At 34.9% G+C, this 72,089-nt stretch overlaps 2 protein-coding genes and 1 pseudogene across 2 annotated transcripts; 2 read left to right on the top strand and 1 right to left on the bottom strand.

The window, feature by feature from the left end:
- Positions 1-5,983: 5,983 nt before the first annotated feature.
- Positions 5,984-9,017, top strand: LOC141665108 (pentatricopeptide repeat-containing protein At1g56690, mitochondrial-like). Its single transcript, XM_074471092.1, has one exon. It carries the CDS (start codon positions 6,041-6,043, stop codon positions 8,141-8,143), a length of 2,103 nt encoding a protein of 700 aa, XP_074327193.1. The 5' UTR covers positions 5,984-6,040; the 3' UTR covers positions 8,144-9,017.
- A 4,069-nt stretch (positions 9,018-13,086) lies between these two features.
- On the top strand, positions 13,087-15,840 carry LOC141665115 (dynamin-related protein 4C-like; annotated as a pseudogene).
- Positions 15,841-16,230: 390 nt separating this feature from the next.
- On the bottom strand, positions 16,231-20,210 carry LOC141665104 (GDSL esterase/lipase At1g09390). Its single transcript, XM_074471086.1, has 5 exons — positions 19,911-20,210; positions 18,532-18,717; positions 17,790-17,950; positions 17,009-17,279; positions 16,231-16,763 (listed from the first exon to the last, which is right to left on the bottom strand). Exons 1-5 carry the CDS (start codon positions 20,143-20,145, stop codon positions 16,534-16,536), a joined length of 1,083 nt encoding a protein of 360 aa, XP_074327187.1. The 5' UTR covers positions 20,146-20,210; the 3' UTR covers positions 16,231-16,533.
- Positions 20,211-72,089: the final 51,879 nt, after the last annotated feature.

Raw genomic sequence — 72,089 nt, 5'->3', positions numbered from 1 at the left:
TCTTTGCCTGATCAGCAAGATATCGGGTTTATGCCAAAATTCTTTTCTTTCCAAATTCATTGAATATTGCAACTCTGTTCATACTTTACATGACAGAGGTTTTCAAGAAATGTATGGGAGATATATATGTATATATATATATCGGGACTTAATGAAGTATCTCGTAACTTCATTTAATTCAATGATATTTCAAAGATTGAATCTATTCAAATCTTATCTTGTAGTCTCATCTATGTGATGAACTTTTGAAACTAATTATAACTTGAACGGTGGTAGTTCAAGTAGTATTCGGAAAATATATAAGTATATTGGAGTATCTTGTAACTTCATCTTTTAAACTTATATCTAGTAAATGATTATCTTATGCATGTCAAAGATTTTCAGATTAACGTTGAGACAAGGGTAGATATATGAGATCACCTTGCAACGATATTTTTATACAGTTATAAACTGGAACTATGTGTGTATTATGCATGACAGACTATCTCAAAGATTTTGAAAAGAATATATGTATATACTTAATATTTTGTGACTTGGTCGCGTTAAGATATCAACTTGGTTCATTTCTTCTTGACCAAGACTTTCTTGAGTACTATGAGAATGCTCATATATTGTAAATTATTATACATATTATTTCGGTGGGCTTGTTGCTCACCCTTGCTTTCTTCTTTCATCACACAACATCAGATAGACAAGATGAACAGGACCAAGCTCCCAATTCGCGAGCGGATAGGAAACGTTCCGCAGTTTCCTATAGGCGTTGATGTCGCTGTAGCTGAGGTAGGAACTACCAATAGGCTAGGATTTCAACTTTTGATTTACCAGACTTATGTATATTTATGAATTGTAATAGTGGCAAAGAAAATATAAATTTATTCAGAAACCCTTTTGAGGTGTAATGGCTTATAATTTTAGAATAAAATGACTTGTGTTATTTTTGGATGTTCATCTCTGAGACTATAACTTGTGGTGTGTGTGTTTATTGTGGGGTCACAGTACGCAGTAGTTGGTTGTTTATTAAGACTGGGTGTTATTAAGGGAAATGGAACTCGTGACAACCCGGATCCCCAACCCCGGATTTGGGGGTGTTACAGGATAGGGAGGCGCGTCTGTGTGCCTGTGTGTTGTTTTCTTCTCTTTTTTTTTGCTATTATTTGCTTATCTCTTTCTGTAATTATCAAGACTCAACACGTAGCAATTAGGTCGGACACGTGTCCTTGAAATCTCCGAAAGCCTGAGTTTTAGCTCGAAATATGCCATCTATCGAACAAAATTATAGTTGAAAATGAGCCGAAAATTACCAAACGAGTTTTAAAATTCTCAGAATAATAAAATTTTCATAACCTAAAAATTTTCATAATGTAATAAGCATTTTTGATACGCACAACATACCCGCACTAACAATTTAACGAACAAATGTGCGAGTGAATTTATTCTGATTTTTTTTAAAATATTTTTAAAATTCTCAAAATAATCCTAACTTAATAAAATATGAGTTTCATAATTTTTGAAAGAATTTAATATCTAATTTAACATTAATTACACTACTTAAATCACACAGCAATAATAAATCAATTAAATAAATTTTTCATAATTTTTAAAAATCTCTAAAAATACATATTGAAATTATAAACACTCAAAATAATATTTGAATTACATTCTAATTTTATAAAAATAAAACCGCAGGTAACTCACTAATAATTATTCAATTTAATCCACAAAACACGATAGTGATAAATAAAATCACTTACTATTAAATAATACACACATGCAATCCATAATGACTACAACACATAGCTGACAACAGTAACACATCTTTATTTTATTTGTTTAATAATTCGATAACTACATTTACATATCGGATCCGAAAATAGATTACTTAGCCGCTAAGTAACTATATAACGATACAATTTCATATCAGATTTGGATAATTATCAAAAATGGGCTTCTTATAAAATACTTTATACGAAAATAATATAAAATATCCCGTCTCTCGAGAATACTGGTTTTGTTGACTTATCAAAATGATTATCGTATCGAAAATTTTGCGACGGGACGCGTACGGTTCAAACCGTAATCCGGATTGAAAAAGTTAAAACACGAAAAATGTCCGGAATTACCAGATTAGGTTATGAAGCAGTTTTGGAAGAGTTTCGGGTTGTAAAAACGCAAAAACAATTAAAGTTGGACGATTCCCGGCTTTATAAAATAGTTTTGTAATTATTACATAAAATAATTATTAATCCATAAATCATTATAAAATCGTATAACATACCAAAAATTACCAGAAAAATATCACAATTATCTATACTTTATTCTGGACATATAAAAATTAAAATACTCAAAGAATATCATATATAAACATCCAAAACACCAACTCCAATGACCAGATAATTCACTAAAATTCACATTAAATCACATAAACAATTCCAAATAATAATAATATTTGAAAATATGGGATATTACAACTATCTAGAGAGACTTTTTCTTTTTCAGGTTCAGTATATTATGAAGGATCTTTAGGAGCATAATGTGCTGGAATGACCATTTCTCCATCTGTAGATTTCTCAACTCTTACCATGGGGGTGAAAGGCCCATTCTTAAGGATCTGAATGTATCATGGATTGGCCATCCTGATGAACAACATCATTTTCTTTTTCCATAGTGTGTAGTTAGATCTGTCAAAGGTAAGAATTTTGATATTGCTAAGCTTTTGTGTATTCATTCTTCCAAGATCTTAAATCTGTTTGCTTTCATATTTTGCTTTGATACTATTTTTTAGGTAATGAATACAACATAGGGGGGGTGAATGTGTTTTAGATTATTTTTAAGCTTTTTGAACTATTATAGAAGTGGTGAACAAAGTAGTCTAACTTGTAGAGATAATATATTTTAACAGGAATAATAAAACATGCATACGAACACACTATCTTTCAAAAGTCACTTAATTTTATATTAAAATCTAGTATGTCTTACTACAAATTTCTAGGTTCTTTGTTGATAAAGAACTCAGTTTCTTTCTTGATAGAGTTACAAGAATTTTGGATCTATTTTGTTACTACTAAAACAAATCATCCAGTGTTTAAATTATAAAACAGTAAACACATATTTTACACAACATGCAATAGCATGTACTAAACCCTACTTTAAGTTAATTAAAACTTTCTATTTCTGGCTTAGTGTATCTTTGCAAATCGTGCATGTCTGTGACTTTACTTTGTCAGTTAATCTTGGTCTTTGATCTTGTACTCTTTAAGCTACTTTTTGTAGACTTTTGAAATTAGTGATTGATTTTTTTGTTGATTGATAATCTGGGATATTTAACTGGTCTGCATTCTGTACTTGAGTTTTACATCGAGATCTCCAGTTTGTTATACAGAGAAATCGACATCTCGATAAGTATAATGACTTATCGAGATATCTTATTACTCTATAGTTGTTTTGTTTTATCGAAGTCTCTGAGTTCTCTATAAGAAAATTTGGCTTGTCGAGATCTCTGATTTTCTGCATTTAGAAAAGACTTGTCGATATCTCTGAAATCTCTATTTACATATTGACTTATCGATATCTCTGAGATCTCTAATGAGAATTTGACTTGTCGATATCTCAGAGATCTTTATATAAATTTTGACTTGTTGATATCTCTGAGATCTCTAATGATAGTTTGACTTGTCGATATCTTCAATCTTCATATCTTCATTTGACTTGTCGATATCTCCGAGACTTCTCTATAAGCTTTTCTTGACGTCTCGATAAGCCATTCTGGAGTTCTCGAATGACTTCTCTATATGACTTGATCTGTGACTTGTAGATTTCTTGACTTAGAATATTTTTCTTAAAACAGATTCATTCAACTCCAAACTTCTTCACACTTTCTCCGAGGCATGATCTCCATGATCTTCTTCTAGAGTTTATTCTTAGCCTTGAGACTGTTTAAAGAAAATTACCTCAGTCTAATTTATTTACACTTTTACAAACTCAAGTAATATAATACAAAATACAAATTTAGAGTATCATGCAACTTATTTAGGGTTGTTAATTTGATTTTGTCTTGTTATAGCACAAACATGTCTTATATAACAAGTTTAAAAGTGTATTTATATCTATTTAATATATTCTATAAGTATATATTTTTGTCATACATTTTTTTTGGGATTTCAAGTTCAAGAATATTTTAGATGTCAACTAAACAGATGCAAAACTTGAAACATTTCAAAGTTTTCAAAAATTCAAGTTAGGACATTTCTTTAACATTTTGCAAAGATTTTTGAAATTTTTGAAAATAAAAACATACTCTACATACTCATTGTTAATTGAATTATAAACACTACAATGTTCCTGAACTGAGAAAACAGAGAAATGATATTTAACAGTTTATACAGAATGTTACTCGGGAAATAGAAATAAAGGACGAAAATTGATTATCGCAATTGTAATCGAAATCCTGCCACACCTAGATAAGAAGTAAAGTACTTGGTAAAAAACTATTTTTGGTTAAAATAACCCATGTTCTTCTAAGTATATTATTTCATTACATGGTAAAGATTTAACAATTATATCTTTATGTTGGATGATACTGGTAGGATTCTAGTGATATCATGACCAATAATTCGTGGTGTTATTTGAAAAAGAGATGTCTAACCCTTAAAAAAGGTAATAACACATTTTTTTTCTTTTTTTTTATCGTAGGTAATCCGCAGCCGCTATCCTTCGGGTGCGCACTGGGTAAACCCTACGAACAGACTCTGCCTCAGGAGGCATAATCATAAATTCTGCTCCCGTGGGATTCGAACCTGTGACCAAGAGATTAGTTTTCCTCTTTTTAAACAACTGAGCCAACCCCTGTGGGAGCCAACCCTTGCGGGCCACATTTTCATCACAACTACTCACACATTTTCTTAAAAATAATAAAAATTATTAATTATATCATTTACATCTGGGGAAAACACATTTTCATGCACAACTACTTATTGAATAAAAAAATGTCCTAAACAACGCATCAATAAAATAAAATTTATTGGACAATAAACATGTGTAGAGGGTTTATTTATCGAAACGACAAGGAGCAGTAATTCACTAGCTCAATGTAATAAGATATAGCTCGAACTATTTAAGTTCACAAATATATTTAAAGTACATACTCATATAATATCATGCCATTATATCTTTCATATTTCAAATAGGCATCAAGTACAACGTAGCACTTGAACGGGATGCCGCAGCTTAATTTTGAATCATCACTAACATTAAAAAAATTAAGAAAAAAAGAAAAGCAAAAGACACAATAAATGATTTTTTGTCACTTAGTTTTATTTAACAAAAGTTGCACATATTCAGGCAACAATTAATATATATATATATATATATATATATATATATTAAATCAATATTTATTATACGAAACATATTTTGTTATTTCTGTAATTAGGAAAACACTTTATGTATTAACTTAATTGTCATTCTAATATAATAAAAATCAACATCCGACGAAACGGACATCCATGCTAGTATATTATAACAATGCTTAAATATACTAATTAATATAAACTATAAATAAACTACTACATTCAACTTTATTTACAGTAATATTTTAAAATATATATTGGAAGCTTTGACTCTGTACAAATAAAACGTGTAACATTAACACAATACTATTGGAATTTAAAGTTTATTATAGTGAAAATATAATTAATTTCAAAGAAGTGAAAGTTATTTTAAGAAATAAACTTTTCTATCAAAAACAGTGTTACAGATTTCGGAAATCGGAATTATTCGGTTGAGGTACTGATTTACGATTTATCGGACGATTTTTAAAAAATCGGATGACTTATCGGCGATTTATCGGGAATCGGTCAAATCAAATCAATATTTTTGACCGATTTTTGAGCTATTTATCGGCGATTTTTGGAAAATCGGCCGAATTCTATAACAGATATCAAAAGAAATAAACATTTCCTGGAAAACAAAAAACTTAACGGAGGCCAAATAAAAGTAAATAATCCAATTTTATTTCACCCTAATTCAATTTCTTAGTCATCTAATGCGGCTTCACTACCGAACATTCTGTTCAACTGTTGCATTTTCAGCTACTTCACAAATCTCTCGCTTTGCACGTCTAGGCCAAATAGAAGATGCACGCAAGGTGTTTGATACAATTCCCCACAAGTGTATTGTTTCATGGAATTCAATAATTGCTGGCTATTTCCAAAATTATCTCCCAAATGAAGCTGAGGCATTGTTTGACAGAATGCCCGAGAGGAACATTATTTCTTGGAACGGTTTGTTATCTGGGTATGTGAAGAATAGAAGGATAAAGGATGCTCGAAAGGTGTTTGATAAAATGCCCGAGAGAAATGTTGTCACTTGGACTACAATGGTAAGAGGTTATGTTGAAGAAGGGATAATTGATGAGGCTGAGTCACTTTTTAGACAGATGCCTGAGAAGAATGTTGTTTCTTGGACTGTGATGTTAGGAGGGTTGATACGCGATAATCGGATAGATGAAGCTAGGAGACTGTTTGAAGTAATGCCAGTGAAAGATGTTGTTGCTAGGACTAATATGATTGCTGGTTATTGTAAGGAAGGTCGTTTAGTTGAAGCGCGTGAGCTTTTTGATGAAATGCCGCGGAGGAATGTGATATCTTGGACTACTATGATTACGGGTTACTGTTGTAATGCGCAGGTGCATATTGCGAGGAAATTATTTGAGGTCATGCCTCAGAAAAATGAGGTGTCGTGGACAGTGATGCTGATGGGTTATACTCGGTGTGGACGGATAGATGAGGCCTTGGAAATTTTCGATGCGATGCCTGTGAAGTCTGTTGCTTCTTGTAATGCAATGATACTTGGGTTTGGCCACAATGGGGAAGTTGATAAAGCAAAGATGGTCTTTGATCAAATGAGGGAGAAGGATGATGGATCATGGAGTGCAATGATTAAAGTTTATGAAAGAAAAGGATATGAACTAGAAGCACTTCATTTATTTTCGTTGATGCAAAGGCTAGGACTTAGAATCAATTACCCTTCTTTAATCAGTATCCTTTCGGTGTGTGCTAGTTTAGCAAGTCTTGATCATGGTAGGCAAGTTCATGCGCAGTTGGTTAAGTGGCAATTTGATTCTGATGTATATGTTGCCTCGGTTTTGATTACAACATATATGAAATGCGGTGATCTTGTGAAAGCAAGATTAATATTTGATAGATTTTCTTCAAAAGACATAGTTATGTGGAATTCTATCATTACAGGTTATTCCCAACATGGTTTAGGAGAAGAAGCTTTGTGCGTGTTTTATGAAATGGTGTCTTTAGGCATTATGGCAGATAATGTTACCTTTGTTGGTGTTCTGTCAGCTTGTAGCTACACGGGGAAAGTTGAAGAAGGGCTTAAGATATTTGAGTCGATGAAATCGAAGTATCTAGTGGAGCCAAGAACTGAACACTATGCTTGCATGGTTGATCTGTTAGGTCGAGCTGGACGTTTAACTGAAGCAATGAAGTTGGTAAATGAAATGCCGGTTGAAGCCGATGCTATTATCTGGGGTTCTTTGCTAGGAGCTTGTAGAACCCATATGAATATGGATTTCGCTGAAATCGCCTCAAAGAAACTTTCTGAACTTGAACCCGAAAATGCTGGACCCAAAATCTTGCTATCAAACCTATATGCATCAAAAGGTAAGTGGGCTGAGGTCGCGTCCCTGAGAAAAGATATGAGATCCAGTAAGGTTAGCAAATCACCTGGATGTAGCTGGATTGAGGTAGAAAAGAACGTGCACATGTTTACAGGTGGAGATAGCACGTCCCACCCTGAGCATATTAAGATTTCGAAGAAGTTGGAGGAATTAGGTCGTTTGTTAAAAGAAGCAGGGTATTGTCCTGATGGTACCTTTGTGCTGCATGATGTTGATGAAGAAGAGAAGGCGCATAGCTTGAGGCATCACAGTGAGAAGTTGGCTGTCGCTTATGGACTTTTGACTGTTCCAATAGGCATGCCTATACGAGTAATGAAGAACCTTCGGGTTTGTGGAGACTGCCATTCCGCTATTAAGTTGATATCCAAAATCGCCAACCGAGAAATAATCGTAAGAGATGCTAATAGATTCCATCATTTTGAAGATGGTTTGTGTTCTTGCAATGATTATTGGTGATAGCAGTGAAGGCTTTCATGGCCGAAGTAGTGTTGGACGTGGATTTTTCAAGAACCATGGTTTTTCACATTTCTAAGGATCCAACTGATTACTAGTTCAGTTTAAGAGGTACACTTTTACACATAAACCTAATAGAGGGATCGGGAGGAGGGCCCGATGAGCCAATTTATTCTATGCGTGCTTCATCGTACATATGCTAATATATATATATATATATATATATATATATATATAACATTTGGATCTACGAACCTGTTAGAGCAACTCCAAGAAGCTCTCTATACATGTTCCTTGGTCAAATTTTGAGGAGATTGAAGGAGAAAGTGTCTCCAACACACTCCTAAGTCATCTTCAAATCTTTAGGAGCTCTATATCTCTCCTCAATGTTGAGGAGTGTTTGTTCCTTCCTCATTCAATTTAATATTCACAAGTATTAATTTCCCTCTCAATCCATCATTTCCCTCCCTTTCTGTATGACAAAGCAGATGCCTTATCTTCTCTTTTATGGGTTTCATATTTTCCAGAAGCTAGAGAACCGTCATTTGGTTTTTGTTGTGTTTGAAGTTTGACAAGTTGTATCTCTTCTTATGGGTCTTTTTCGTTTATAATGAATGTGCAGCTCGTTTGACTTAACAACAGGTGGATCAAAGCGCTCTGCATTATTTTGTCAATTGGTTGATGTTTGCAATGTTAATTGTTTTGTACAGAATTCAGGATCTTTTTATATATGTATGACTATGTATTATAGAAAATAATATAAAAAATAGATGAGGATTGAATTTGAGGAGAGTTGTTGGAGTGAAAAAATAATTTTGTATTTTAAGTAGTTAAGAGCCATTTTAATAATATTATTTTTGAGGAGGATGCAAAATAATTGTTGGAGTTGCTCTTAAGTGATAACTAGACAATACACACCTCTTTGTACACCCACTTTTACCACAAAAAAAAATGTATACCTTATTTCTCTGAACTCCCAAGACACCCCCCTCCCCCCCCAAAAGCCCTTCCATTCCATGTTAGTGTTTATACATATTTAAGAGTGAGATGTGTTCTCTATGCTACAGTGCTACTCCAAAATTCAATCAGTTTTTCTCGAGAGCTTTAAGTTTGAATTTGAGTTAGAAATTCTGAATAATGAAGTTATTATACAATGAGGTCTAATTAATTTTATTTAAACATAATGTTAGAAAGGTCCAAGGTTGAGTATTGGCTAGACTTGGTTTCTGCATTTTGTTTACGTGATTCTTTGTACTTAATTTCCCTATTACTCAGGTTAGTTTATATGATGTTGGAATGAAAAGCCTAAAGTGATAACAGTATAGTAGTAAATCGGGAGCTATTGCTTGTGTACATGTATTTTCGTTTTTTTTTTCAATTTGTATAGGAATGTGTATTGAGAAGTTTACATGGATTATAGCTGTTTTGTCCCTGACCCTGACTGAGCTATGCGACGTAATTATTATTTTTTTTATTTTTAATGTTTTGCAACTGTTCAAGTGTACAAAAAATACATGGATTCAGAGTTACACATTGTGCATGTTGTGTCCAGATGAGAGTTTATAATGAGAGTACTGTCAAGTGCTTTAAACTATATTTTGTCTTTTAAAACTACATTGTCCAATGTAAATGTTTTTGTTAATACTTTTGGAACTGCAAGGTCTTATGTAATTTGTTAGGCCACAGCAGTTTGAATACAAAAATTCAAATTTGGATCGCCAAATAATTCAAACTTTGATCCAAATTTTTGACGAACAACGTGATCCAAATTATCTTTTACATATTGTAATACACAAATAATATATTAAGCTCCTTATTCTTAAATTTAATGTTTAAACATGATTATTTATTTATTTTATATCTAATAAATTAGTTAAATCAAAAATAATTTCTTTTAATACACTTAAAAAATATAATTTACATATTTAATTAGCTGAAAACACATTCATTTCATTAACTAACATATAATCTATTATTAACATTCATTAATTAATGACAAACAAGCCCACAAGAATTGACTAGTTGGTTAAAGAAGAGGGGATAACTATTCACTTGGTTACAGATTCGAATCCCACGTGAGATAAATTTATGATTATGGTTCATGAGTCAAGTCTCTGGGATAATTGAGTTCAAAATTTGAATTTTTGAATCTTATTGAAGAAAAAATTGATATAATCTGTTCAAAATTTGGATTTTGAATCACTTTTGAAGATGCTCATAGAGGTAGTTGAACTTTCCGCTCTGTTTTCCTGATGAAGACTTGATTTTATATAATGGTGGTCACTTCTTTCGTAAGTTTATCATGTTATGTTCTTGTGTCTTTGAGTTGATGGTTCTTTATATTCCTAAGTATACCCGTGTACCAGGAAACAAATACTGCAGTCCACATAAAATTATTTTAATTTTATCCAATTAGTATTGCCATATGAAATTAATAAATATAATATAGAATTTCACTTTAATTCATGTACCCTTTTAGTTTAACTTTATCAGTGTCTTTATTTTAATCAGCTGAGGCATTAAGAAATCAGAAAATATCTGTAGAAAGTCCAGAAAAGGAAAACCCCAATTTGATTATTACAATTTATGCATGTACAACAATAAAAATGATACATCAACATCTGAAAACTCAAAACTCAATTTGAACTAATGCCAAATGCAACCAAGGACAACACAATGATTAAAATTTACAAAGAAAGCTTGAGGTTCAAGATATCATTCTCTTCCTCTGCTATATCTTGTTTATTTTGATCTTCATCTGCAGGAGTAGATGAACCTGCAATATTGGTTTCAGTAGCTGGGACGGAACTGATTTTATTGATTAAGAAATCCTGGGGTTGGAACATCGGACACCAGCCCGTTGCTGCTGCTGCTGCTGCTGGCATATTCACCTTCGACTTCTCTTCGTTGTTTGTTACTTGATCTTGGCTGTCCTTCCATCTGTCTACTCCAGCTATTCTTCGCGTGCTTTTTATTAGTGCGAAGAATTTCTCCATTTTTTCATCCTCTGTTTCTTCTTTATTGTTCTCTACCTTTCTCTTCTTTTTTTCCTTGCCCTTATCCATAATGGCTGCTAAAATGTCTGAGAGGGGGTTTTTATGGAATATTGATGCTATAATAATTATAAGCAAGTGCATCTTATAGGGGAACTGCTAAAGGAACTTGAGTTTGTCCATATATATTCAAGTGAGTCAAGAGAATACTCACAGCTATATAAAACCTTCCGAACAAGATATTGTTACTTACTATCATAATTCATGTGCAAGTTGGTGGGGGTTGGAGTTCGATGTACCGGTACTGCCCTGTGAGTTGGGTTGTTTTTAACAACCAAAGGGTGATCTGGTTAAGTTTAGTACCATATAATTCCAAAATGTTCTCGAATCATATGTGCGTATTTTATCTTGAGAGACTCGTATTTATGCTTGATGAGTCTGTATCATTTACAAGATAATAGCCAATAATATTTGTCATTTGAAGTAATTATATTTTTCAGAGAATGCTGAATCAAACATACTTTTGTTTCGTTATTCTGTAATCCTAAAAACCCTAAGACTTGACACAGTGTTGTATGATCACTCATGATCTACTCCCTCATTTTTTATATATTTGTTGTTTGATTTTTCTCCACACATCTCAAAGTGCTTTGATCGAATAATAAAAATAATTATTTTTAAAATTTTATTTTTTTGAATAAAAATATATAACTTATACTAAAATTCATAATTTTTTTTAAAATAATTATTAAATACACGGTCAAATTACTTTAAACTAGGTGCACAAAAGTAAAACGACAAATCTCCATTACGAAAAGGCAGAAATTCAATTATTTGGTGCGTTTGTAATTAATTAGCAGATAATTTATAACGATGTTTTAAGTTTGAATTATCGTAACAAGAAATGAATTTTGGAGTGGAGATGTACAAACCATACTTGTTTTTGAAACTACAAACCATAGTTAAGTGCAGGATTGTGGAGGAGAGAAAAGAGGACATAGTGAGCTGCAATAGAGGTAATAATTTGCACTTAAAACATAATGATGATGTTTAAAGAATAAACTGGTTTGATTAGATAAAGGATAAAGAATAACGTGACTTCATAAGAACAGTGAATTGCGTCAATAGCCTTACGCAATGGTCCGCTTTGGTACGTCAAATGTGGAAATTTTGTGCAATAGTACAAAAAGGCATCCCTACCACTATTTTTGTCCCAATTTTACTTTGTACCAACCGCATGTTTTGATATACTATTTATATATGTCTTGGCATAACATGTTATACGTACGTAAATCATTTATTTGCTTTGATTTTTACATAATTTTAAATTCTATACAAGCCCGGTTTTTATTTCTGTGCCCGAAAGTTGTCCTTTGAAAATTTGGGTGTGATTTTGACATTTAAACACACAAGGAGCAGTGGTTCTTTAATCCTACCCAGCTAATCATGCTGACGTATTCTGTATTCACACTTAATAAGGGCCTAATGATTTTAGAAGAGGGTATGATGGTTAGAGCCATAGTTGTTGAGAAGGGTGTAAAAGTTAAAGTGCCATATATTGCGCTCTCTTAGTGTAATAATGTAGTGATTTGGTTTTAAGTTACTCCCTCGGTTGAGTTATATATATATATATATCGAGGGACGGTGTCTCGTCACGAATTTTAATATTTTTAAAGTATAATTATCATAAATTATTTTAATTTATTTTTTTATAAAAATAATTAATATTTAAACTTAAATAAAAAAAAAATATAAAAATGGATTATACAAGTATAATTTATATTAAACTTAAAATATGTGCGGAATATTGAAAAGAACTGTAAAAAATGAAATTGGACAAATGAAGTAATTGTTTGTTGATTTCTTTAGATTAGTTCCAAATTATCGTACGCGGTAACCTTAGATGTAAAGTAGAGTTTATGTGAATGAGTGATCCCCATGGGTCACTATGTGAAAGAAATTGGTTGTCCTAAATCATCTATCATGCTAATATCAGCTTATATTATATGTACGTTAACAAATAAAAAGGAGCTAGGCAGGGTCCGCTTGTTTTAGTAGGGAATCTTAGAAATAAAGTTGATAAAGTGGAAATAAGTTAATTAACAAACAAAGTAGTCATGGAATGGATTCCAAAACGAAGAGTAAAGCAGGTTAATAGTAAGTTTAAGCAAGTTGTTGTAAACTCCGATCAAGAACACAGCAATATGTCATTACTTGTTTGTGAAGTTGATGAATCAGTTGTTCCTCTTGCCTGTCATGCACCTATTGTGTCATCATACAATGAAAGAATCAGACCACTTTTGGATGCCATTGACAAGCTCAGAAACTTGAAGGTGATGCAAGAAGGGATTCAACTCCCCACCATTGTTGTTGTTGGTGATCAATCATCTGGCAAGTCTAGTGTTCTTGAATCACTTGCTGGCATTAGCTTGCCGCGTGGTCAGGGGATTTGTACCAGGGTTCCTTTGATTATGAGGCTGCATCACCACTCCAAACCTGAGTCTGAGCTTCATTTGGAGTACAGCAGCAAAGTGGTGTCTACTGATGAGATGAATGTAGCTGATGCTATCATTAAAGCCACTGAAGAGATTGCTGGCAATGGAAAAGGGATATCGCATACACCATTGACACTTGTTGTCAAGAAGAATGGTGTTCCTGATCTTACTATGGTTGATCTGCCTGGTACGTTTAACATATTCCTCATCTCATTTAAATATTTATACAAATATCTTTGGACTGCTTCAACAATGAGTTATACTGATCTGACTATAAAATAAAGTATCTTGAGAAACTAAATTATGTTTTTGGTTGTTTTCGACTCTTTTTTTTTCTCTAATTTAATTTACCTTATACGTGTATATAGACTAGAGTAAAAAAAAATTTTAGCAACATATTTTACTGTTGTCCCAAAGATAATTGAAAAAGTTGTGATTTGGGTCAAGTGAATAGTTAGAATTAAGAGAAGAATTAAGTCATGATAATGTATAGATTTTGTGTGTCTAGTCATTTGCTCCATTTTTTTTTATTTTTTGTATTAACTCTCTCTTGAAACAGGTATCACCAGAGTTCCGGTTCATGGGCAACCTGAGAATATATGAGCAGATATCTGGTATAATTATGGAATATATAAAACCAGAAGAGAGCATTATATTGAATGTCCTGTCTGCAACTGTTGATTTTCCTACCTGCGAGTCTATTCGAATGTCGCAGTCTGTGGACAAAACAGGGGACAGGACGCTGGCTGTGGTTACAAAGTCAGACAAATCTCCGGAGGGACTGCGTGAGAAAGTCATGGCTGATGATGTGAATATCGGGCTTGGATACGTTTGTGTGAGGAACCGGATTGGTGATGAATCTTATGAAGAAGCAAGGTTGGCAGAAAGCATGCTTTTTGCATCCCATCCACTGCTCTCGAAAATCGACAAGTCTATGGTTAGTGTTCCAGTGTTAGCTAGGAAGCTTGTGCAGATTCAAGCTACAATTATATCCAAGTGCTTGCCAGAAATTGTCAGGAAGATCAATGCTAAGCTGAATGGAAATGTTTTGGAGCTTAACAATTTACCCCAGAAGTTGTCTACTGTTGCAGAAGCAATAAATGCTTTCATGAGGATTCTGGGATTGTCTAAAGAGTCACTGAAAAAACTTCTTGTGAGAGGTGAGTTTGACGAATATCCCGACAATAAGAATATGCATAGTACTGCTCGTTTAGCTGAAATGGTTGACAAGTTTTCTCACGAATTGAAAAACAGTTCTCCAATTATTGCTAATGAGAAGTTTTTGTTAGATGAGATATTTGTGCTCAAGGAAACTAAAAGTGTTGCTCTGCCTAATTTCCTTCCCAGATCTGCATTCCTCCACCTTTTGCAACTTAAGGTTCAAGCAATTTCCGAGATACCAGTTAGCTTTGTCACTAAGGTATGGGACTACATTGAGACTGTAGTGGTTGAAATTTTGATGCATCATTGTGAAAACTATCCTCCACTGCAATCTTCTACTAAAAGAGCAGCCTTGAATCTAATCTCCAAAATGAAAGAGCAGTCAACGTATCGAGTTTTGGAAATTATTGAGATGGAGAAGCTTGCTGACTATACGTGTGATCCAGAGTATATGGCACTGTGGACTAAGCTCATGAAATCACATGATAATTTCAAGGAGGCTATCGATGGTGACGTTTGGAGGATAGCATATATTGAAAGTTTTGGGAAAATTGATGTTCGTCATTTGGACGATTATCCAGGTGTTAGAGATGTAGCATTTGATCTGAAGATGAGGCTAACTGCTTACTGGAACATTGTTCTTAAAAGAATGGTCGACTCTATCGCTCTTTACTTGCTTATGGCTTTAAAAAAGTTGGTTAACCAGGGTATGGAAGAGGAGGTAGTGAACGAGGTTTTGGGTCCTCAAGGCGGTGGCATTGAGCGTCTGATGGATGAATCGCCTTCGTTTACCATCAAGAGAGCAAGATTGAACCAAAGCATTGGTTTACTCAAGGAATCAAGGGATGTACTGGCTAAGATCATAGATCGAATTGCTATCGCAGATGACTAGAGTCTGCTTGCTCAATGCTCCCACCTGAATTTTGTGGCCACTTCTTTTCTAATTGCAGTTATTGTTACCTTTGTCTTTTAAAACTTTATTGTCCTGTATCATCCTTTTCGGTTCTTAATCTCGGTCACTCTGTTTTTATAAATCTTGTTTTGTTTGTCATTTGGTACTACCCCTCCTAATCTTGCCACTTTGCTTTCGTGATAATGCCCTCACTTTTTTTTTTTTTTTTATTAATGTTTTTCATGCTATGTTATGTTATGTTTTCATGTGTCTTAGATATTACGTTTCTATTCATATTTCAAAGCAGGCCTGCAAGTATGTATGATGCCAAGAAACATGTTAATGCAGTGTAACACACCATGCAGCTCAAACCTCAATCCCTGGCATAGGTCGTATAATCCCTCAAACAGGTTCGTGGTGGAGTTGTATCCACGAAAATGCATGTTCAATCCCATGAAAATGGCATCCCATAGTTGTATAAAACTTCAACGAACTGATTATACAGATGTTTGTTTGCTTTTCTGATGAGAACGCTGGATAATCGCTTCATTATGAGATCTTAAAAAGACTCATCTTTTCCAAACATCAAACAATGCATGAAAACTAATTTAGCGTACACTATGTTTCACGGTTCCACTACTCCTAAAAAAAACTAATTTGGCATCGAGCAGGGGAACCTTGGGTCATTCGCTATCTCAAACTGAGTGGCACGTTTGCAACTCCATTACATGAGCTGATGAGCAGGAGCCTGTCATTCTCTTCGCACGCAAGAGTTGCCTTATAGATATGTCATTAAGCCTTCTGATATTTAATACATATCATAGTTAAGCATAGTATACAATAAACTAAATGTCAATGACAAAAGAAGTCGAAGGTAATGTGTGGTGTTGAAAAAGCATTGGTCTGTATTTTTGAGGCTACAATGTTGTTGGCTGCTTCAGTGTAATGGATTCCGTCCCAACTAACAAGTTTAGATCCTTCATTACAGGCCTGCACGCCAGGTTGACCACATGTCTTCCGAATATTGTAATTGTATGGAGGTCCTCCAAATCCACAGCAGGCCATCAAAGGATTTGAGAAACCTGCATGGTTCATCAATCAATCAAAAACCATGTGAACACAGAAAAATATATCCATATTTAATGGTTTCCACAAAAATTTATTTCCACTGCTATGCGATCCACTTACACGTGCAAAACAGGTGAAATAGAATAGGTAAAGAACTTTAAACTGTGCAAACATTATTTGAACAAGTGCATTTTAAATTCCAACATGTTTTCATAAAATGCAAGAAGTTGCATGATAGAATTATTATTGATGAGCTTACCGTATTTGCTAGAGTTGGCTATGAGATCATACTTAATGCCATAAATATCAACATATACAACAGTAGCATCTTTTAGTTCAGATCTCAATCCTTCGCATAGTTTATGGAGTCCTTCATTAAACAGGTTTGCAGCGTCATTGTATCTTGAAATGCATCCATGTTGATCAAGATCTCGTGAAGTTTTCTCAACCATGGAAAGTTTTTGAGGGAGACATCCCAGTGGACCAGTGTTGTGCACCCAGAAATTCCTTCCACCTTGACCATATAGTGTCTGTAGAATTTGGATAACACGATAAGACAAAACCAACACCTTTTTGTAATTAATCATGGCACGTGGGGTAATTAAGCAGTGATTGACAGCCTTTACTGTATTTTCTTTTTCTCTCTGTTCAGTATCTTAGATAGATCATAGTCATTCAACATATTACTAAAAAAATACTTTTGTTGCAAATGTACAATCTCAACTCTTAGAAAGTATAGTATAGATCATTCAACTAATGATATAAGATCAAATAAGAAGTCTAGAGGGTCTGATTACAAATGTATTATTGAAAAATGAATATTCATAAGCCATTTTCCTGATAAAGATAAGATTAAAATAAAAAAGGCAGAAAAAATATGAGGTAACATTATGAAGCAGGTAAGGGGTGTTCAATGTTTAATATGGGGAAGCAGGAAAATATTAATAGATCCTGAGTGGTAAGAAGAAAACTTAATAAATTCTGTGGTAAGTGAAACTTCCGGATTTCTCAAAAAAATTTGAGAGAAGTGCTTATCTTACCTTCATGGAAATCTCGATTTCTTTGAGTACAGAAGGGATGGTTTTGATAACTTGTGCATATGAATGGTTTTTTTTGAATCCATCAGCCAGATCGTTTTGGCCTATATCAATAACATAGAGCGCACGTTGGAAATCTTCATCATCTATCATACGTTGTGAACCTATACACAAATTTAAAGTCTTGTCAATATTTGGCTGTGTGTACATTTATAACTTTCACACTCTACTTATATCTGAAATCTGAAATACGCCACCCATCACTGGAAAGCAAAAAAGTTTTTAGCAAAACAAATTATGAGCTTCCAATGGCTCCCTAAGGTGCTGTAGTTGTTATCAGGTTCTGTCTTTCCAATGGTTTACTGAACTATTGTAGGTGTGTATAACTAAGAGACACACTGATAGTTCTTGGTTAAAAATGTCTTGTGTATAGTACTCTCACCAATCTAAATAACTAAATTTGACTACAAGTAGCATCTTGATTACATCAAGAATAAATAAGAACTTATTTTGCTCTTGTTTGTATGATTCATATTGAAGGATCAGGGAAAAAAGAAATATTCGAACATTAAGCAAATTTAACTCATAAATCTTGTCCAGTTTGTACTTCCTCACAACAAGCCCTGAACTTTACATGATGACACAATCTAAGCTTGACATGTACAGACAACGAAGTGCAAGGTCGGTTGTGTTGTATCTAGATGTAATATACAATTTACAACTTACGGAAAATTAGAACGTGTACCTGCAGTAACAAGTTCAAGTGACCGGCTTTTGAATCGAAGGAACTGCATAATCTGAACATTGAGGGCGAAGGGTACATATCTCGGGAGAGTTGATGAACCTACTATTGCAAAGTTTGCTCCATTTGAGAACGTGGACCCCATCGATTCCAAGTATGGGGTCAGAAAGCTAGTATTCACATTTTGACCTGCAGTAAAAATATTTCTAGTATCTCAAATTCATACACTGTAATGCATATTTCAACTCAGGGTTCACAGGGGACCAAAGCACAATGTCAGCACACTAAAAATTTCAAGAAAAAAAGAAGCCCGCATGTGATGTCAAGTCTCCACCATACATGTGAAGATAACATTGAATAACAAGACAAGGCCCACACATAATATTATAAAAATTCTATATTATATGTTGAGTGTAAGTTGTAAAAATCTGCAGTTCCTCGATTTTCCTACATTCAGTTTCTGTTCTTTCTTCTTGCTGTTATTGAATCTAAATTGACACTATAGATGGGAGCTAAGCTCTTGAATTTTCATCCTAATAATGCTATGCAAATCCACAGTGGATATCCCCTGTCTCTTCACCACAAGAAATTGACCCTTCTGTGTATCAAAGTAAACAGAGTAAGGGGCATACTGCTCTGCTCTTGGCAATAGAAGGCAGTATTTAAATACCTTGAATCTACCTTATGAAAAAATAATAATAATAACATAATATATAATTGGGCAGTGTATAATGTATGCTTGATGTTTACAGTTTTATTGTATTGGTGGGGTTCAGATTGCAACAATACCACGGAAAAATAGTAATGGAACTCACTTTAAGCTTTTCAGCTCTAGCAAAAACAAACCATCAATAAGTGCTATTACTACTACAAATCAAAAAAGCAATTAAATATCATTGCTCCATTGTTATAAAGCTAGCTAGTGCACCTTTTAGCCATTGCTTCTACAAAGTATTGAAATAAAATACATATAACATGTGCAAAAATCTCTTTACACCTCTACAATACTATTAAACTATAACTTCAGAATTGGAGTGTAATGTTTTTTATAATATGTGGTAATGTTCCGTAAACACCATTATAACCAACAAAATTTCACAATTACGTAGTGACACAATTAATTAGAATATTTCTATAAACACAAATCAAGGTACTATAGATCACCAGTCGCATTGCAAGTAAATAATCACGAGTAGTAATTTCAACCAAAATATCACACATTTACAATTAACCAAAAATGAGCAAATTTTACTAATCTCAATCCGATAACAATTATAAAGTACTAACAGAAACCAACATTTGACACACAATTAATGTGTATTTTATAGCTAACATAGCAAGAACACATTACACATACAAACACACACAAAGGTTGTACTTACAGAGAAAATCTAAAATGAGGCGACCATCAGAGAGTCTGCCAGTAGATCTACCAAAGAAAGTTCTGCCATTAGGCAAATTAACAGTGTAACCAAGAGCAGCAACTAATCCTCCAGTATCAGAGTTTGAATCTCCAAAGTTAAAAATGACTGGTGGGTTTTTACAGAGAGAGAGCCCTGTGTTTGGTAGTAAAAAGAGAGTGAAGAGTGAAACAATTAGAAGCTTGAAAGAAGCCATTTGTTTACAAGAGTTTTGGTTTTAGAGTTCCGAGTGTTTTTAGCATGTGTGTGTTTATGTATGTGGGTTTGTGTGTACAGGTTTTAATTTAGATTCAAATTGACCGCTGTTTTTTTACCTTGGATCCTTGTCGGGTCTTGGCATGTAATCTTATTTAATTATTGCTGAGTTTTTTTTTTTATATGTAAAAGTGAGGTGGAAAGTGGGGGAGGTACAAAGTTTAACTGCATTGGGGGAGGGGACAAAGAGAGAGATTTTAATTTCACTGGTACTTATTTCAAGCAAAAAGTAAAATTAACGAGGTTATGGAACTAGAAATTAGAGATGAACAAAAAGTAAACAAAACTCATAACGTCTCTGTGTTATTTCGTATTTTCACATTACAAAATTTTAAAATCAAATTTGATCTGAATTTACATTCATATATCAATTTCTTGACATTAATATAAAATTAAAATATTTGTGTTTGTTCGTTTAGTGCATGAAAATATATAAAATATTTATAATAAATAAATAAATAAATAAATATTAATGGTTTAAAAATGAACTAGATAATTAAATATTATAGGATAGTAATCATCCAAGTTCCACACGAAAAATACAGAAAATAATTGGAAATGTTTCTGCAAGTAAAATAATATACAAGGTGTTCAACGTCAACACGGAATCAAAGACGGAAATTTTAATATATTTTGTATTTATGTAAGTTATATAAAACTAACAGATAGATAGCCGGTCGGATGTACGGTTTTCTAAGATTTACTTCTTTTATTTTATAATTTTTTTTACATAAATATATATTAGTATTATTTTTGATGTTGTTGTAGTATTATTTTATTTTTGATGATCTGTTTCAATATTATTGCAATAAATATGTATAAGCCGAGAAATAAACGGATCTTTAATTGAATCTTTTTGATAAATAACTATAAATAGTAGAATATCTAATCATATTTTATTTACGGTTAAATGATTGTATAATAATCTCATGTTTAAATAGTAGTAGAATAATGTATTTTTTTATATTTATGATTGGTTGAACCTCTAATCATATTTTATCTACGATTGTATTAATTAGTTCTTTATTAATATAAAATTAATTTTATTGGTCTCCTATTTTTAATTGATCTCCTTTTCAAGTTATAAAAGTTCTTATTCCAATAACATGTAATCTTGATCGTCTATTTTTAAAAAAAATAGATAAACGGTTTACTTTGTTTTGGTGGTACAAGATCAAAAATTTTGAATCAAATTTTGATAATATATATGATATTATATATATAATAAAATATCTGATCATATTTTATCTACGATGGTATCATTATATTATAACTAGCATAATAACCCGTGTGAGGTCCAGCAATGATCCCCAATATATATCTCAATTTTCCTTCCCGATATTTCACAATTCTCTTATGTCTCTCTCTGAAATCTCTTTAATCATCTTCTCTCAAAACACAAAGTACCCACATATTTTTTATGATATTACATTTATTTCATTGTTGGTAATTTGAGTTTTTTATATCAGAAAATAACTGATGTATTACAGAAGCGTAGTTGTATAGGCCGGTTGACATCGTTTCTTATTTTTCACATCAGTGTGTAAGGGATGTCTAATATATCAGTTATTTATCTCGAAATAATGTATTACATTGTCTCTCACATCGGTCTAAAACTGATATTCACCTTGGTCCAAAATCGATGTGTAAAATAGAGACTTTTTACTACACCTTCGTAGACATCGGTTTTGGACATTTTGGACAATTCTGACATCAGTTCTGAGTCGTTATTTATTGACCTTTTTCTTAAAGTGTTTTTAATAAATAAAGTGTACAATCCCTAATAATTTAAATAAATTATACGAAATATGTCAGTGAAATTAGCTTACCTGATGAGTGATGATATATTATGCCATGTTGCAGTTTTCTTTTCCATGGCTTTGACAATTCCGATGATGAAAATTTTTTCTAGGCTAGAAATCGATGTAGGTACTTAAATACACTTCGATTATAACTTAAATTAGGATGTCTATTCTATAATTTTATAAAATAAGTTCGATGTACTCAATTTCATAAACAAATTACTTGAAATATATTCTAGAAAATATATAACACACTAAGTGATTTTTCACACACACATCGCTTCTTTCTTTGAAAGTGATGTATAACATGATGTATGGCATCAAATAATTTTTTACACTGATGTCTATTTAGCTCTTAGACATCAATTTTCTAGAAAATTAATTGGTTTCTATGGTTATCTTAGACATCATGTTAGGCTTTAAAGTATACTGCAGGGGGGTGAATATAGTATAAACAAACAATTTTTATTGAAACTCAAGATTTAGAAACAGTTTTTATATTAATGAATTAAAAACTGATTACAAAACTCTCTCAAAAGATTAACAGATATCCTTGAGAGCTGTTAGGTTACACAGAATGATAAAACAATAATCGACACATATAATGTTAACATAATTTGTGCTTATATATTGCACAGTTACATAATCAATCTAGTTGATATGATATACATGAATAAGGAATCCTAATACACATCCAACTATTGATTGCTACAAATAAGTAAAGTCCTCTACCGACATATCTTTGTGAATATATCCTCCTGTGATATCTCCTGATTTCTACCTTGACAAATATTGATATGAATAACTACAGATGACAAGTACTGATCAGCAAATACTGATAACATCATCTGTTGTCAAACTCTGATATCACAAATACTGATGGCAAACTCTGATAGTCCTAAATACTGATATAATCAATTATATCTAACAATCTCCCCCAACTTGTGCATTATTTAAATATGTACAAGTTCATAATTGATGATGTCAAAAACAATCTAAATGCATAATTGTTTACATATTTACGATCTTATAGTCAATGTAATAGACTTTATCTTCAGTCTTGAATTTTGGCATATTTAGCAACTTCATCAAAGAATTTTCTGAGAAGATTTTCTTCAGCTACATTCAATTACATCTCCATTATCTATTTGATATCCTTCAACTCTTGAGTAGATTCATCATTTTGATAGATAGCTGTCCTGAGGTCATGAATTTTGGATCTGCTCAGTGATAGATCATCGAACTCCAAAAATCCAACCTTCTTGCCGTTTGGATTAAAATTAAGAACTTTTACTCCAATAAAGGTAGTTATCTGAACTCATCCTTTATACATATTAACAGTTGAGCCATCTTCAGTTATGTACTTTGCAACGTATTTTGATTTGTTGATCATTCCTCTCTACTTTCTGTATACCAAATGTTTCAGATATTTTTACCATCTGACATTAGTAGAGTTGTTCACTTTTAGCAATGTGACTATGTATTTCAATTCTTACCATGGTTTATCATGTATTTATTCTTGAGAAATCCTCAATCTTGGCCCTGATTCAAGAAATTAAAACCTCTTCTCATTTGGCTTGTTTGTATCAAACATATCAAGCATAATTTGAACATATATAATCTTGTGAAGATCTTCAAGCTTCATATTCTCTCCAATTTTAGTAAGTTTCCAGGCTCTATGAGAATCAAAGCATTTCCTTCATATGTATCAACATTAGGAAGACCCAGACCACCAATTCTCCCATTTATTCTTGCTTGAGAAGTACCACTATTGATTTTATTGATAATTTTAGAAGAGTCTCTCTTAGGTGATGGTGTCTTGCTGCTCCATAACAACTTCTTCTTACCAACTAGTGAAAGTTGAGAGTTATTAAGATTTGTGAAATCCTTTGAATCAAATTTATCTTCATCAGAGTTTGGATCCTCATTAGGAATTGAATGATCATCTTTTGTCTCTTGAACAGTTCTGTCTTCAACATGAGTAAACATTAGTGATTGAGACTGGTTGAGCTTCAACATTTACATCTTCAACTTGAGCAGAGTCAGTGGTTGAAGTGATTTTCAATTTCTCAACCCAATCATATCCATGAATAACTTTTATTTTCTTGTGAACCTGATTGGCTTCGTCTTCATGAATTCTGTCTTCGTCAGCATCATCATAAGCTTGATCTACTATGTAGACTGGATCTATCAGTAATTGAGATTTTGGAACTGCTGATTTTTCACCAATTTCTCCTTCCCCTTATACCTCCTATCAGTATTTAAAATGGATTGAGACCTAGTGTTAGGTCTTCCAGCATTTGCAGTTGAGCTGATGTCCTTGATGACTATTCATTTCTCATTAGGCCTTTGACCTCTTTATTTTCTAGAACCATCTTCTATTTGTGGAATATCATCGGTTTTACTAATTTAGATTTAAGTAAGGCACACTCTTCTTCCATCTGTCTCACCTGTTCAAGATCAACTCCAGGAGTTTCCCATTCAAATATCCTTCTACTCACCTCAGAATTAAAAGCTAATATTTTAGGATCCTTGTAAAATAGAGTTGTCTTCTTACCCTTAACCTTCAGTGCTTGGATAAATATTCTTGCTTTAGTAATAGTTTCTACAACCCTTTCAGCTTGGTCATCATCAGCACTTGTGACTCTCAGCATTTGTCAATCAGTGGTTGTCACAGTTGTATTAGTCGATTCTTTTGTATGCACATTCTTTGAGACTTGTTGTTTTCTTCCATCTCCACCAGTTCTTCCACTTCCACCTCTTCCTCTTCTTTGGATAGTAGATTTAGAAGTATCACTGAAGCCAATCTCTCCACCTTTATACCTACATAGTGTTTTTCCTTCCTTATTCCCTCCATCAGAAGCATCATCCCTGTCATCAGTATTTAACTTGAACTGCTTGCATTTAAAATTTGATATAATCTCCCCCTTTTTGGCATCATCACCAAGCACGAGAGAAACTATCAGCTCTAGAGAGTTCTAAACCTCATTAAGTTGTCCAGACATCTTAGCTTGAGTGGTCTCCAGCCTAGCTTGATTAGCTTCCAATCTGTCATGTCTGACAACAAGAGGCTTATTTGTTTCAGTACCCCAAACTCAATTTTGGTCTTGGCTTCATGAAAATCATCTTTAACTTTATTCATTTGAGCTTGAGCCTTGACCTGAGTTGTAGTAATTGACCTGACAATGAGAGCAGAGGCCTTGGGATGAGTAAGAATGTCAGGATTTATGATATGTCTTTCAGTTGTCTTGTTAGGTCCGTAATCAACTATAGAGGGGGGAGGGGTGAATACAGTTTAGGCAAATAATTCGATAAAGCTTTAACATAATCAACAGACTTTATATTGATCTGATAAAAACTCTTACATAAATACTCTCTTAAAGGATGAACAATTATCCTTGAGAGCTGCTAGGTTATCTGAAAGATATAACAATTCGTAACAGATATAGTGTAAACCTAATATGTGCTTATATAGTGCACAATTACACAATCAATAATGAATCTTATTCTATTACAATAAGTAAACCTATTACATATCCATGTATGGTTGCTTCTGATATAAAGTCATTCACTGTCTTGAGTTCTACAATCCTTTTCCTCCTCGAATATCTACTGAAGTGACAAATCCTGATGATATAAACCGATGTTCATCAAGTACTAATACAAGTACTGATGACATCACTCTTTAGTAAATATCGATATTAAGTCCTGATAAGAACTCCTGATAGTTTCTGTCTTGATATTATCAATTATATCTAACAATCTCTCCCAACTTGTACATTATGTAATTATATACAAGTTCTAATTGATGATGTCAAAACTATCTAAATGCAGAAATCAAATAAACATATGTAATCTTACAGATAATAAATATCTAACTTTATTCTTCATTCTGAACTCTAACACAGTCTGGAAAATCTTTAAGAAATTTTCTCAGCGGATTTTCTTCCATTACATCCAAATACCATTGCATCCTCTATTTTTGTTCTTTCAACCCATCTGTTGATTCATCATTCTAATAGATGGCAGCCTTGAGATCATGTAGCTTTGAGTTCCCAAGTGATAGATCATCCAGTTTCAGAATTCCAATCTTCTTTCCATCAGGATTAAAAGTTATGACTTCCCTTCCTAAACTCATTTCTATCCTGGATCCTCCAATAGGCATATCAACAACATACTCAGTTTGATTAATATACTTTTAAAGTTAGTTACATTTGTAAGGCATCCCTCTCTGCTTCAACTGTATCAGGTTCATTACGAATGCAAACCATCTGGTAGTTACAGGATTGGTTACCTTAAGAATTGTAGCAATAAGTTCTAATTCCCGTCATGGTTTGTCTCTCAACTGTTCTTGATTCAACCTTAATATTCTCCCAGACTCCTGGAAAATAAATAATTTTCTCTCCAACAAGATCAATAACAATTTATACTGATATGATCTTCTGTAAGTCTTCAAGCATCACATTGTCTCTAATTTATGTCAGATTAACATGCTTCCTTAAAATCAAAGCGTCTCCTACATATGGATCAACATTTAACCTACCCAGACCACTTGTGATTCCAGGTTTTCTAGCATGAGAACTTTCACTGTAAATCTTCTTTAATGTTTCAGAAGAATCTCTTCTAGGTGCAGGTTTCTTGCTTCCCCATAGTAACGTTCTCTTTTCTTCTAAAGTAAGTTCTGGATTATCAGAGTTTATGTTTTCCGAATCATAATTTGATAACTTGGCTTGAATTTGGTTTAAAATGTCAACAACATGAGTTGAATTAGAGGTTGTGATTGGTTGAACAACAGCTTTTGCTTCTTCATTAACTTGAGCAATGTTAGAGGTTAACTTCAATTTTTCAGCCCAGTCAGCTCCATGAATCTTCCTTCTTTGATGAGCTTGACTGACTTCTTCTTCTTCAACTCTTTCTTCAGTATCAAAAGATTGAGCTACTGTATAGACTGGATCTATCAGTATTTGATATTTAGATGCCTTAGATACTGATTTTATCTTAGCAACAACTTTGACTTTAGGCTTTGGAGGCTTGGACTTTTCTCCTATATTCTCCTTCCCCTTATGACTTCTATCAGCATTTAAGATTTCTTGAGACAATAGAGATCTTCTAGCATTTGCTTGACTCAACTCCCTTATAACTACCCTTTTGGCTGGTCTGTTAGAGGGATCATCTTCATAAGGATCTTGAGAAATAATATCAACATCAGTATTTGCTATTTTCACATAATTCTTGAATTCTTCCTCCATTTGCCTTAGCTGTTCTAAATCAACTCTGACATTTTCTTTCTCAAATATTCTTCTACTCACCTCAGAGTTAAATGCTTGAATCTTTGGGTCCTTGTAGAACAAATTTGTCTTTCTTCCTTTTACTTTCAGAGTTTGAAGATACTGACTTGCTTGTGCACCAGCTTCTATCTCCAGAATGCCTTGGCCATCATTAACAATTGTGACTTTCAGAATTTGTTGAGTTGTTGTAGTAACAGTCAGTTCCTTTGATTATACTCTTCTTTCACTTCTCCAACTTTCTCCACCTTGTCTAGATCGAGACCTAGTGATAGCTTTTGATGAGCCACTAGTTCCAACTACCTTTTCACCTTTTTACCTTACATTGTCCTGCTGTCCCCCTTGTTACCTCCATCGGGATTTTTATCATCAACATTTGTCAATGTCAGCTGTTTGCATTTAGATTTAACAATCTTCTCCCCCTTTTTGGCATCATCACCAAGCTGTAGAGAAAAAATCAGCTCCATTGAGTTCTGAACCTCTGTAAGTTGTCCAGACATTTGCTCTTGCTTAGCTTCCCATCTAGCCTAATTGGCTTCAATTTTAGTCTGTCTGTCAACAATTGGTGTACTCTACTTCTGAATTTTTTGATGATTAGTCAGCTTTGAAGCAATCAAGAATTCTTTGATCTAATTGATTTGGGAAGTAGTTGCTTCTTGAGATGTATACAAAGATCTTACTATCAGAGTATATGCTTTGAGGTGATTTAGCATGTCAAGATTTTGAATTCCCTGTTCAACTGTTTCCAGATGTTCAACAACATTGGTTCTAGAAATAGGATATGCAACATAATTCCATTTAGCATTCCAGATATCATCAAAACAATCATCCTTATTTTTAGCATCTAACTCCTTAAGCTTATGTTGCCTCACATGTTTAGGCATATCTTCAGGGAAGAATAGATCATCTACGGGATCTATAATAGCATTGGAAGTATCAGCTTCTTCACCATCATTAGATTCTTCATTTACAACTGGATCTTAAACTATCTACTGAACTTCATCTCCAGCTTCAACATTGAAGATATAATCAGAAATCGGAGCTGTATGTGATCCAGCTGCCTCAGAAACTTCCATACCATCAGCATTTGCACCACATCTTTAAGAATTGTAGATATATGAACTGGAGCTTCAAGATTGACCTCTAGAATCTCAGTACCCGTGGAGTGCTGTGGTGACCTTGTAGTGGATAGATCTTTATGAATGGGCTGTTGTACTACTACATCTTCAGCAACAACATGGAGAATTTCAGGTGATGGAATAGTAGAGTGAATGGACTGCAGGAAAGTATCAGTACTTAGTCCTATAGGGAGATTTTCAGCACTTGGTACATCAGAGTTTATCCGAGGGTCAACATATTGTTATTCAGCAGCTGTTTCTTTTGTACTTTGTGCACATGCAAAATATAACAATACCTAATCTCTATGTTCTTTTAAAATAGTCTCACTACTCTTCACACCACACAGCTCATAACTTTTAATAGTTAGAGTTTCCTCACAAGGATTACTAGATCCTGACTCTCATCTACCTCTCCTTTTTCCAGGAAGGATCATACATCTCTTTAATTTTATTTTTCTTTAAATCTTTTCACAAAACTCACAGAGAAGGCTCAGATAATTTGTCCTACAGAAATAAGAGGTGGCTAAAGAAAGGTGGTATGTGGTCATACAACTAGAGGTAGTCCTTAAATAAGGTCAAGAAATAATCATTCCAACATAATTTATAACATGCATAATAAATGCTGATAAGATAAAATCAGTATGTAATACTGATAAAGTGAAATCGATATTTATATCTTGTGAATCTGAAGATTCAGCTTCTTTGCAGACATTCAGTGGAAGAACTGATAAGATATCTGTAGATGGTGGTGATGGGTGAACTCTGCATTCAACATCTATTACCAGAGTAACTGCAGTAGGAGTGAAGCCTTCATTGCAACTTTGATGCAATGGTTCTTGTGTGGCTAGAGAATTAGGATTTGCTGTATGACTTTGATATCCCAGGTTCTTTTGTACTCTTCCCCATATTTGCAGTATTTGACTTATGAGCAGGCTCTTCTTAAAAAGCAGTTGTCTGACTGAATATTTCAGGATCAAATTTCCTACAGAATCCTTGACTTGAGAAACTTCTGCATGAATTCTGGCAGTTTCTTCATCATGCCATTGTTGAATGGACTTTTCATTCAGAGGCTCTTGTTCTTCAATATCTGCTGCACCACTTTGAGGTGCAGGTTCTTGTGTGATTGGATCAGAAGTTGTAGCTGTTATATCCCTTTAAGATACAGGTTCCTGTGTGCTTGATCTAGGGAAAAGACCTTTCCCTTGTAGCCTCTTAACACCCACTTCAACTTGCTCATGAGAGATATCCCTTGCTCTCTTGCTTTTCTACTTGACAGGAGAGTCAGATAAATTTATACATCAGAATTTGATGAAAATTCCCCCTATGTCTCCTCAACAATTTCCTGTTTTATCTTGAGCAAGTTCTGATTGTAGTAAGCTTTGACCAATCTTATTTTCTTTGGCCTTGGGCTTGTACCAGCATCAGTACTTCTGGTACATTGTACAATATCAGTAGTTGTGCCCTGCTCAATTGGTAGTACAAATGGTCATGGAGAAGAATCAGATGAAAGGTTCGTAAATCTAAAAGATAAGGTAGCATTATCCTCATCTAAACCTGATTCTAATCCAGCAAGTACAAGTTTCCTCTTGACAAATTCTGAAGGTTTAGAAGAATGAGGAACTTTTTTTGCTTCAACTTTTGACTTAGCTACACCAGGAGTTGTAGCCTTCTTAGCCAATTCTTTCTTTCTTTTTACAACAGGTGTCTTTAAGGAGGCACCTGAGGTGGGTTTTCGTTTGTGATTGTGGTGGTGGTTGTGTTTGTGTATGGGTTTGTATTTGAGTTGTGCTTGGGTTCGCTACATGGGGCTTTCCAATAGTTATGGCCTGTAACTGAGAAATCTGTCTATTAGGTAAGCCATAAGTCACAGAGAGCCTTGTAATGAGCAAGTTCCTAGCAACCAACGACAACCTTAAAGGAGCTAAATTTTTCTTCTTTTCATCTTGATAAATTAAATCAGAAAAAGCCCTTTTGTCTATTTAAATACTGACATTATTTGATTAGAAGGGATAGAGATATCAGGGCATTGAAGATTAACTGACAGAATCTAGCATAATATAAATTATATTTATCAGCAGTTAATCTATCACCTAACTACTCTACCAAAATTATAATTTGAACCATGTAATAACCCCAAAATTTTGAACTTTTTGTAACCCTTATGAATAGTGTTTTTGGCTGAATGAGAAAACTTTTCATGCCCCACTATGTAGGGGTTCTGTTATGGATATTCTGAGATTTTATTGGTACTCTATAGGGTATATAAGTGTATGTAAAGATCGTCAGAATCCAATTCCGAACACTTTGATTTTTCCCGGAAATCCACTAGATACGGAAAGAATTGAGTATAAGGTAACAGGATAAAAAGGATTTAAATTAAAGGATTATAAGAGAGGATCATAAAAGGATTATAATGTATTGAGAAAGGTTAAGGAAACCCAAGTAATAAGATCCCGGGTATGATCCCTCAAACGATAAACGAAAGCGAAAGTTAAGCGAACCGTATAACAGATCAGCGGTCATTAGGCAAACAATTAGGAAGTTAATCAAGGAGGTTAGGGATGATGAGGTCATCCAACCAATAAGAAGAGGGCAAGTAAGGGATGATGACATCATAAGCATGACATAAGCATGACATAAGGGGAAGGAGATGTGGTTGATTTAAAACCACACAAAGTCAAGGTTAGAAAGGTAATTACCCAAAAACAAAACAAAAACAAGCAAGCTAGGCAAAACAAATCAAAACACAAGATCGTTTCATTCTCTTCATCTTGCTCTCGGCTTTTCTTCTTTTCCAAAGGAAGAAAAATCAAAATCCTAGTTCCAAGCATTGTTAAATCATAAGGTAATTATCTAAGGTTCCTTGTACATAGATATGGATATCCTATAAGTTTAAGCTTCTAATTCCTTCACAATCTCTTCCAATAAATCAAGGAAGAAGATGGTGAATAGTAACCTTCAAGAAATAACTTTGGTTTTCTTGATTTATTATGAAAGTTCAAGGTAGCTTAAGCATAGATCAAGGCTTCCATGGGCATTCCAAGGATCTTTCATGAATTAAAAGCTTCAAGGAAGGTATAACTCTTCATTATCTTAGCATTTAGTTGTTTGGTATAAATGATTATGATGATGGAATGAGAGATTAAGTGTAGTAGTTGTTTGTCATGTTAAGATCTTAGTGGTTAAGTGCTTTTGTTGATTTTGGAGTTAAAAAGTAGCACTAGTTGTTCTTGATGATTCATGGTATGATTTGAGCTTGGTTTAAATGGTTTAAAGTGGTTGATGAGTGGTATGGTCATATGGTCGTATTGGGATTGATTGGTGATGGTTTGGTGTTGAATTGGAGTGTTTTAAATTTGGGAAATCGCGTAAACATAGTCGTCGTAATGCCCGATTTACTTTAGAATGCTTTTGTTCATAATATTAGGACCCGAGAACTCCCTGATATGTTTTGACCATTGCCATGTTTAGATAGTTCATGTTACGAGCTTCTTTTTGATATGTGGTTCGTTTGATTCCGATGTACGGTTTAGGAGAAACGGCTGTTTTAAGTAACGGCGTTTCGCGACCGAACCATTACCCCTCGCCTTACTTTGAAACCTTGGTTAAGGACTTTAAATGACTATTTGGGGTATGAAACATTTATTCAAAGTGGATTAGGCAGTTGGTAAGGTACTCGCGAAAGAATCGCTTTAAAATTCTTAATGGTTAATTTATTAAAAATGGTGGAGCCGAGGGTACTCGAGCGACTTAAGTAAATCGTTAAGCGCGAAAGCGAACGTTAGGACTCTAAATGGTTAAAGTCTAGTTTCTTAAGCGACCGGGGTTTAATTCCGACTATGTTGTTGTTCATAGGTTATCGGACCCACTCTAAGCTTAAGTCTATCCGGGAGCACTCAGGCAAGTTTTTCTACCCGTTATACTGTTGTTGTGATGTGTATGTGTATATGCATGATCTTGCGATAAATGCATATTTGTTATTAGCAAATTATTGCGATATATTGTAGCATGTGATATGGTATATATGCATGCCTGTTTCATATTCTTGATTTATATATCTGTTGATTCAATTGCTTATAAAGTTGCATAATACCTATGCTAGAGATAAGCAGTAGTTGTGTATACCCTTAGTATAGGGACCTAAAGGTAAAAACATTTTCTAAAACCGGGAGTTGAGGATCCCGAGTAGATTTTATATATATATATATTTATATATATATGGTTATAGTTTTCAAAACTATTAATCGAATAAGGTTTATTCGATAACTTTATATTATTTAATGAATATTATTTTGAATATTCATTCGAGGACTTATGACTCCTTTATATTATTTAATGAATATTACTTGAATATTCATTCGAGGATTTATGACTCACTTTATATTATTTAATGAATATTACTTGAATATTCATTCGAGGACTTATGACTCACTTTATATTATTTAATGAATATTACTTGAATATTCATTCGAGGACTTATGACTAACTTTATATTATTTATTGAATATTATTTGAATATTCATTTGAGGACCTATGACTCCGATTATTTACTGAAATATATTCTTTATTTTATTAAAGAATAAGGTGTCGATAATCAAACTTATTTTTGATTATTCAAATAAATATAGTACTTTCGTATAAGTATATCTTTGGTTATTTAATACTCATTTCAAGTATAAGTTTTACAACTTCTACTTTAAGTTATTTATATAGAGATTATCCTTATGGGAATATTATTTAATAATATTCAGATATTTTCTAATATATCGGGACTGATTTACTTTATTAAATCAGCATTACTCCAAACACTCTTTAAAGTATTTTCGAGTCTTCAAAATGATTTTTAAAGGTTAGAGCGGATCCCAAAACTCGTTTTCAAATTTAAGATCTTCCTTTTTGAAGGGGACTTGAATGCTCGCTCAAAAATCTAAGGGATCCGGCTCTGTGGTGTATTTCATATTCGCAACAAGGTTGCTGTTTTGATAAATGAATTGATTACTTACCCAACGTTCGGGAAGTAAGTCCATCTAATTGAGTCGGCATAAGCGACAGGCCGGGGTACGGTCTATCAAAGTGTAAGTGGCTGGGTGGCAGTCCATCAACGCGTAAGAGGCCGGGTGGCGGTCCAGCACAAGGTCCTTATGTGGCCAGGGTGATGACCGGTGGGAGATTCATCCATCTACTAGTAGAAAAGGTTACTTATTGGTATCTTTGCCTGATCAACAAGATATCAGGTTTATGCCAAAATTTCTTTTCTTTCCAAATTCATTGGATATTGCAACTCTATTCATACTTTACATGACAGAGGTTTTCAAGAAATGTATGAGAGATATATATAGGTGTATATATATATCGGGACTTAATGAAGTATCTCGTAACTTTATTTCATTCAATAATATTTCAAAGATTGAATCTATTCAAGTATTATCTTGTAGTCTAATCTATGTGATGAACTTTTGAAACTAATTATAACTTGAACGGTGGTAGTTCAAGTAGTATTTGGAAAAAATATAAGTATATTGGAGTATCTTGTAACTTCATCTTTTAAACTTATATCTAGTAAATGATTATCTTATGTATGTCAAAGATTTTCAGAAAAACGTTGAGACAAGGTTAGATATATGAGATCACCTTGCAACGATATTTTTTTTATACAGTTATAAACTGGAACTCTGTGTATATTATGCATGGAAGAGGACTTCCAAGATTTTGAAAAGTATATATGTATATATACTGAATATTTTGCGAGTTCATCGCATTAAGATGTCAAACTTGGTTCATTTCTTTTGACCAAGACTTTCATGAGTACTATGAGAAGGCTCATATATTGTTAATCATTATACATATTATTTTGGTGGGCTTGCTGCTCACCCTTGCTTTCTTCTTTCATCACACAACAACAGATAGAAAAGATGAACATGACCAAGCTCCCAATTCGCGAGCGGATAGGAAACGTTCCGCAGTTTCCTATAGGCATTGATGTCGCTGTAGCTGAGGTAGGAACTACCAATAGGCTAGGCTTCAACTTTTGATGTACCAGATTTATGTATATTTATGAATTGTAATAATGGCAAAGAAATGTAAATTATTCAAAAACCTTTTTAAGGTGTATTGGCAGATAATTGTGAAATAAAATGACTTGTGATTATTTTTGGATATTCATCTCTGAGACTATAACTTGTGGTGTGTGTGTTTATTATGGGGTCGCAGTACAGAGTAGTTGATTGTTTATTAAGATTGGGTGTTATTAAGGGAAATGGAACTCGTGACAACCCGGATCCCCGACCCCGGATTTGGGGGTGTTAGAGAAATGGTATCAGAGCTAAGCGTTATAAACCTCAGAGATGATATGACGTTAAGATAATAAGTTCACTAAGATAATAAGAACTCTTGCCAAGTTCATAGTCGGGCTACCTAACGTAGCACTGACAGTTAAAACCCTTATGGGAACCCTTATAAATGTAGCGATAGAAGACAGTTCGTTATCGTATATGGTAGCGGGACTCCGAACCCTGAGGTTGAGGAGTAAAAGCGCGATGATGTTTTATTACTAATTGGAGATCGGATTGTGGATCCGATAAAGTGTCCTAACACAGGACCAGATGATGTTGATATTGAGGATGTAGCGGTTGAGGATGTTGTCCTAGAAAGGATAGTTGCTGAGGAGGATCCCATGGAGGATCCGAACAAGAATGAATAAAGGACCACTGATGAATTGATGACCATGGTTAGGTCGACTACCAGAGGTAGGATTGGTCGGTCACTACCGGAGGTTCGTTCAAGTTTGTAAAGATAGTAGCCCCCTTTAACGCGGCTTACTCGTAAGACTGAGAAATTTGAATAGATAGAGAAATACGAGAACAACTTTCAAGAACTGAAGCAAAGATAGGTGACGACCCCTATGATGGCGTTGCCGGATGGAAAAGGAGATTTTGTGATGTGTAGTGACACTTCGCATAAGGAATTAGGGTGCTTCTTATACAACACAACAAGGTAATCGCGTACGCGTCTAGATAATTAAGGGAATATAAAATTCGATATCCCCACCCATGAGCTTGGGCTCGTGGCAATAGTTTTGCCCTAAATATTGGAGGCACTACTTGTAGGGAGAGAAGTGCGAGATTTACGCAAGCCATAAGTGCTCTAGTGCATTTTTACGCAGGAAGAGCTCAACATACGCCAGAGAAGGCGGTTAGAGCTAATCAAGAATTATGATTGGGAGATTCTTTATCATTCGGGGAAAGCCAATGTGGTGGCTGATGCCCTTAGTAAAAAGGAGAGACTCAAGATAATAATGTCTTTGGGAGAGTTTATAAGAGATTTTGAGAAAATGGAAATAGAAGTGAAGGTAACCGGAGCCGGTACCGAAAAGCTGTTTGAGATTGCAATACAGGCCGAATTATTGGAAAAGAATATATTATGCCAGAAAAAGTGATGAATGAAGGCAGAGAGCCAACAAATAGATATGAGATTAATACCGAGAAAGATGATAAGGGAATAATGAGGTATTTCTATAGAATTTGGGTTCCAAATGTTCAAGAGCCTAAAGATGAAATCTTAGATGAAAGCTAGTTTGAGGAATAAGATTTAGAGCAAACCCTGAACGTGATAGTCAGGGAGGTCGCCATCAAGATAGAAGGAGCCCATAACATAATGGAGTGGAAAATGAGGATTTTAACGTATAAGATAACCCCAAGTATGGGAGAAGGATGAAACATTTCATACTAAGGAAACAGAAAGTCGAGTAAGGAAAGGAGACCCGAAACGGTACTCCTATACGGCAATTCATGGACCTGTCTAAAAAAAAAGAGAACTTAGACTATTATCCCCAACAACCACCCTGAGGAGACAGTGCGGTGAGAAATTCTTTCAGGACCTTTAAGTCGCTAAGCTCTCAGAGTTCCAAGGAACAAGCTGACCCAGTCGAGGCAAGAGCCTGGCTAAAGGAAATATAGGAATCATTTGAGATTCTATATGATTGATGAAGCGCAAAAGACTGTTTTTGTCACTTACCTTCCTAAGAGAGAGGCCACCCGCTGGTGAAAGACCAAGAAAGGCACGGAGCCAGAGGTTAGAATAAACTGATTAACGTTCAGTCAATTGTTTTCGGAAAAGTAACTCCCAAGGTTATGAAGGTAGTATAAAAACTTTAGAGCCAGAACAAAGGCAGACGAGTATGATGAATTATGAATCTAAGTTGTAAAAGTTATCAAGATTCGTTCTGAGGACACGAATCCAGAATGACGGGATGTATGAAATCAATGCTTATGTTGTGTTGGTTCATGAAATAATGATAAGAGAAAGGAAAATAAAAAGAAACTGAAGTGGAAAGGAATATAAAGGCAATAGAGTTTGAGGAATGATAAAGGAGTTGGGTATGAGGAAACCCTAAAGACTCGTAGCAACAGAAATAGAAAAGTATGTAATCGTCAGGATGAGGGTGATTCACCATGAGTTAAAATTGATAGTTGAAGGCATAAGAGATACATATATTTTATCCCTTGTAAGTTGGGAGTATTCGAGGAAACCTTGAGGTAATTTGAAGGATAAATAATGAGACGCGGATAGACTGAGGAGACAAGGAAGTAAGAAATTAGGAAAATTGGATGAAGGAAGTGACCTTCAAGAATATGAAGTGTAAGACCGGTGGCTTGATACCCAGAAAGGGAGACGCCATGTATGAAAGATATCCCAACATTGAGGTGACTGTTGAGATAAACAACAAAAGTAAATAAGGAATTATTAAGAAGAAGTTCACGTTGAACACGACCAATATCTTCCAGAACATCCTTGTTATCGTTACCAAATTAGGCAAGGAAAGCGGATAACCGTTGTTATCTTTTGGAGGCCATATTGATTGACCTCATTTTGAATACAGATGTTATTGTGAAAATTAGGCATATACTATCGAGGTGGGAAGGATTGAATAAGGCACCCTTATCAGGGATATATGACTTGATTTATCCATGAAAGGATGCATGTACCTTTTTAAAGGTGGAATTAAAGATAGAACATCGGTAACTTAAAATGAATCCTAGGGGAATGCATAAAGGTTGGCATTTCACCCTTAATAGGGATAGTATGAGTTTTGACAGTATGAATTGGAAAATATTAAGGTAATAACAACCTTTAAGTATCAGTGGAGAAAATTTTTCAGAAACATATAGATAATGGTTCTAGTATTAGTAAAGGGTATTTTGATATGCCCTGTATCTAGAGAATACAGGACGAACGAATCAAGGATAACCTTAGAGGTTTTACAAGGAGAAAGGTAATATTAAAAATTCTCAAGAATAGAAATGTTGATAAAGGAAATATGACGTAATTATAATGATGCCAAGTGGGGCACGTGTTAAACCACGAGAAAGTATAGATCGAACCAGTAAAGGTCGAAATTGTTCAGGGCAATTAGGACCTAAGATAAAAGATGTTCTAAGTATGATTGAGAGTCAGTCGTGACAGTGATTAACCTCTAAAGACTGAGGTAATAACTTATGGAAAACTGGTGATATTTTTTTTACTCACCAGATTCTAAGGAAAACATCTTCACAAAAGCAGTGATTGAAATAAGGTAGAAAATTTATTTGGAGGTGGTTAAAATGACATTGACTGTAAGGAAATTTTACTATCAGGAAAGGCCAAAGAGGTGGCCGACACTTTAAAGGTAAGAGGATAATTATAGGCGCTTGTGCCAAAGGAATAAAATGATGATGGTTAAAGCTGAAGGTTGTATTATGGTTTGGAAGATTGACATTCCTTCTGATGACTGTGCAATACCCAACCGTAATAGTAGTTGGTAAAGGTTTAATTCGTGTAATCGCCATGAGCGGGCTATCTATCTCAGAAGATACTATCTTGAGATAAGCCATGACCATGTTTCAAAAAGGACGAGACGAACCCTTGAGTTAAGTCTTCTATTTAAGGTATACGATTAAGAATGGTATTAACCTGCTATCGTTGCTTTGACTGAAACTCTTCTGCAATTTTATCTACTTCATGTCATGAAAGTACGTCAGAGTTTGGAGTGTTCTTCATGAATTATGATTGGTGGTTATGTTAACTCCTTAGAAGGATTCTATACGACATGTATGGACTCCGTATGGTCAGATATTAAGATTTCATGGAAAGTGAATGACGACAGTAGGTCAGTGGTGGACCATAGTAATGCAGCAATGATTCTGCGAGTAATGAGCTGATTACAACCGTGAGAGTTGTATTGGAATGGATGTTGAGGTTGAGTACCACTAATCGGGGCGTGGTAGTGTATAAGTTATCATTGATAGACTAATTAAGTAGAGTATCTACCTATTGAATATTTATTCTCTCTTATCAATAGAGAGTCGTATTACTATACGAGGAAGGTTGCGGTGCAAGCACATAATTCTAGTATCGATGATGTATAAAATGAGATTCCAGATTCGATTTTCGATGTCGAGGGAGTTTCAAAGGTGATTGAGTATAATCTCGAGGAAGAGCATGGGTCCATAGAATGATGGACGGAATAGCAAAAATATTTAGGCATGTGAAATACAATGCTATAATACTTGATGTTGATATAAATACATATATGTTTTGTTCTCCTATGACAAACCTCTATAGTTCAGAGGTAGGTTCCAAGCCAGATATTTTGTGGCAGTATATTTTTTATATATACAATTCTCTTCAATTCGTTCTTTTCTCTCATTTTCATTTCATGTAAGTTGAGAAGAACAACCCTTTCAGAAGGGGAGGTATTGCCGAATGACTATCTATCTGTGTGATAGAAGCCTAGTAGGATACCACATGTTGTTTAATTGCTTGTCAAGTACTAAAGGCTGGCCACCTTCCGTACTAACTATGCGATATAACAAGTGTTCATGATCATAGTGATCTCTGAATAAATTCTTTTACTTCTATATGAAGGATTAAGCTTTCGAAGATAGAAGCAGCTGAAAAAGGAGTAGTAAAGTTGTGGTGGTAATCGGAATGGAAACACATTCGTGATACTAAGGTTGACGAGGTTATTAAAAGGTTATAGAACGCTAACGAGCAAAAGTATAACCAGTATAATATTAGGAACGGAAGGTAGTAGCAATTAGGAACTGGAAAAGAATGGGTATTGAGAAGCAAAAGCTCTAATGCTAAAAGCTATAATGAGAGTCTGTGCAATAGACTTGAAAGAAATTGGAATGATCACTTAACACGGATTGAGTTTTCTTACGACAATAGATCATATGTCATTATCGAGTTGTCGCCTTATGAGATCCTTGAGGGAAGACAATGTCGATCTCCCTTATGTTAGGATGAAGTTGTAGAGCGCAAGATGCTCGGACCCGCAGTAGTCCAAAGGACCAAGGATATAATAGATCTAATCAGAGGACGGCTGGTAGTAGCCCAAGATGGACATAAGAAGTATGTTGATTTGACACGAAAGGACAAAGAATAGGAAGTAGGGGACCTAGTATTTTTAAAGGTATCCCCTTGGAAACCCTTGGAAAGGATTGATGAGATTCGGAAAGAAAGGAAAGCTAAGTCCACAATTTGTCGGACCCTTGGATATATTAAGAAGTATTAGGAAGTTAGCATATGAGCTAGCCTTACCCCAGAACATGTAGCAAGTTCATAACGTGTTCCACGTATCAATGTTAAGGAAGTGTAATTCGAATGCCAGATAAATAGGGGCATATGAGCGCATAGACATGCAACCCGACGTAACCTATATGGAGCAACCAGGAAGGGTTATAGAGTGAAAAGGAACAAGTGCTTAGGAGAAGGGTTACCAAACTACGCAGAGTTTGGTGGTAGGACCACAATGTGGGAAAATTTACTCGAGAGTTAGAAAGTGCAATGCTAAGAGAGTATCCCTATTCATTTTCTATCTGATTCCGGGACGGAATCCTTTTAAGGAGGGGAGACTGTAATAACCCCAAAATTTTGAACTTTTTGTAACCCTTATGAATAGTGTTTTTGGCTGAATGAGAAAACTTTTCATGCCCCACTATGTAGGGGTTCTGTTATGGATATTCTGAGATTTTATTGGTACTCTATAGGGTATATAAGTGTATGTAAAGATCGTCAGAATCCAATTCCGAACACTTTGATTTTTCCCGGAAATCCACTAGATACGGAAAGAATTGAGTATAAGGTAACATGATAAAAATGATTTAAATTAAAGGATTATAAGAGAGGATCATAAAAGGATTATAATGTATTGAGAAAGGTTAAGGAAACCCAAGTAATAAGATCCCGGGTATGATCCCTCAAACGATAAACGAAAGCGAAAGTTAAGCGAACCGTATAACAGATCAGCGGTCATTAGGCAAACAATTAGGAAGTTAATCAAGGAGGTTAGGGATGATGAGGTCATCCAACCAATAATAAGAGGGCAAGTAAGGGATGATGACATCATAAGCATGACATAAGCATGACATAAGGGGAAGGAGATGTGGTTGATTTAAAACCACACAAAGTCAAGGTTAGAAAGGTAATTACCCAAAAACAAAACAAAAACAAGCAAGCTAGGCAAAACAAATCAAAAACACAAGATCATTTCATTCTCTTCATCTTGCTCTCGGCTTTTCTTCTTTTCCAAAGGAAGAAAAATCAAAATCCTAGTTCCAAGCATTGTTAAATCACAAGGTAATTATCTAAGGTTCCTTGTACATAGATATGGATATCCTATAAGTTTAAGCTTCTAATTCCTTCACAATCTCTTCCAATAAATCAAGGAAGAAGATGGTGAATAGTAACCTTCAAGAAATAACTTTGGTTTTCTTGATTTATTATGAAAGTTCAAGGTAGCTTAAGCATAGATCAAGGCTTCCATGGGCATTCCAAGGATCTTTCATGAATTAAAAGCTTCAAGGAAGGTATAACTCTTCATTATCTTAGCATTTAGTTATTTGGTATAAATGATTATGATGATGGAATGAGAGATTAAGTGTAGTAGTTGTTTGTCATGTTAAGATCTTAGTGGTTAAGTGCTTTTGTTGATTTTGGAGTTAAAAAGTAGCACTAGTTGTTCTTGATGATTCATGGTATGATTTGAGCTTGGTTTAAATGGTTTAAAGTGGTTGATGAGTGGTATGGTCATATGGTTTTATTGGGATTTATTGGTGATGGTTTGGTGTTGAATTGGAGTGTTTTAAATTTGGGAAATCGCGTAAACATAGCCGTCGTAATGTCCGATTTACTTTAGACTGCTTTTGTTCATAACATTAGGACCCGAGATCTCCCTGCTAGGTTTTGACCATTGCCATGTTTAGATAGTTCATGTTACGAGCTTCTTTTTGATATGTGGTTCGTTTGATTCCGATGTACGGTTTAGGAGAAACAACCGTTTTAAGTAACGGCGTTTCGCGACCGAACCATTACGCCTCGCCTTACTTTGAGACCTTGGTTAAGACTTTAAATGACTATTTGGGGTATGAAACATTTATTCAAAGTGGATTAGGCAGTTGGTAAGGTACTCGCGAAAGAATCGCTTTAAAATTCTTAATGGTTAATTTATTAAAAATGGTGGAGCCGAGGGTACTCGAGCGACTTAAGTAAATCGTTAAGCGCGAAAGCGAACGTTAGGACTCTAAATGGTTAAAGTCTAGTTTCTTAAGCGACCGGGGTTTAATTCTGACTTATGTTGTTGTTCATAGGTTATCGGGCCCACTCTAAGCTTAAGTCTATCTGGGAGCACTCAGGCAAGTTTTTCTACCCGTTATACTGTTGTTGTGATGTGTATGTGTATATGCATGATCTTGCGATAAATGCATATTTGTTATTATCAAATTCTTGCGATATATTGTAGCATGTGATATGGTATATATGCATGCCTGTTTCATATTCTTGATTTATATATCTGTTGGTTCAATTGCTTATAAAGTTGCATAATACCTATGCTAGAGATAAGCAGTAGTTGTGTATACCCTTAGTATAGGGACCCAAAGGTGAAAACATTTTCTAAACCCGGGAGTCGAGGATCCCGAGTAGATTTTATATATATATATATATATATATGGTTATAGTTTTCAAAACTATTAATCGAATAAGGTTTATTCGATAACTTTATATTATTTAATGAATACTATTTTGAATATTCATTCGAGGACTTATGACTTCTTTTTATTATTTAATGAATATTACTTGAATATTCATTCGAGGACTTATGACTCCTTTTATTTTATTTAATGAATATTACTTGAATATTCATTCGAGGATTAATGACTCACTTTATATTATTTAATGAATATTACTTGAATATTCATTCGAGGACTTATGACTCACTTTATATTATTTAATGAATATTAGTTGAATATTCATTCGAGGACTTATGACTAACTTTATATTATTTATTGAATATTATTTGAATATTTATTTGAGGACCTATGACTCCGATTATTTACTGAAATATATTCTTTATTTTATTAAAGAATAAGGTGTCGATAATCAAACTTATTTTTGATTATTCAAATAAAGATAGTACTTTCGTATAAGTATATCTTTGGTTATTTAATACTCATTTCAAGTATAAGTTTTACAACTTCTACTTCAAGTTATTTATATAGAGATTATCCTTATGGGAATATTATTTAATAATATTCAGATATTTTCTAATATATCGGGACTGATTTACTTTATTAAATCAGCATTACTCCAAACACTCTTTAAAGTGTTTTCGAGTCTTCAAAATGATTTTTAAAGGTTAGAGTGGATCCCAAAACTCGTTTTCAAATTTAAGATCTTCCTTTTTGAAGGGGACTTGAATGCTCACTCAAAAATCTAAGGGATCCGGCTCTGTGGTGTATTTCATATTCGCAACAAGGTTGCTGTTTTGATAAATGAATTCATTACTTACCCAATGTTCGGGAAGTAAGTCCATCTAATTGAGTCGGCATAAACGACAGGCCGGGGTACGGTCTATCATAGTGTAAGTGGCTGGGTGGCAGTCCATCAACGCGTAAGAGGCCGGGTGGCGGTCCAGCACAAGGTCCGGGTGATGACCGATAGGGGATTCATCCATCTACTAGTAGAAAAGGTTACTTATTGGTATCTTTGCCTGATCAGCAAGATATCAGGTTTATGCCAAAATTTCTTTTCTTTCCAAATTTATTGGATATTGCAACTCTGTTCATACTTTACATGACAGAGGTTTTCAAGAAATGTATGAGAGATATATATAGGTGTATATATATATCGGGACTTAATGAAGTATCTCGTAACTTCATTTCATTCAATAATATTTCAAAGATTGAATCTATTCAAGTATTATCTTGTAGTCTCATCTATGTGATGAACTTTTGAAACTAATTATAACTTGAACGGTGGTCGTTCAAGTAGTATTTGGAAAAGATATAAGTATATTGGAGTATCTTGTAACTTCATCTTTTAAACTTATATCTAGTAAATGATTATCTTATGTATGTCAAAGATTTTCGGAAAAATGTTGAGACAAGGTTAGATATATGAGATCACCTTGCAACGATATTTTTTTATACAGTTATAAACTGGAACTCTGTGTATATTATGCATGGAAGAGGACTTCCAAGATTTTGAAAAGTATATATGTATATATACTGAATATTTTGCGACTTCATCGCAATAAGATGTCAAACTTGGTTCATTTCTTTTGACCAAGACTTTCATGAGTACTATGAGAAGGCTCATATATTGTTAATCATTATACATAATATTTTGGTGGGCTTACTGCTCACCCTTGCTTTCTTCTTTCATCACACAACAACAGATAGAAAAGATGAACAGGACCAAACTCCCAATTCACGAGCGGATAGGAAACGTTCTGCAGTTTCCTATAGGCATTGATGTCGTTGTAGCTGAGGTAGGAACTACCAATAGGCTAGGCTTCAACTTTTGATGTACCAGATTTATGTATATTTATGAATTGTAATAATGGCAAAGAAATGTAAATTATTCAGAAACCCTTTTAAGGTGTATTGGCAGATAATTGTGAAATGAAATGACTTGTGATTATTTTTGGATATTCATCTCTGAGACTATAACTTGTGGTGTGTGTGTTTATTGTGGGGCACAGTACAGAGTAGTTGATTGTTTATTAAGATTGGGTGTTATTAAGGGAAATGGAACTCGTGACAACCCGGATCCCCGACCCCGGATTTGGGGGTGTTACAAACCATGAATCAGAAAGTACCCTATCTATTGTGTCATGCTGGGCAGAGCATCCATAGAATTTGAGCACAACAGCTTTCTGCAATAATATATTCATTTTCTGCAGTTGATGTGGAAATTGACTTTTGTTTCTTGCTAAATCAAGAAATCAATCTGCCACCAAGAAATTGGCAGCTTCCACAAGTACTTTTCCTGTCTATTTTACATCCTACAAAATCAGCATCTAAATAATTAATTAGCTTAAAGTCTGAATCTCTAGGATACCATAATCCAGGATTCAAGGTGCCTTTGAGATATTTAAAAATTCTTTTTACAGCAAATAGATGGGGTTCCATTGGATCAGCTTGGAACCTTGCATAGAGACAGGTAGCATACATGATATCAGGTCTACTATCAGTCAAATATAGGAATGAGCTGATCATACCTCTATAGTTGGTTATATTTACCGAGGACTTGGTTGTAGTGGCCATGTGAGTTGTTACAGTTGAACTGTCTTGCATTCCAAATCTTTTGAGCAAATTTTTAGTGTATTTGAATTGATTTATGAAGATCCCTTCATCAGTCTGTTTTACTTGTAAACCCAGAAAGTAACTCAATTCTCCCATCATACTCATATGATATCTAGATTGCATTAGTTTTGCAAATCTCTCACAAAGTTTATTATTAGTAGAACCAAAAATAATATCATCAACATATATCTGTACTAATAACAAGTTCTTACCATGGTATTTATAAAAGAGAGTTTTGTCAATTGTACCTCTTGTGAAACCACTTTCTAATAAAAATAGAGCAAGTGTCTCATACCAGGCCCTTGGAGCTTGTTTTAGTCCATAGAGTGCTTTATCCACTTTATAGACATGATCATGATATTTTGGATCTGTGAACCCTGAAGGCTGTTCAACATAAACTTTCTCTTTAAGTTCATTATTCAGAAATGTACTCTTTACATCCATTTGGAACACTTTAAAATTCTTGTGAGCAGCATAGGCTAGAAAATTTTTGATTGCCACAAGCCTTGCAACTGGAGCAAAAATCTCATCATAGTCAATACCTTCTTGCTGAGAATAGCCCTTTGCAATAAGTCTTGCTTTATTTCTTGTAATGATGCCCTCACTGTTAGTTTTGTTTCTGAACACCCATTTTGCACCAATAATTGATCTGTTCTTTGGTTTTGGCACAAGAGTCCAGACTTTGTTTCTTTCAAATTCATTATGCTCCTCTTGCATTGCTGTAATCCAGTTAGCATCTTGAAGAGCTTCTTCCACTTTCTTTGGTTTAATTTGAGGTAGAAAAGAATGATAGAGACATTTATTTTAAGTGGGTTTTCTGGTTCTTATACTACTATCAGTATTTCCAGTGATTAAGTCAGGTGTGTGTGACTTAGATCATTATCTTGCAGATGGAAATTGACTCTTTGAAGAAGAACCTCCTCATTGATCCACGAACTCTCTAATATTTCTTTGACTTGTACCACTATTATTTCCTGATGCTCCTCCTGAATCAGTATTCCCACTGCTATCAGTATTTGACTCATCAATGTTTGAGGAATTAGTGTCTGATGAATTATTTACTGATGTTCTTTGAGTTGAATCACTTGAAAAAGACTCTGTATTTGAATCATGTTGCTCCCCCTCAACATGTGCTTCAGTATTTGCAGAATTTCCACTGTCATGTGGATCATCAGAGCTTTGAGTGATACTTGTCAGAATCTCAGGATTTAGCTATTCAGCATATGGTACTTCATTTTCAAATCTCAGCTCATCATGGTCATCTGCATCTTCTAGACCTGTGATCTTCTTTTTATCAAAAGATATATGTATAGAGTCCATGACTGTCCTTGTTCTCATATTATAAACTCTTAAGGCTTTTGTAGATAATGGATATCCCACAAAAATACCTTCATCGGCTTTTAGATCAAATTTGGTACGCTGTTCTGGATGAGTTTTGAGAACAAAACACTTCCAACAAAAAATGTGAAAGTATTTAAAATTTGGCTTCTTTCCCTTCACTATCTCAAATGGTGTTTTACCATGCTTGTTGATCAAAGTTGTATTCTGTATGAAACAAGTAGTCTGCGATGCCTCAGCCCAAAAATAGGTAGGAAATCTTGCTTCCTCTAGCATGGTTCTTGCAGCTTCTATGAGAGTTCTATTCTTTCTTTCAAGAACTCCATTTTGCTAGGGAGTTTCAGGAGCAAAAAACTCTTGTTTTATCCCCTTGAATTTACAGAACTCTTCCATAGAACTGTTCTTGAATTCAATTCCATTATCACTTTTGATTATCTTCACTTTGTATGTTGATCCTTTTTCCAGTTCTCTTACATGATCAAGAAGAATGGATAGAGATTCATCCTTGGTGTGCAGAAAGTACACTCATATGTATGTTGTATATTCGTCAACAATTACAAGTGCATACCTCTTCTTGGCAATTGAAATAACATTTACTGGACCCAAGAGATCAATATGAAGTAGATGATATGGTTCAAGAATAGAGGATTCCGTTTTACTCTTGAAAGATGTTTTCATTTGTTTGGATTTCTGCCATGAATCACATAAGCCATCAGGAGTAAATACTGCATTGGGAAATCCTTTCACTAGATCTTTTCACAAGTTCAATGATGTTGTTGAAGTTGAGGTGAGAAAGTCTTTTGTGCCAGCTCCAACTGTTTTCCACAGATGCTCTACTAATCAAACAAACTTCTAATTCATCAGTATTTGTGGAGACCCTGTCTTCATATAAGTTACCATGTCTTACACCAGTCATTGCGACCTTGCCATCAGATTCACCGACAATTTCACAATGTTTCTTATAAAAGTTCACATGGTAATCTCTGTCACAGATTTGACTCACACTGATCAAGTTATGTTTGAGTCCTGCAACTAGAGCTACATTTTTAATGATGAAATTCCCAGATTTGATTTTACCATATTCCAAGATTTTTCCTAAGTTGCCATCTCTATAAGAAACACTTGGGCCAACTTCCTCCTTAAACTCTAATAACAGGGATTTATAACCAGTCATAGGTCCTGAGCATCCACTGTCCAAGACTAGAGAATTTCTCCTGTTACCCTGCAATTATCATTTTAAAATCAGTTAGTGTTTTTAAAGACCCAAACTTGCTTGGATCCTTTGGACTTTTAAAGTATGTTAACATATGCAGAAGAAGACTTCATATTAGAGTTTATGTTAACATCCTTAATATCAGTATTTACACCTGCAGAAACAGATTTTGCTTTATTCAAAGAGGGTTTCTATGGCGCCCCAAAAATACGGGGTCAGGGATCTAGGAGGCCACGCCATCTTGAATCATGTATAACACTTATCTCGTACAATAATATATAAATACTCACACCTTTACGACCCCACACTTATCAACACACACACACTTACAGGTTATTGTCTTAGAAACGAATCATGCATTACTAGAGTGTATCAATCCATAAAGTGATAATTATTACAATCCCAAAAGTGATTAAGTCTTACCGCAGAAATAACCTTTAGTAAGGTTAGACCGGAAACCAAATATACGTTTCTTATTTATTACCTTACATAAGTCATATTTGTAAATAAGCCGAACTAAAAATAACTAAAAACCAATCCAGCTTATTCGATCTACCTGAGGTACAACACCAAACATCCTACGAAACAACTGGCCGTTTCCTACCCGTTTCTTGGCCGTGAGTTTCATGATAGGTATATTGATTCACTGTTGTGTTGTGTCAATTTAAGAAAATAAGTGTAAGCTATAATGCCCAGCATAATAATGTACAGTATGAAAAAACTATATGAGAAATTCATGAATGATTCCATATATGCTAAGTATTTTTATTTTAAAATAGTTTCCTCGGTGATGCGCACCTTCTTTTGAAAATGATTCTTTTGTTGACTTATTATCCTGGAAAAATCTTAATGGTAAAGCGATTCTTTTGTTCACTTATGTATATATCATGTCTATCCCTCTCAAGACACGGTTTTTACGTCCATCCCTCTCAGGTACGCATACTCCACATGTTTATCGGTATATAAGGTACCTTCTCATGTGGTAGCAAATTGGTAGTCTCCCCAGTCCATGAAGTACTGGAGTCTACCCCTCCTTGTCCTTGTAAGAATCCTATCATATATTTGGAACTTATATTGTTCCCCAATCATATTGCTTGTTGATCGGTACACACCGATATATACATACTTCCAAGAGTTTTCGGAGGAAGTATTATGATAATATGAGTTGACCGTTGTCAACAGATAAATATATAATGGGGAGTTTCTGTGGTGCCCTCCAAACCCGGGTCAGAAGTTTGGGGTCCACAACACATACACCATATATAAACCTGTATAAGAGATATTATTTATAATGACCCTGCTTCACAAAACCACGGATCGCAACAGGTTAAAGTATGAAAACAAGCCACAACCTTAGCTTTTATTACAACGTACCAAATCCCAACTAGTTTAACTTACAACTGATAATACAAATGATTCTTACAATCTTACTATATCTTAACCGAATGAAGCTCATGCTAGCTCTCTCCAACTGAAACTGAAATCTTAGCTCACACATTGGACTGAGGAACTTCACTATCATCCTTATCCTTTTCAACTGTAACAGATATAAAAAGATTCGCAAGAGTGAGCTAACTAGCTCAGCAAGTCGAGATAAAGATAACTGAGGTTAAACAATGATCAAATGAGATGATTCAAAGGAATCAAGTTTCTTATTAACTAATCATTAGAATTGGATATCCATTTTAAGTTTTAAAAACCAAGGTTAGGCTGCTGATCAGTCACGCACTAACCCCGAGCAAGCACACATCACTGCTCTAATTACTGGATCCAAGGCACACATTGGCCTAACTTGACCATTGGTGTGGTCTGACCACGAATCTGGTCTACATATATAAAAACTATCCAATCCTAAAGCAGTTCAATATATGATAAATAATATAATTTGATAAAACAAGATCATAACCAATGATGGTTAAATACTTGAATAAAAACGTAAGGAATCTCATGGATATCTCAAGGGTATATCAAGGTATGTATGAGAAACGGTTTTCAGTTTGTACAAGGATCAGGTATTAGACCAATAATGATTTTTCAGGATATGGTTCTTTGATGTTATAAATAATGATTGGAATATAAAAGTTTCAGTGTTTCAAATCATTCTCTTTCAGTGTTTGGTGTTTGGTAGTTATACTTTTGAAGAGTAGTATTATATTTGTATGGTTTGGTGTCTGAGGATCAACAAATGACGGTTTGCAAAGAATAAGGTTTACGGCTCAAGATCAAGAAAGAATCAGGGTTTAAGGGTAAATAGTTTGAAACATATGCATTATAAAACAAGAGTTATGTTTAATAATAGCAACATATTATGAAACAGTTCGAAAACATTGGTAATATATCTTGAAGAAAAGTTCAGAATACTTGCCTTACAAGGCTTTACAACTATTACTGATCAACTCTGAGCCGACTCTGTTGCTCAGGCTCTAACGTCCAACCACTAGATCCCATTGGAGTCGACTTCGACACTCAGGTCTTTCTGTTGAAACTCTACTGAGCTTGTCGACTAACCACTAGGTTATCTCTAGTCCATTGTCCACTTTCGGTTTTCCGACTAGAACCTACAGGGTCGAAATACTCTATATTAGATACCCAGTTATGCTTGACATATCCTTGCTAATCACCTACCCATACGATAGCATATTTCGACTCGTAATCATTCATATTGTAATAACTCAAACCACAATTAGAGTTCACGTTTTCGAAATCGGTTTAGTGTTCGTTTTCATAAAATACGTGTACTTGTCATTTTACGAAATTAGGGTTACTGAGTTTTGGACAGAACATTTATCACAACATACAATCACGCTCGTATAATGTATAGGTATATATATTCATTTGACGTCCCGATAATTATCGGATACGCTCCCGTATTTCCATAGTTGATTTCCCGGAAATCGGGCAGCGTCTCCTTTGTTTATCGGACTACCCGTCGAAACATCAATCGACGTCAATAACAACAAATCACAATCCAATTTTTTTCACAGTTCCACAACTATTCACATACGAAACTAATTACACGACTCATTTGATTTATTTATTTTATAAAATTAGGACTCATAATAAATTCATCACCGCCCACCGTCGGCTCGCTGAGGCTCATCGCCGACGGCGGTAAATTTCGCGGGTACTCGACCCATTCGGGTTTCCAACGCGTATTCTACCGATAAATAATTATTTCCCGTACATACCACAATTTATCTCATCGAATAATCTATAAAATATTGTTGAATTAATTAAAAGAAATTAACATCGGGATCGATTAAACAAACAGGGTCAGCCTATACGCATACATCACAACACAAGGCCGCCTCACCGGAAAACTCCGGCGGCAACCGAAAATCCGAAGGAACAGGGGCGGCAAACAGAAATACCGCACACATAGTAACTACACAATATAGCGGATATATATACACAACCATATGCATATACACGCACCAATACAGGAGCAAACCGGAGCAATACCGACAAAATGATCGGAGATAACAGGCGGCGGAAATAATTCCACCGAGAAACAAAAGTAACAGGGGAAATGGGAACAAGGAAGCTATGGAACAGAGAAGCAATGGAAGAAAAAGGAGCCGAGGAAGTAAACAAAACAGGGGAGGGGTGAACACAGGCTCAATTGAGTCTGTGTTTATCTTATTTTTTTTTTATTTTTTTTTGTAAACCAACAGCTACCACGTTTCTGCAAATTAACAGAATTATAACACGTAGCAATAAGGATTGACACGAACTTCCCGCGACCCGGTTTTTGTCCCGAAATTCAAAATTAACGGAATAAGGTGCGAATAAAATAGCCTCCGAAAATTACGAAAATAGCTTTAAAATATTACAAATATCCCGAAGTAAATAAAAACGTAACTTTTATAATTTTAAAATAATTTCTAAAATGCACTTATACCCGCTTTTAACAAATAAACGAAACAACGCGCGGGTAAAATTAATCCCAAAAATTTCCAAAATAATTTTAAAATTCTCGGAATATTTCAAACGTGAATAACTATGAGTTTCATAATTTTTGAAAAATTCTAGAATTAAATACAGATTTTACAAATAAATGAAATCAGAAAATCATACAGGGTTAAATAATTGATAAAATATTGATTTCTAAATTTTGTAAAATCCCAAAAATAATTATTGAAATTATAAAGTCATAAAACTAATTTTAGAGACAATCCAAATATTTACGGATTTAAAACTGTAATAAAATCACCTTTAAAAGTAAAACAGAACAATATATCTCAGTCTTTATCTACACATTCGAATCCTTTACACCCATAAATCACAGACAAATAGTATATATAAACATACTGCTGCCAAAAACCAAGACAAATATTTTATTTAATTAATATTCCACAATTACATATTTAAATAATTCGAAAATACACGAGTCGTTATATCCTTCCCCCCATAAAAAGATTCTGTCCTCAGAATCTGGTCTAACTAAACAAGTGAGGTTATTTGTCATGCATATCTGACTCTAGTTCCCAAGTAGACTCTTCTACTCGAGGGTTTCAAACGTACTTACTATGGATATACTCTCATTTCCAAGAACTCGTCTTTAACGATCAAGAATTTGGATCGATCACTATATGCAGAACACACTTGGACAAGAGCCCATTGGCTCCTAATCAGTCACTTAATTCAAATCACATACTTATCGCTTTAATATTAACAGGTCAAACACATTATATGTACACACTGTTGTAACGGTAACATCAACTCATGAATAACTTTACTTATATTTATCAATACCCCGAATGGTTTACAAATTTTAGGACTTAACCTGTCCCTTCTATTCAGACTTATTCAGTCTCTTACAAGATGAAACTTGTACTAACACTACTGTTCCTATTTCTATACTCTTACTCTCTCTCGATACAAATCCATTTTTTTCTACTCCGAGCTGCTTCAATCAATATCATTATGCCCTTGATGTGTTGAATTAACGTAGGATTTGACAACTTTCTTTCTCCCACTTTATCTCAATAGAAATGAGGATCTACAATTGCGTTCACATGAAGCTTAATAAAGTGGCATTTCAGAGCTGACATCGATGATAAATGATCATTCCAGTGTTTCCTTAAAACTCAACTTCTCCACATATCTTACATTTCCTGAATCACTTCCGTACTTTGACTCTCCGTTTAAGGATGGTAGGCGGTGCTCGTTTTCAACTTGATTTCCAAACATTTAAACATCTCTTAATCTTTTCTATCAGTTAAGGTTAAAACGTAATCCCATAGATTCACGTATTATCACCTTTAAGTATTTGAACTTCAGATTTCACTCTTTCTAATTCGTTTATTAACTCCTCGGTGGTCTTAATTACATCCAATGCTTTCTGTCGGCATAATGCATCTATTACCATACAGCTTTGCTTAGGTAGTTGTTAATGGATCAATTCAAAATCTTTTGTTAATCTTAGTCAAAATTTCATTCTTGAAGACTCAACGTGTAGTTCCCTGAACAGCTGAAGATGTTATCAATAAATATAATTCACTTATCTGAGTACTCCTTATACAACATGTTCCTTAATTCCTTATAGACAATTGATACACTTGTTATTTCACATAATATCACCGGAGCTTGTAATATTCATAACTTATTTTAATCGTAATCTTTGTTATGTCCTCAGGTCGGATCTTAAGTTAATTCTCAATACATAGCACACTTCTTGAATCAGGTCTCTCATAAGTAATCAATTCTGTATAGGGTCTCACTTCTTCTTATTCATTGTTTTGTTATATTCCTGATAATCAGTACATAGTCTCATAATTTCATTCCTTTTCTCCATGAACATCACGGGTAACCTTCACGATTCACCTCTTGTAAAACCACTCCCTGGGTCTACCTTATCTACTAGGCCTCCAATACTTCGCCTTAATTCTTTGACATATCAAACACTTCCTAATCCATCTTGAAATTTCCTTCTTATACCTGGTTGTTACTATTTTTCTTTAAATTTCCGTATATCTTGGCATCTCTTCAATAACTTAAATACTTAATATTGTGAATTCCTTGTGGGATCTCATTTCTTAATTCTTCTACTTGTAGCATCCAAGTGCTTGGGAAAATCTGGAGATATCGTGATCGTTCTCCTGGGCGCATAAATTTCCTTTTACTAACTACTAACATCGTGATCCATTATCTTCTCTTGACATCTTATCTTTCTCTTCATAACTTCAACTGAAAGGTCATACTATCCATCCTTGTTCCTTTTGGATTATGAACTTTAGCTTCCAATTCCAACCTCTAGAATTCTATAGTTAATTCTTTTGGTGCAGTCTCTATGTTTGTTCTCTTCTTTTTGCTTATCGCTTGCCACTACATTTGCTTTTCCTCGTGAATAGATACTTCAAATTTTTATGGTCCGTATAAATCTTACACCTTTCTCCATACATATAATGTTTTCCAATCTTTCAAAGCGAGTATTATTACTTCTAGTTCCAAATTATGAGTAGGGTACTTCTGCTCATAAGGTTTCGGTTGTCTGGATGCATATACAATAACTTTATTGTGCTGCATCAACACACATCCTATTCCCCTATGAGAAGTATCACTATAAACTACAAAATCTCCTTGATACTTTCAAAATAATAAAACAGGTGACGTAACCATTCTTTCATTTAACTCCGTAAAACTTTCTTCACCCTTCTCCACTTCATATAAACTTCTTGCTTTTCCTAGTTAGCTTCGTCAAAGGTATTGCAACTTTCAAGAAATCTTGCACAAATTTTCAATAATAACCGGTCCAGGGTAAAACTTCTTACTTTTGTTGGTGCTTTTGGCCTTTCTTCATTCATAGTAACTTTAATCCCTGTTAGATTCCCTTTTTGCCTTTTCCTCACTGACTATTTATGCTTCCTACCATCAAAACTTTCACCTTGTAAACTCTTCATACAATATCTTTCTTCTTCGACTTCCTGACTATGATTAAATGCCTTGCATGTTCCTCTGTTGACTTTAAGTAACACGACTATAGCTTATCCAGATATTCCTTAAAGATTCTATCCATCAAGTTCAAATATTACTGGTATATTGGTTAATCCAAATGGCAATACAAGAACAATACTTAGTTCTGAAAATTATCTTTGATATATCCATAGGTTTAATCTTCAATTGGTGAAATACCAAGTCTTAAATCAATCTTATAAAAGTACTTTGCTTCTTTCGTTTGATCAAACAAATCATTGGGTTGAGGTAACAGATACTTGTTCTTGATAGTAGACTTGTTGAGCTTCCGCTAGTTGACGCATAATCTATTACTTTCATCTTTCTTATTAATAATTAATACCGGTGCACCTTATGGGTACACTAGGTTTAATTGCTCCTTCTTCTAACATCTCTTGCATCTGCTTTGCTAATTTCCTCATTTTAACTGGTGCCATTTTGTGGAAGGCCTTGGTTATTGGCTTCGTTTCAAGTGTTAAGTCAATCGCGAGCTTCATTTCCCTATCTGGAGAAAATTTTGGTAATTCGTCTAGAAATATATCTTGAAACTATAAAATCTTCAAATTCTGTTTACTCCTAACTTCTATCCATAATCACCATAGTGCTTACCTTTTGGTCACCGTAATCATCGTTAACAAATTCTTAACCCTTCTTTTTCCTTTATGCCTCATCATGTTCTCATTTAACGTCTTCAGGACTATCTTTTCATCACGACGGTTCGTCTGGGCATCATGCTTCCATAGTTAATCCATTCCTTAGAATAAGGTCAAGTCCTCTTATCTTCCATGGTATCAAATCTTCACAACTTATTTCCAGAAATCTCAATTCCACTATTTGTACTCACTCATTTAACAACTACACATTCTTGACTTGCTAGTCCTTTAATCATAATCTTATCAATTCAACAGGGTAATTTATCTTATCAACAAAACCTTGGGAGCTAAACAATCAAGCTGCTCTCGCATCTTTTAATACTTTAACGTATAAAGTATCCACGATAATCATTCACATCACCACACCCGTGTTCTGGATAACATATTTCACAGGAAAATCGTAATTTCTCGTTCTTGGAGACGTATTCCTCATTGGAGTAGATTCCCTTGGATTTTAGTGCATCCCTGACTGGGGCTAGTGATTTGCAATTCTTGTCATATACCTTTGCTTGCTTTCCATGCGTGAGAGGTAGATGGAACTTTTCCCGCTTGGTCCATATTACGTTGATTTCTGTTGGGAAAAACTCTTGCAAAGAACGAGAGTACAACGAAACAACTAGAAGGATTCACAATTCAACAAAAATTAGAGTTGAAAAGAAAGAAGAAACAAGGATTTGAATATGAATGAGACAATCACATTGGTACTTAAGATGGCCAGTCTTTCATACCATATGGCATACAACACATGATTAGATGGCGTCCCACCCTACTCTTCGTCATTCTGACAAAGTGTCTCACCATAACACTGTTTGTCCCAATCAAAAAGCAAAACTTGAGGAAAATAATTAAATTTGAAAGGAATGCAATATCCTCCTTATCGAGGTCATATCAAAGAGTTTATTTAAGAAAAGAAGTTCATACTTATTTAAGAATCAAAAAGGAATATACGCTGTAATATTGAAGACAAGAATGATACCATTGGTCACCATCCACATTTTACTTGTATTCATCTTTCGAGCTTGTTCGATCATATCCCAATCGTGTCATATAATAACTTTAGAAGGTGCGCTAAAATTCCTTCGCAAATTAAGCATTATGGTAGATTCTTACTTGTTAAGTCTTACGTCTTTAACATCGCACCTACACGCATAATACTTTAACAATTTGATCATACTGGCGTTCCTACCAAATAACTTTGAGTTTCCTCTTTTTAATTTAGAATAACCACGAATCATTTTAGCATAACGATACTTTTGCTAATAATATTCTTCTTTTAGAAAAGTCTAGAAATCTTCCCTATCTTCTTCGGTCATGCCCAGGCTCCTGTTAAATCAATGAATTCCTTGAACTTTAATGGTCTCTGCAACTGAATGGATAATTACTCCATATGCTAATTCTATTATTAACTTTGTCAAACAATATTTACACCTTACCGTTAAGAATAATCAACTTCTTCATAATCACGGGTTACTTTGTTCTCTAAATTAACAATACTAAGTCTGAAACAAGTATTCTTCCAGGTAATCCGGGTCTTTTAACAAACAAGAAACTCAAGTAGTAACTTGACAACCAATGTTTAAAACTTATTTTATTCAAAAAGGCTTTTAGAAATTTTCTAAGGGAAAATCTTTTTCGAAAACTTGTTTTAATTTTTTTTTTGAAAATCACAGAATCTGGTTGTCCTTACTATATGAGTTGGTTGTTATCCTTCCGACCTATAACAAGGTACCAAATTAATGGAACGATCATATAAAGGTCCATTCACTTTAATCTACCTTCCCTCCTTTACTGGGTCCATTTGCCTTCCTTAATCGACGATCACTTCAAGTGTCGTTACATGTTATTGTATTCACAGCTTCACATCAAAATTTCCATCCTGGCAATACTCCTGTCATCCACTTTGCAGTCGTTAAGTAGAACAGGTTATTCAACAGTCAACAAATCTATTTCATAGAACAAAATTTGCTCATATCACATCACATCAATACTTTACAGATCGTATTTATCATAGCACCATCATCTAATTTTACGAAAATTCTAGATTTACACTTTTCTTTCTAACTTTTTTTTTTCAAAATTCATCCAATCCATCCCACAAGCTAATCACGGGTAGTCTATTCACTCGTGGCTCCATTTAAGTCTGGTAGAGACTATCCTCCAAAACACGTAAATTTTCTTTCTAATCTCCTTCTCGCTTTTATTAATATCTCGTGCACTTACCATTTGATGAGCTATCGAATCCATCCTCGTGAATACTATTGCTCTATAAGATGGGTTTTAAACTGAGGGCATAGAATATGGTATAGGGTAAACTGAAAAGATACCTTCATATTTAAATGTACGGAAAAACAAGAATAAGCAAATGGAGGTTCGTGAATAGGTAGTCTCGTATCAAGAGGTGATAAAATAGCGTAGAACAGCTTGAAGAAGGGCAACTGTCATAACGGAAGGTAGCACCATTAATACTGATGGAGGAACAAGGTGCAAATAAAATCTGAGAAAAGATGACGATCCTCAAACGGAAAGCTCCAAACGATCAGATGATACGGAGAAATCAGGATCTGCCATTGCCGTTGTCTGGAAATCACGTCGTAAATTAAGAATCCCGAATCGCAACACAAACCGTGCCGGAGACCTACTATACAGTCGCACTCAACCTCATGACGACTTATCTTTCTATTTCCTATTCCTAATCCTAACCCTTTACCCAATCCCGACAATCTAGGCTTGTTTCAGTGACTTATAACCTGTAGCTCTGATACCAACCTGTGGCGCCCTCCAAACCCGGGTCAGAAGTTTGGGGTCCATAACATATACACCATATATAAACCTGTATAAGAGATATTATTTATAATGACCCTGCTTCACAAAACCACGGATCGCAACAGGTTAAAATATGAAAACAAGCCACAACCTTAACTTTTATTACAACGTACGAAATCCCAACTAGTTTAACTTACAACTGATAATACAAATGATTCTTACAATCTTACTATATCTTAACCGAATGAAGCTCATGCTAGCTCGCTCCAACTGAAACTGGAATCTTAGCTCACACATTGGACTGAGGAACTTCACTATCATCCATATCCTTTTCAACTGTAACAGATATAAAAAGATTCACAAGAGTGAGCTAACTAGCTCAGCAAGTCAGAATAACGATAACTGAGGTTAAACAATGATCAAATGAGATGATTCAAATGAATCAAGTTTCTTTTTAACTAATCATTAGAATTGGATATCTATTTTAAGTTTTAAAAACCAAGGTTAGGCTGCTGATCAGTCACGCACTAACCCCGAGCAAGCACACATCACTGCTCTAATTACTGGATCCAAGGCACACATTGGCCTAACTTGACCATTGGTATGGTCTGACCACGAATCTGGTCTAAATATATAAAAACTATCCAATCCTAAAGCAGTTCAATATGATAAACAATATAATTCGATAAAACAAGATCATAACCAATGATGGTTAAATACTTGAATAAAAACGTAAGGAATCTCATGGATATCTCAAGGGTATATCAAGGTATGTATGAGAAACGGTTTTCAGTTTGTACAAGGATCAGGTATTAGACCAATAATGATTTTTCAGGATATGGTTCTTTGATGTTATAAAGAATGATTGGAATATAAAAGTTTCAGTGTTTCAAATCATTCTCTTTCAGTGTTTGGTAGTTATACTTTTGAAGAGTAGTATTATATTTGTATGGTTTGGTGTCTGGGGATCAACAAAGGACGGTTTGCAAAGAATAAGGTTTACGGCTCAAGATCAAGAAAGAATCAGGGTTTAAGGGTAAATAGTTTGAAGCATATGCATTATAAAACAGGAGTTATGTTTAATAATAGCAACATGTTATGAAACAGTTCGAAAACATTGGTAATATATCTTGAAGAAAAGTTCAGAATACTTGCCTTACAAGGCTTTACAACTATTACTGATCAACTCTGAGCCGACTCTGTTGCTCAGGCTCTAACGTCCAACCACTAGATCCCATTGGAGTCGACTTCGACACTCAGGTCTTTCTGTTGAAACTCTACTGAGCTTGTCGACTAATCACTAGGTTATCTCTAGTCCATTGTCCACTTTCGGTTTTCCGACTAGAACCTACAGGGTCGAAATACTCTATATTAGATACCCAGTTATGCTTGACATATCCTCGCTAATCACCTACCCATACGATAGCATATTTCGACTAGTAATCATTCATATTATAATAACTCAAACCACAATTAGAGTTCACGTTTTTGAAATCGGTTTATTGTTCGTTTTCATAAAATACGTATACTTGTCATTTTACGAAATTAGGGTTACTGAGTTTTGGACAGAACATTTATCACAACATACAATCACGCTCGTATAAAGCATTAGTTTATATATTCATTCGACGTCCCGATAATTATCGGATACACTCCCGCATTTCCATAGTTGATTTCCCGAAAATCGGGCAGCGTCTCCTTTGTTTATCGGACTACCCGTCGAAACATCAATCGACGTCAATAACAACAAATCACAATCCAATTTTTTTCACAGTTCCACAACTATTCACATACGAAACTAATTACACGACTCATTTGATTTATTTATTTTATAAAATTAGGACTCAGAATAAATTCATCACCGCCCACCGTCGGCTCGCCGAGGCTCATCGCCAACGGCGGTAAAATTCGCGGGTACCAGACCAATTCGGGTTTCCAACGCGTATTCTACCGATAAATAATTATTTCTCGTACATACCACAATTTATCTCATCAAATAATCAATAAAATATTGTTGAATTAATTAAAAGAAATTAACATCGGGATCGATTAAACAAACAGGATCAGCCCATACGAAGGCCGCCTCACCGGAAAACTCCGGCGGCAACCGAAAATCCGAAGGAACAGGAGCGGCAAACAGAAACACCGCACACATAGTAACTACACAACATAGCGGATATATATACACAACCATATGTATATACACGCACCAATACAGGAGCAAACCGGAGCAATACCGACAAAATGATCGGAGATAACAGGCGGCAATGGGAACAGGGAAGCTATGGAACAAAGAAGCAATGGAAGAAAAAGGAGCCGAGGAAGTAAACAAAACAGGGGAGCGGTGAACACAGGCTCAATTGAGTCTGTGTTTATTTTATTTTATTATTTTATTTTTTTTGTAAACCAACAGCTACCACGTGTCTGCAAATTAACAGAATTATAACACGTAGCAATAAGGATTGACACGAACTTCCCGCGACCCGGTTTTTGTCCCGAAATTCAAAATTAACGGAATAAGGTGCGAATAAAACAGCCTCCGAAAATTACGAAAATAGCTTTAAAATATTACAAATATCCCGAAGCAAATAAAAAGGTAACTTTCATAATTTTAAAATAATTTCTAAAATGCACTTATACCCGCTTTTAACAAATAAACGAAATAACGCGCGGGTAAAATTAATCCCAAAAATTTCTAAAATAATTTTAAAATTCTCGGAATATTTCAAACTTGAATAAATATGAGTTTCATAATTTTTGAAAAATTCTGGAATTAAATACATATTTTACAAATAAATGAAATCAGAAAATCATACAGGGTTAAATAATTGATAAAATATTGATTTCTAAATTTTGTAAAATCCCAAAAATAATTATTGAAATTATAAAGTCATAAAACTAATTTTAGAGACAATCCAAATATTTACGGATTTAAAACTGTAATAAAATCACCTTTAAAAGTAAAACAGAATAATATATCTCAGTCTTTATCTACACATTCCAATCCTTTACACCCATAAATCACAGACAAATAGTATATATCAACATACTGCTTCCAAAAACTAAGACACATATTTTATTTAATTAATTTTCCACAATTACATATTTAAATAATTCAAAAATACATGAGTCGTTATAGTTTCTCTTGAAAATATAGTCAAAATATTTAAAATACATCGAGAAAATATTACTCAACGATCCGACAATATTAGAATGACTTTCTAGAGCTCAAAAAGTATTTTAAAATAGGTTTTATGATTTTTAAAGTCATATTAAATCAATAAATAAATATTTAATAATTAATTAATAATTATTAAATAATTAAATCTTGAATAATTTTATTTTAAAAGAATATTTGAAATAATATTCCTCAACTAATTTATATTTAAATAATTAAAGTAATCTTTAATAACATAATGAATCGAGTTTGAAATAATAATTGTTGGAGAATCCTTCTCCTATACTAAATGAATGTTGAAATAATATTCATTATTCGAGTAATTAAATACAGTTGAGGGGATATGATATTTGGAAATCGTTTGAAATAATTCGAGGTACTCAATATTTCGCGAGTGGACATCGAGTCCCTTGGAATAAATAGGTACGAACTTTGATTGTCCAAAATATCACCAGGATGACTCCTGGGTTTTCACTTTAAAACTCCGACCGACTCTCGGTCTTATGATTATACATCACGCTTATGGTAGCGGTAACATATTCTACGATATATACATCGTAACACAATCGTTATTGATGCGAAAACTCAAAATGCTATTATCATGGCAAGCATGGTATTTATTCAAAGACAATAAAAATCTTTTCACAACACAACAGTATATGGAGTTGGGTTCATAAACTTTCCTGGGTACTTTGAGGTGGAGGATGCTCTAGGGTCCGCTCGGAAATCTATAAGCATAAACATGTATCGTTTCGTTAGATCCCGTTCTTATTTATGGAGACTCATACATAAGAGCTACTTATTAGTCATTCTTGCAACTTATTTTACTCTTATTATTCCTTTAAGCACACGTAACTGTCATGTTCTCTTTATTTTCGAAATGATTTATGTTCGTTTATGCCTTTTATATTTCGGTCCTCGGCTCCGCTTACGATCCTTTATGGTTTTCTAATCGCGCGGTCTCGACTCCGATATTTTTATAAAATTGAAAAATTGATATTTTCACTTGAAGTTTTTATAGAAGTTAATAAACTCTATTTATTAATCTCTGTAAAAATTTAATGAGTTTTGAATATTTTTAAGTCGATCATTTATATTCCCAAAGTTCGTAATTCGTAGCAGTTTTTGTCGCGTAAATGCGTAAATCACTTTTACTAAAATGGTCATAAATTTTGATCCGTAAATCGAAATCAAGAGATTCAAGCGCCTAAACGATCCTCGTAACATTATTTATCATAATCAAGTCTTACTTTTCAAGAAAATATAGTTTATACATTCGGGAAATTCTGCAGAAACTTTAAGTTGTGTTTTGTTCATTTTAACGAGATTACAATTACGATATGAGTTTTGTTTACGCCTTAAATCATCATTCAAATCATCAAAAACCACCATATCATCATCTCAACATTAACTCCTCTCAATAATATCATATTCTTGAGGCAACAATCATAAACCTTAAGACTAGCTAATTAAACATCAAGATAATAGCAAATTAACTACTAAAACTAGGTTTATAGCTAAGATCTCAAAGTTTCTTGAAACTTAAACCTTAAACAAAGTTTGGTCAAGGAATTATAACTTTCTTGAAAGCTTGTGATGTGTTCTTATTGATGGTGGAGTCTTGGGGATGCTTGGTTGAGTTTAAGGAACCTAAATCAAGCCATAAAAATCAAGAGACCAAGAAGAGTTACTATTCATTACTATTCATTATCACTTTTCTTGAATTTATTTAACCCATCAAACCTTAATATAATGATCTCAAAAATCTATCTTACATTATTTTAGGATGTATGAATATTGGGATATAATTATGGAATTTTTCCATGGCTAGAAGTGGGTGTTTGGAATTTGATTTCTTCTTCTTTTCTTGATATAGCCGAATGAACCTTCAAGGGGGAGAGATAGAGTGTTTTTGTGGCTTCTTAAAATGCTTCTTGTGGAAGATTGTGATATATGATCTTGTTTATATCCTATTACTACTAAATCAATAGAAATCTTTGCTAGCCATCCTAGTTTCCAAGCTATACTACTTACTTTAGGTACTTTGTTACTATTTGCTAGCTTTAGTTTATCATTCCTATTTAGCTAGGTTACTATTTGGCTACTTAACTATGGTTAGTTTCTTACTGTAGTTAGCTTGGTTTGATACATTTATTTATTCATTTACGCGTACGCTTGGTCGCTTATTCACTTTCGTAATAAACTCTCGTAAACGGTTCTTGGTGTAAATCCTTTTTTATACGTTCTTTACATTTTGGAGTCTCGTACTTGGGTTTGAATTTGTAGGATTTTAAATTTGTAATTATATTGTGATTCTCGTAATTCTTGATGGTTCATAGATACGGTCTTTTTTCAAAGTTTGTTATCTTTGAAAACTAATAGCGTTTACATACACTCATTTGGTACGTATAATCATGTCATCGACTTCGAAACTCAATTTTTCATGCACAACATAGTGTGGGCTAAAACGTTTTCCCCGATTATCAGGGTTACTATTCATCAAGCATTTTACAAAGTATCAAAAATTTGAGTTATTATAGTCTTCCCCTCTAAAAAGGATTTCGTCACAGAATCAATAAGAAAACAGGTGGGGATATCTATTCTTCATTGCATCTTCTAACTCCCAAGTTGACTCTTCAATATTATGATTTTTCCACAAGATTCTGACCAGCTTCACAGTCTTGCTCCTCAGCACTTGTTCTTTCTGGTCCATCACTCTTACCGGTTGCTCAACGTAGGCCAGGTCTGGTTTTAAGTCTACCTGCTTATACTCTATCACATGTCGCGCATCAGCATGGTATTTTCGCAGTATTGACACATGGAACACATTGTGCACTTGTTGCAGATTAGGGGGTAAGACGAGCTCGTAAGCTAGAGGTCCTATTCTCCTCAAGATTTTAAAGGGTCCTATGAATCTGGGGCTCAATTTCCCTTTCTTTCCAAATCTCATCACTCCTTTCCATGGAGATACTTTTAACATCACTAAATCCCCTACTTCATATTCTCTTTCTTTCTTGGTCTGGTCGGTGTACTTCTTTTGTCTGTCTTGAGCTGCTACCAGCCTATTTTTAATGAGTCCTACCATCTCTCTGGTTTGCTGGACTAACTCGGGTCCTATTATTTTATGTTCTCCAACCTCATCCCAACATAAGGGAGAACGGCATCTTCTTCCGTAAAGAGCTTCATACGGAGGCATTCCTATGCTAGCGTGATAGCTATTGTTGTAGGGAAATTCGATTAGGGGTAAGTGGTCGTTCCAATTCTCTTTAAAGTCAATACCACACACTCGCAGCATATCTTTTAGGGTCTGAATAGTCCTTTCGCTTTTCCCATATGTTTGGGGGTGGTAAGCGGTACTCATATTCAGTCTGGTGCCTACACACTCTTGGAACTTCTCCAAAATCGGGAGTTAAACCTTGGATCTCTATCTGACACTATGGCGACGGGAACGCCGTGTCTCACCATAATTTCCTTCAGGTAAATATCCACTAGCTTCTCTACGGTGTACCTTTCATTGATTGGTAGGAAGTGCGTGGACTTGGTCAGTCTATTTATGATAACCTATATAGCATCGTGATTTGTTTTAGTCCTTGGTAGGCCTGTCACAAAATCCATAGCTATATGCTCCCATTTCCATTCCGTAATCTCCAGGGGCCGTAATAGTCCACTCGATCGCTGATGTTCAGCCTTCGCTCTTGACTTATCAAGCATTTGCTGACCCACTCTGCTACTTCCCTCTTCATGTTAGGTCACCAATAACATTCCTTAAGGTCACGATACATTTTCGTACTTCCTGGGTGGATTGAATACCTGGAGCTGTGCCCTTCGTGCAACAACTCTTCTTTTAGTTCTTGCACATTCAGAACCCAAACCCGGGACGCACACCTCATGATTCCTTTCGTATCTTTCTCACATCTAACCTCTTCATCGGTCAATGTTTCTCTTTCTTCATTCATCTTCTTTTCCTGACACACTCGTATCTTTTCATCCAGTTCCGGTACTAACTTGATCTCCAATAGTCCTTCTGATCCTTTACCGATTATTCTCACGTCGATCTCCATCTTTTCAAATTCGTTAACTAACTCCTCAGATGTCATGATCACTTTGAGTCTCTCTTTCCTACTGAGGCTGTCAGCCACCACATTGGCTTTACCCGGTTGATACAAATTTCACAATCGCAATCCTTAATTAGCTCTAACCATCTCCTCTATCTCATGTTTAATTCTTTCTGAGTAAAATATACTTGAGGCTATTATGGTCTGTGTAGATCTCACAATTTTCGCCGTACAAGTATTGTCTCCAAATCTCCTGGGCAAACACTATGTCTTCTAATTCTAGATCATGAGTAGGATACCTGATCTCATATTCTTTCAACTGCCGAGAGGCATACACAATAATCTTTTCGTTCTGTATGAGCACACATCCTAGCCCTTTGTGCGAGGCATCACTGTATATCACAAACTCTCCCTTTCCATCGGGAAGAGCGAGCACTGGTGCTAATACCAGTCTCTTTTTCAACTCTTGAAAGCTTTCCTCACATTTCTCTGTCCACACAAACTTTTCCATTTTCCGGGTAAGCCTAGTCAATGGGCCGGCTATCTTGGCAAAGTCTTGCACAAATCTCTGGTAGTATCCTCCTAAACCCACAAAACTCCTAACCTCGGTTGAGGGTAGTCGGTCTTTACCAATTGGATATCGCCTTTATCTTGGCGGGGTCGACTAAAACTCCTTTGCTACTCACTATATTCCCTAAGAACTGAACCTCCTTTAACCAAAACTCGCACTTCGAGAACTTGGCGTATAATTTCTCATTTCTCAATATTTTTAAGCCTATCCTAAAATGTTCTGCATGTTCTTGCTCTGTCTTTGAGTAGATTAGAATATCATCTATGAAAACTATCACACATATATCTAGGTACTCTTTGAACACTCTGTTCATCAAATCCATAAAGGCTGCGGGTGCATTGGTTAGCCCAAATGACATGACTAAGAACTCATAATGTCCATACCTAGTGCAAAAGGCAGTCTTTGGTATATCCTCAGGTTTGATTTTCAACTGGTGATATCCAGTTCTCAAATCTATTTTGGAAAAGTGCAGAGCACCCTTGAGCTGGTCGAATAGGTCGTCAATCCTAGGAAGAGGGTACCGTCAGCTTGTTCAACTCTCGGTAGTCTATGCATAATCTCATACTACCATCCTTTTTCCTTACGAACAGTACTGTGCACCCCATGGTGACACACTGGGCCTTTTTCATCCCGTTATCCAACAATTCCTGCAGTTGAGAAGCTAGCTCTTTCATCTCAACCGGCGCCAGTCTATAAGGGGCCTTAGATACTGGTGCCGTCCCTGGTGCTAATTATATAGCAAATTTTATATCTCTGTCGGGTGGCAATCCCGGTAAGTACTCTGGAAACACATCTTCGAATTTATTTACTACAGGTATGTCATGTATGTTGGGAACTTCCTTCTTAGTATCCATCACATAAGCTAAGTAGGCCTCGTTACCTTTCTTTAACAATCTCTTAGCCTGAATCATGGTCAGAAATTTCTGGGTATGTCATTGACCTTTTGTTAGTCCCTTAACAATTCAACAAGAATTACAGAAGGGGGGTTGAATGGAATTCTTGAAACTTATTCTTAAATAAAATTGTTCTGACTTAAATACATATATATATATATATCAGTGTGAATTGATTTGCAGAGTGCGGAATAATAACTTCAAATGAATCAAAACACAAGTCTTTAAAAACTTTCTGGTGGATTTGAATGTATCCACCAGAGATATATAATATATATATCGAGAGAACTCTGTGTAGCAAAAAGCTCACAGTTGCTTACAAATGTTGAACAAATAAGAATACAGCTTACAAATGTTTTTCTCCTTGTATCTCAGTTAGTTGTTCTATTTGCTGCTTCTTGGTTTATATATCACCAAGATTACAAAGCAATAAGACAAGATAATAAAACAAAAACTATCAAGTCTAATACTATGCTACTTCATTACTCTATTCCAGCATATTTGAATATCTTCATAATAGCATGGAAATGGCAATGCTTATTTGTTCTTGAAAACCCAGTTGAATAGGCTACCACATTCCATTTGCATACACTCGACGCATGTGAATGTGTTATCACTATTAACGGATGTTTGAATTGATTATCCGTTGATTACATAATCATCCGTCGATGGCTTTGTTGATCATCCGTCGACAGCTTTGTTGATCATCCGTCGACAGCTATATTGATCATCCATCGATAGCTTTGTTAATCATCCGTTGGTAGCTATTTGGCACTTGACTTCATTTCATTTATGTAGAATTACAAGACATCATCTATGTATAATTAATCAACCTATTCTGTATATCTAGTTAAAGTCAATCATGACTTATATGCTACTACATAATCTATACAAAGGTGTATGCAGAAATGTGCTACAGACTTATTGTTACATAAGCTACTCACTCGATGGATAATAAATCATCATCCGTCGGGACTATATTGAGTCATCCGTAGGGACTATAATCATTATACGTCGAGTGCTACATTTTTCACTAAGTAAAATCTACCAAGGTGTTTTGTTAATGAAATCATCAAGTTCACAACATATACACAACAATCTCCCCTAATTAATGTCTACTGGAATTGTAGACATAAATTAAGAGAAACTTGATGATAACAAAACACCCCAAAAATACAACTTTGAAAAAAGTAGATAATGCTGTAAAGTGCTTCAAATAACAAAATGTACAAAGTTTAGCTCACAGTCATTTTCAAGGTGCTCCTCTAGCCTGAGCAGATTTATCTAGTTCCTTGAAGGTCTAGATTTCTTTCCAAGCTTTCTGTTGTTTTCTTCTATCTGATTTTGGAGCTGTCTGTGGAATTCCAGTTCATCAGATTCTGAGAGATTTAGCTTTTCTTGCATCTCCAAGAGAGTCTTATTGCTAGAGATGCTCAATTGGTCTTCTAATCTGAAAAATCTTCTCACTCCTTTGTCATCCATGAACTCCATCAGCCAGTAGGGCCTTAGATGCACTCTTCTCCCTAAGTAAGGGATAATTAGAGTCTTTGGGAGTGCATCTTTAGCTCTAAAACTCCTTAGTTCTTCAATCTTATTTAGAACCAATCTTCTTGTAGTTACATTGAACTCAAAGTTCTTCTTGAAAGATGAATAAACCTTAATCAGTACAGCTTGGCTTTCTTGAAGGATCCTGTGAAGTGGCCATTGAATCTCCTTTCCTCCCTTGTACTTGAAAACTAACCTTTCAGGTAGGTTTCTGTATGCATCAATCCCTCTCACTTCTTCTAGTTTATCTAGATAGAGATTTAGATCAGAGAATTCCTTGATGTCACACAAGTACATGTAATCTCCCTTATTGACTTTAGATTGAGCTTTGACTAGAGATTTGGATTTGAGAGGTGACAACTTCACTTTCTTGACTGCTCTTGACTTTGTTCTTTTTGGCTTGCTAAGGATTGGCAAATTGAAGTCAGGAATTGGTAGGCTCTCCCAGTCTATTGGTTCATCCTTAGGCACAATAGGTTCACCATGAATGTTTCTGTAAGGATCCACCACCTTGATGTCTTCAAATACCACAAAGGGTTTTGATGCTTGAGTTGTAGTTGAAGTGGATTCCTTAGAAAACTGATCCTCCAATTCCTTATCAACAAAATCCAGTTTCCTTTTGGTTCTTTTGGCCAATTCCTTGTATCTTGGAGATTTCTTCTGTTCTGATTCAACTTGCTTATTTGGATCTTGAGATTCAGTGATTCCAGATGGCTGAGAAGGAATCTGTTGTGTTAGTTTCACAGCTTGTAGCTTGGCCAAGATAGCAGTTTGCTCTTTCTTTTGCTTACCCTTTTTGGCACTTAGAATAGCTTGCTTCTTTTCCTGCTTCAATCTTGCCTTTTCTTCTTTCTTTGCTTGAGCAAATTGAGGATGTCCCGCCACCACACAAATTTCTTTCCCATTCCTGAAAACTTTAGCAATTCTTCTTTTTAAAGCTGAATCAGCTGGATCCTTGTAGAAGGCAATTGACCTTGACAGAAGCTTCTTCTCATCAGGTTTAGGTGTCTCATACACTGTATCCAAAGGGTTCTTTAATGATGATTTTGGATAGTTTACCCTTGGCTTCAGAATAATTTCAGCCTTTGGAGATTTGATGCAGGATGGCTGTCCTCTTTCCAGATAGTTCATGCTTATTTCATTCAAAGAGATCTGTTTGACTTCAGAGTGATGAATGGCTGACTTTACTGGCTCCTTTACTAGCCCAAACTTCCTTTGTATGTCCTCATCAATTATCTCCCAGTTGATTGGTTTCAACTGCTCCTTTTCAGCCTCTCTTAAATTGGCTGTTGCTGCATTGATCAGATCTATACTATTTGTTACTGGTGGCTTGGTGAATGTAATTATGGGCACAATTACTTTACTGATTTGAATTTGAAGCTTCTCCCCCTCACTTGGTCCTTTCTCCCCCTTTTTGTTATCATCAAGTAGAGTAGAGGAGGAGGTTTGAGCAGCCACCAGTTTCTGAAGTAAATCTGTCTGTTGGGCATGATGAAGATGAATGGCTGTTAGAGATGCTTCCATAGCTGACATTCTTGTATCCAAAGCATCTATCTTTGTTGCAAGAGCAGAATTTTTCCTTAGTTGCCTCTTGATGTCAAGCATTGTAGCTTCTGGAAGCTTAGAATCCATTTTGTCTAAAATGGCCTTCTTCATCTCATCAATATCACCCTTGATGGTGTTAACATCTCTAGCATGTTGGAAGCCTTGAATCTGTTGAAGTTGCAGAGAAGCAAGATGTGCTTGAAGAAGCTTCTTGGTGTTGGCATTTGTAGTGGTTTGAAGGGCAGAATTTGTCTGATTGATTAGTTGAATTAGGGTTGTCTTGAAGTAGTGCTCATCACAGTACTTTGAAAATGCCCATGATGGCATTCCTGATCTTGAACTTGAACCTACTTCTCCCCCTATGTCCAATGCCTCTTCTTCACTATCTCCACCTTCATCACCAAAGAAATCTGCTGAACCACCAGTCTCATAATCCACATCACCAGCTGTAGAAGGCAAAGCTGTGATGGCATCCTTAGCTCTTAGCATTGACTGAGTGGTATGCACCAAATTGAGCATCCTTTCTGCATTGTCATTGCCCTATTCAGCTAGAAGTTGATAAACTGGAACAGGGTGAGTAAATGCCTCAGCATCAAGGGAGGTGGAATCTATAACAGCTTGAGGTTGCTGAGATAGTCCCTCCCTGTCTGCATCCTGGACATTCATTGACTCACTAGCAATGACATCCATCCTTATAGCTCCTGTACCTGCATTTCTCTCCTGTTCTCTCTTTTGTTGCATCGGGGTCTCACCCTAGCTCCCCACCCTCACACCCTCACCTTCACCATCTAAGGTGGGGCTCCTCTCACTTACTTTTACCAATCCTGAAGAAATGGATTGCATATTTTCACTCTTTTGCTCTCCTTTTTCCTGAGAGCAACCTAGACTCTCACTCATAGCACTCTCTGCCCTCAATCCTAAGAGTGACTGTACAACCACTAATTCTTCTGCACTTGAAATAAATGAAGTTTGAAGCTATACAGAGACACTCGACGAATGAGTAATATCCATCGGGTTAGTGGTTTTGCTATCCGACGGATAACTGCTGTTAAGCTTATCCGTCAGGTTACAATCACTACTCGACGGATGAGCAATATCCATCGAGAGAGTAGAAATGAATGAACTTGGAATTGAAACTATTGTGGACTCTGTGGTGATTGATGATATTTTGGGCACAGATAATTTAACGGTTCCTGAAAGAATTGGCAAGTGAACCAACGAATCATCTAAAAGATGATGCTCACTTGTATTAGAGTTTGGCTTCCCCAACAAAGTTAAAGAAGGGGAATCAGGAATTGAAGTGTTGATCATATCCACATCCAGAGAGTTTGTGGGAGAGTTTGGTGTGTGAGGTGCTTCTATAACTAGAGATTTTGGCTGTGACTCCATATTTATCGGAGCCACATCATGCTGAATTTGAGAAGGTGCAGTGACTGTGTCTTTAGCACCAGTTTGCACAGTGTGTGTACCCTGTGCATCCCCAAGGGTTTTGGATTTCTTCTTTCTGGCATAAGTTTGGGGTGAGCTTGTGTCCCTTAGTGTAATAACCCCAATATTTGGAATTTTTGAAACCCTTATGAATAGTGTTTTGCTGATTATGCTGAATAAGAAAACTTTTCATGCCACACTATGTAGGGGCTCTTTTATTGATCTTCTGGGATATTATTAGTACTCTATATGATAAATAAGTGTATGTAAAGATCGTCAGAATCCAAATTCGAACACTTTGATTTTTCCCGAAAATCTACCAGATACAGAAAGAATTGAGTATAAGGTAACAGAATAAAAAGGATTTAAATTCAAGAATTAAAAGAGAGGATCATGAAAGGAATATAATGTATTGAGAAAGGTTAAAGAAACCTAAGTAATAAGATCCCAGGTATGATCCCTCAAACGATAAACGAAAACGAAAGTTAAGCGAACCGTATAACAGATCAGCGGTCATTAGGCAAGCAATTAAGAGTTAATCAAGGAGGTTAGGGATGATGATATCATCAAACCAACAAGAAGAGGACAAGTGTGGAGGGTGACATCACATGATGACCAAAGCATGACATAAGGGAAAGAAGTGTGGTTGATTTATAACCACACAATTTTTCATGGTTAAAAATGATTAAAACAAAACAAAGTCAACCAACCAAGGCAAATCAAAACAAATCTCAAAAAAACACAAAAGCTCTTCCCTTTTCTTCATCAAGCTCTCGGCCAAAATAAACACAGAAACTTCAAACTGCCATATCTCCTTCAATACTCACTCAAATGTTGTGTTCTATAGATCGTTGGAAAGATATTGAGATTGCCTACAACTCTTGTTCACAAGTCTCGTCCAAATAAGTACGGTAAGACC

Source organism: Apium graveolens, chromosome 1 (genome assembly GCF_009905375.1).
Source record: "Apium graveolens cultivar Ventura chromosome 1, ASM990537v1, whole genome shotgun sequence".
Taxonomy (NCBI): Eukaryota; Viridiplantae; Streptophyta; class Magnoliopsida; order Apiales; family Apiaceae; genus Apium; species Apium graveolens.
This window is presented reverse-complemented; position numbering and strand designations above follow the sequence as displayed.

Excerpts from the sequence above, each read along its gene's own strand:
- LOC141665104 (XM_074471086.1), bottom strand. The coding sequence starts at position 20,145 with ATGGCTTCTTTCAAGCTTCTAATTGTTTCACTCTTCACTCTCTTTTTA. Across the intron at positions 18,718-19,910 it reads CCTCATTTTAGATTTTCTCT|GTCAAAATGTGAATACTAGC; the intron begins GTAAGTACAACC and ends TTTTTACTGCAG. Across the intron at positions 17,951-18,531 it reads ACTTGAACTTGTTACTGCAG|GTTCACAACGTATGATAGAT; the intron begins GTACACGTTCTA and ends ATTTGTGTATAG.
- LOC141665108 (XM_074471092.1), top strand. The coding sequence starts at position 6,041 with ATGCGGCTTCACTACCGAACATTCTGTTCAACTGTTGCATTTTCAGCT.